The 72,089-nt window shown below is 44.5% G+C and overlaps 1 protein-coding gene across 1 annotated transcript; it reads right to left on the bottom strand.

Moving 5' to 3' along the window:
- Positions 1–19,879: 19,879 nt before the first annotated feature.
- Positions 19,880–51,958, bottom strand: ZBTB33 (zinc finger and BTB domain containing 33). The gene is made up of 2 exons (XM_082262928.1): positions 51,879–51,958; positions 19,880–22,642 (listed from the first exon to the last, which is right to left on the bottom strand). The coding sequence occupies exon 2, from the start codon at positions 22,638–22,640 to the stop codon at positions 20,631–20,633; it is 2,010 nt and encodes a 669-aa protein (XP_082119054.1). The 5' UTR covers positions 22,641–22,642; positions 51,879–51,958; the 3' UTR covers positions 19,880–20,630.
- Positions 51,959–72,089: the final 20,131 nt, after the last annotated feature.

The raw sequence follows: 72,089 nt of genomic DNA, 5'->3' as shown, positions 1-72,089 counted from the left end.
CCGGCCACATCTGGAGTATGCTGTCCAGTTCTGGGCACCGGTCCTCAGGAAGGATGTGCTGGAACTGGAGAAAGTCCAGAGAAGGGCAACAAAATTAATTAGGGGAATGGAGAACATCAGCTATGAGGAAAGACTACAAGCACTGAACCTATTCTCTCTGGAGAAGAGACGATTAAGGGGGGATATGATATCAATATACAAATACTGTACTGGAGACCCTAGCATAAGGAACAAACTATTCAGAGAAAGGGAATACAATAAGACACGTGGCCACTCACTAAAACTAGAGGAAAGGCGGTTTAACCTTAAAGTACATAGGGGGTTATTTACTGTCAGAGCAGTAAGGATGTGGAATTCTATTCCGCAAACAGTCGTATCAGCAGGGAGCATCGATAGTTTCAAAAAACTATTAGATGGGCACCTTAAAGACCACAACATACAGGGGTATACAATGTACGGCTAACAGCAAACACACACACACAAATCATAGGTTGAACTGGATGGACGGATGTCTTTTTCAACCTCACTATGTAACTATGTAATACTTGGTTGCAAATCCTTTGCAGTGAATTACAGCCTGAAGTCTGGAACACATAGACATCACCAGACGCTGGGTTTCATCCCTGGGGATGCTCTGGCAAGCCTCTACTGCAACTGTCTTCAGTTCCTGCTTGTTCTTGGGGAATTTTCCCTTCAGTTTTGTCTTCAGTAAGTGAAATGCATGCTCAATCAGATTCAGGTCAGGTGATTGACTTGGCCATTGCATAACATTCCACTTCTTTCCCTTAAAAAACTCTTTGGTTGCTTTCGCAGTATGCTTCGAGTCATTGTCAATCTGCACAGTGAAGCGCCATCCAATGAGTTCTGAAGCATTTGGCTGAATATGAGCAGATAATATTGCCCGAAACACTTCAGAATTCAACTGCTGCTTTTGTCAGCAGTCACATCATTAATAAATACAAGAGAACCAGTTCCATTGGCAGCCATACATGCCCACGCCATGACACTACCACCACCATGCTTCACTGAAGAGGTGGTATGCTTTATATCATGAGCAGTTCCTTTCCTTCTCCATACTCTTCTCTTCCCATCACTCTGGTACAAGTTGATCTTTGTCTCATCTGTCCATAGGATGTTGTTCCAGAACTGTGAAGGCTTTTTTAGATGTTGTTTGGTAAACTCTAATCTGGCCTTCCTGTTTTTGAAGCTCTGTATTCACTCTGGTGAAGTCTTCTCTTGATTGTTGACTTTGACACACATACACCTACCTCCTGGAGAGTGTTCTTGATCTGGCCAACTGTTGTGAAGGGTCAATAAATAAATAAAGTGCTAGTGCAAAATTATGCTGAGTGCAACCTTAATTATTATGCATACATATCACATAAATATACACAATAAATATTGGTTATAAATATCTAAATGTAAATTCCATGTTAAAAAACTTGTGCAAATATATCATGTGCATCAAAAAAACTCTGTAAATGCATATATAAATTATATTGTATAAAAGTCCATATTATTAAAGTGAAAAAGTCTCTGTGCTCATTCAAGTGCTTTGTGCTCCGTTAATAAATGAATATTCAAGTGCCCGTGCTCAATCCAGGTGAGGTGGTGCTCCCCTCTCAGTTCCCCACTCACCAGAAATTGGATGTAAAAACGCCTTATCAGTAGTTTTTATGAAGTTGACCCCTCGGTGGATCGTCAGCAGGAGCAGGGTATCGAACCACAAGCCTCTCACTCTATCTCCAGGTTATACTCTCAAGGTTCATAAAAAGAAAGGGGCCATCATCGTGCAGTATGTTAAACTATTTATTAGCACGCAAAATGAATTACACTTACACTGTGCAGGGAAATATACAGCCCTATGCAAACCCGCGGGACGCCAAGCAAATGGCCGTGCGTTCCACCCGCGTAACCGGAAGCCGGAAGTGGTTGCAGCCGGAAGTGACGTATTACGTATTCGGACGGCTTATCCGAAGCCGTTTAACATGGAATTTACATTTAGATATTTATAACCGATATTTATTGTGTATATTTATGTGATATGTATGCATAATAATTAAGGTTGCACTTTATTTATTTATTGACACATATTTTGAGGTGTTCAGGCACAAGCAGCGCAGGTATATAGTTGTTTTATTGTTTGAAAGGGATCACCTTTTCTACCTGCAGCAGCTTATTTTGGTTTATACTTATATTTTTATTTATATTTATATACATTGGAGTAATAACACCTATTAATCCTAAGCGCAAACCCCTTATATTTGTGTTGTGAAGGGTGTTTTCTTCGTCAGGGAAATAATTATTCGGTCATCCACCACAGTTGTTTTCTGTGGTCTTCCGGGTCTTTTGGTGTTGCTGATCTCACCGATACGTTTTCTTTTTAAGGATGTTCCAAATAGTTGATTTGGCCACACCTAATGTTTTTGCTATTTCTCTGATGGGTTTATTTTGTTTTTTTTTTCAGCCTAATGATAGCTTGCTTCACTGATAGTGACAGCTCTTTGGATCTCATATTGAGAGTTGACAGCAACAGATTCCAAATGCAAATAGCACACTTGATATGAGCTCTGGACCTTTTATCTGCTCCTTGTAAATGGGATAATGAGGGAATAACACACACCTGACCATGGAACAGCTGAGCAGCCAATTGTCTGATAACTTTTGGTCCCTTAAAAAGTGGGAGGCACATATACAAACTGTTGTAATTCCTAAACCTTTCACCTGATTTGGATGTAAATACCCTCAAATTAAAGCTGAAAGTCTGTAGTTAAAGCACATATTGTTTGTTTAATTTCAAATCCATTGTGGTGGTGTATAGAGCCAAAAAGATTAGAAGTGTTTCAATGTCCCAATATTTATGGACCTGACTGTGTGTGTGTGTGTGTGTGTATATATATATATATATACACATATATATACTTTATGTTTGTGTATTCCAACTGTCAGTATGCAGCATCCAGGGGTTCACTCAGAACAAAAATACTTTTAGGGTCAACTATGTAACAGCAGAGTGCTTTAAAAATCAGAAAAAAATGATGTTGTGCTATGTCCCAATTAATGCTCCAATCTCAATCTAGAAAATCTTCACATATCAGTGGCATTATTTAGGACTTGTGACAATTATACATACACAAGACCTCCAGTTTTAGTGTCTAACTAGCAGTGGCGGCTGGTGCTCCATTAGTCGAGGGGCTTTAGATGGACCTGCACCCCCCCATATCACTCCAGCCTACACCGCCAAATCTCTCCCCGCACCCACTCGTCAGTCAGTTTACTTACTTTGTTCCTCCGGAATAACAGGCAGCGGTGGCTTCCCGCTCAGGCTCCTTCATGTCCCTTCTTGGCGGCCGTCTCCTCCCCCCTTCTTGGCCAATAGCATGCCAATTTGGAAAAAGGTCCCAGGAGCCACTTCCTGATTGGCCGGGAGGAGAATCAGTGTGGCAATAGCGAATATTCATTCGCTATTGTCACATAACCGGGTGGGCTCAGGGCACAGTGCTCTGCACCCTGGGCCCACCCTTTTTTGAAGCCTATTAGAGCCTCTGGCTCTAATCAGGTGCTTAAAAAAAAAACCATTGGAATCCATGCGTCCGGCTCCCTGCATGTAGATTAGGGGGCCGGATGCATGGATGGGGGGGGGGGGGCACCCCCAATGGACAGGCCACCACTGCTAGCTAGTAAAATATGTAGGCTACCATTAATGATGTCACTGTAAAATGCTAGATGCTTGGTTATCCTATTGATCTCAATGGCCACCATACAGTGTGTCATCAATCCAATGGCCACAATGCGATGAGTTGCAAACACATAACATATGCACACAAGGATTTCTGACTTCACTTGGTGCATACATGTTTCGGTTCAGTGGCTCAAAAGTAGGAAAGTCTGGGACAGCCATACAGCTAGAACTTATCAGCAATGGTAGCCTCAACATCTCTGTGCGGATTTCTTTAAAAAGGATTAGCAATCCTATTCAGATCACTACTATTCTTCTCTGATAGAGCAATACTGAGCTCCTCATGTTCCCTCTACAATACCAGTCATTGACAATGCTAGGAAATGAGAGTACCTGAGAGAGGTTGTGTTATGCATGCAAGACTGACTTTGGAAGTCTATGACCAACTGTTTGCTTTTTAATCACTTCCAGCCCAGGCCTATTCTGGCGCGCCTCATCTACATGTAAAAACCATCTTTTTTTTTTTGTAGAAAATTACTAAGAACCCCCAAACATTATATAATTTAGCAGAGACCCTAGGGCAGAGGTAGGCAATCTTGGCCCTCCAGCTGTGCTGAAACTACAAATTGCATCATGCCTCTACCTTGGGGAGGCATGCCTGCAGCTGTCAGAGTCTTTCAGTGCCTTATGGGACTTGCAGTTCTACAACAGCTGGAGAGGCAAGGTTGCCTAACCCTGCCCTAAGGAATAAAATGGCAGTCATTGCAATTTTTTGTCACAGTATTTTCGCAGAAATTTTTCAAACGCAATTTTGTTTTGGATAAAAAACATTTTCATTAATCAAAAAAAAAGAAAACACACTAAAGTTAGCCCAATTTTCTTGTATAATTTGAAAGATGATGTTACACCGAGTAAATAGATACCTAACATGTCACACTTTAAACTGGGTCACTTCCCCCCAGTGGCTACTAATCTGAGGGCACTCCCAAAATATGGGCATCCAACAAGATCACTAGAGCATTTCCAACAGCAAGAAGAGGAATTAGGGTATATACGATGTAAATAAAATTCTGTGCACTTTTAATTGGATCAGCTGGTTTTTAGTCGATTTTAGTGCTTGAATGGGCTCTCCCAGGCATCTTCCCAGTCTTCATTGTCCAAGCCCTGCTCCTACAAACGCCACACAGTTAGCAGTGCATCTAATCCCACATGAACGGAGGAAAATAGTGACTTGTAGATCACAGAAAGTGTTTTTTTGAGAGCGTCATCCCGGAGAACCTCCAAATCATCCTGATCCGATCTAAACAAGGAAGGACCCAAATTGCGCTGCATAGGTGTGTCAGAGGTGCAGGAATCAGAAGAACGCATTAGGCAGTGTAAATTTATCTTTCAACCTATCAAACGTAAATTGTGCACTCCCATCACAAATATCTGAGAGGTATCAGATTCCTTTTAGCAGACCAAAGACTGGGGCCTAGTAAGGAAATTCTGGTAGCATGGGATTGAACCAAAGCAGAGTTGATGGGGACCTTTTTACCCCTCACTATATTGGGTTTAGTAATGACAGCATGCTAAGCCTTAATAACTGCCCTCATAGCAGCTGTATGGGGCAGGTAAGAGACTCTCAGACCCCTGTAGGAGGAGATTACGGAGGGTCTTATAGGATCCTGAATGCTCAGCTTCTAATACTACTGAGGCATTTATGTCATCAGAGATAAGCCAGTTATGAGCATGGGTAAGCATGGCCGCCAAGCAGTAGGTATGAAAGTCTAGGCAAGCCAAGACCCCGTGTCCAAGATCTGCATAAAACTTCCCTGCTAAATCTAGCTGGTTGGGATTGCCTTAAGGAGCCTATAAGTGAATCTAATTGTTTAAAAAAGATTGCGGTAGGCACTCTGGGGCGTGTCTAAGGCTGTATAATAGAACGGGAAGGATTTTCAATCTCTGCTGGAGACAAATTAAGATGATTTTTTTTTACTTTCTGCTATAAAACACATTCAATAAAAAAAAAAAAAAAAAAGTTTAAAAAAAAATCTAATTTCTTCATCAATATAGGGCAATATGTATTCTACTACAAACCTAGGCAATAGATTTATGGCATTTTTATTTTATTTTACTAGTAATGGCAGCGATCTTGAGCGGGACTGCGACATTGCAGCGGACAGATCAGACACGACACTTTTGAGGGAACCAGTGACATTACTACAGTAATCAGTGCTGAAAATATACAATGTTACTGTATTGACACTGGCAGGGAAGGAGGTTAACACCAGGGGTGATCAAAGGGTTACTTGTGTCCCTAGGGGATGGTTTCTAACTGTGGGGGAATCGACTCACTAGATCAGGGACCCTCAAACTACAGCCCTCCAGCTGTTGCGGAACTACATATCCTATTAGGCATTGGGAAACTCAAACATTTACAGACATGGCAGGAATTGTAGTTCCTGAACAACTGGAGGGCCAGAGTTTATAGATCCATGCACTAGATCAGGGATGGGGAACCTGCGGACCCCAAAGCCATCTGATCCGGCCCTGCTTTTGGGCTGCCTCCAGAGGGGAAGTGCCTCCTGATTACACACAGAGCGGGTTCCTCTGCTTACCCGGCGCGGCCACTGTCATACAAAGTCACGCCTCCTACCTATGATAGACAGCACAGTGGTGATGTCTATCATAGGATTCGGTCCAGGAGGCGTGACTTCGTATGAGTGCGCCCGTGCCGGGTAAGTAGAAGAACCCTGCTCTGTGTGTAATCGGGAGGCGCTCTAATTCCCATGTGCTCTACATTGATGGGGGGCACTAATCACTCTGCATTGATGGGGGCGCTAATCACTCTGCATTGATGGGGGCGCTAATCACTCTGCATTGATGGGGGGCACTAATCATTTTGCATTTATTGGGGCACTAATCATTCTGCATCCATCACATTAGGGGTGAGTTAATTAAACGTTTGACCAAATATAACAGGCACATTTTTAAGTTGATAATTTTGTACAGCCTCCGAATGATTTTAAAAATACCCAAATGGCCCTCGGCAGAAAAAAGGTTCCCCATCCCTGCACTAGATGAACACAGAGATCCTTGTTCCTAAATAGTAGGAACACAAGTTCACTGTGTTCCTCTCTGACAGAATGGCAGTCAGCCTCTCTGGGGAGCGATCGTTGGTGGCCAGCGGACATTGCATCTGCCGGACCCGCTGATTGGCTCTCCCCCTCTGGCCAATCAGGGCGCATGTCTCCACTGGCTATTGCACGCTTTAATTTTTTTTTTTTTTTTTACAGATTACCAGTTTGGAGTTAGAGGTCTTGGGCTAGTATCATTGCTCTCGCTCTAACATTCACGGTGACACCTCACGTGTGATTTGAACCCCGTTTACATATGCGTTCGCTTCCGCGTGCGAGCACTTTAAAACTTTCTTTATTATTTTCACACTATCCCTTTAAGTTTTTTTTTTTTTCACTTTTATTCCTATTACAAGGAATGTAATAATCCCTTTTAATAGGAATAGGGCATGACAGATCCTCTTTATGGAGAGGAGTGATCTGGGATCTAAAAGTCCCCATATCTCTCCTCTATGCTGGAAAGCCTGAGATTATAAAAAGAAAAAAAAAAAAACTCTCAGGCTTTCCAGCTAAAAAATAGCAGTTTACATCTGCCGGCGCCAGAAGCCAAGGCATCGCTTGCAGACTTCGAGGGCCACAGAGATGGCCAGGGACCATCCCTGTAAAAGCAATGAGCCGTTTAGCCGCTATGATTGTTTTTATGATGGAATCGCTCGCTGGAAAAAAATAAATGATATCCAAGTGATGCCTACAGCTGCTACCCAAGGACGTCATATAACGTCCACCTAGGGTTAAGTGGTTAATGTACAGTGCATCCAGAAAGTATTTACAGCGCTTCACTTTTCCCACATTTTGTTACGTTACAGCCTTATTCCAAAATTGATTAAATTCATTATTTTCCTTACATTTCTACAAACAATACCCCATAATGACAACGTGAAAGAAAGTTGTTTGAAATCTTTGCAAATTTATTTAAAAAAAAAAAATAAAATCACATGTACATAAGGAATCACAGACTTTGCCATGACACCTGTGGTAAATTCAGTTAATTGGATGATTGGAAAGGAACCACACCTGCCTATATAAAAAGGTCCAACAGTTAACAGCACATGTCAGAGAACAAACCAAACCATGTCCAAGGAACTGTCTGTAGACCTCCAAAAACAGGATTGTATCAAGGCACAGATCTGGGGAAGGGTTTGGAAAGAAAAAAAAAAAAAAAAAGGAGCACAGTGGCCTCCATCATCCATGAATAGAAGTTTGGAAGCACCAGGACTCTGGCCAAACTGAGCGACTGGGGGAGAAGAGCCTTAGTCAGGGAGGTGACTGACAGAGCTTCAGCGTTTCTCCGTGGAGAGAGGAGAACCTTCCAGAAGAAAAACCATCTCTGCAGGACTCTGCCAATCAGACCTGTATGGTAGGGTGGCCAAATGGAAGCCACTACTCAGTAAAAGGCAAATGACAGCTCGCCTAGAGTTTACCATAAAGGCACCTGAAGGACTCAGACCATGAGAAACAAAAGTTCTCTGGTCTGATGAAACAAAGGTTGAACCTCTTTGGCCTGAATGGCAAATGTTATGTCTGGAGGAAACCAGGCACCGCTCATCACCTTCCCATTGCCATCCCTACAGTCATGTTGTGGGGATGTTTTCAGTGGCAGAAACTGGGAGACTAGTCAAGATCGAGGGGAAGATGAATGCAGCAATGTACAGAGATATCCTTGATGAAAACCTCCTCCAGAGTGCTCTGGACCTCAGACTGGGGTGAAAGTTCATCTTCCAACAGGACAATGACCCTAAGCACACAGCCAAGATAACAAAGGAGTGGCTACGAGACAACTCTAATGAGACACTCCCCATCCAACCTGATGGAGCTTAAGAGGTCCTGCAAAGAAGAAAGGGAGAAACTGCCCAAAAACAGGTGTTCCAAGCTTGTAGCGTCATACCCCAAAAAGACTTGAGGCTGTAATTGGTGCCAGAGTTTCAACAAAGTATTGAGCAAAGGCTGTAAATACTACTGTATATGTGAATTTGTTTTTTAAATTTGCAAAGATTTCAAACAAAAAATTTTCACATTGTCATTATGGGGTATTGTTTGTAGAATTTTGTGGAAAATAATGAATTGAATCAGTTTTGGAATAAGGCTGTAACATAACAAAATGTGAAAAAAGTGAAGAGCTGGGAATACTTTCCAGATGCACTGTAATTATTCAATAAAAATGTGCTCTACAATTCTGCAATATAAATGAAATACTACACATCTCAGATTGAAAAAAAATTGTTTATTTTGCCATAGAAAGCTCTAAAGTCTATAGGCCCAAGTAAAGGTTAGTGAAAAGCACACAACATTAAAAGAAAAAAAAAAGTTAAGAAAAAGCTGTACAGAGATAATATATACACAACATTATTGGTACAAATAAAACATTTCAGAATAAAAAGGACAAAAAGATGTACAACCCTATTTTTTAGACACACATAGCTGTTATTTGCATTCCAGGGTAACCAGTGACTATATGATGAGCAACCAGGCACCATGACACCATTTTATTTCTCTATACATAACAAGCATATTGGAATGCTATGCTGAAAAGCGTTGTACCAAGACTGAATTTTTTTCAATGTGTTAGGCCCCTGGCAAAGTTAACTAGAAAGTAGGGATCAATTGTACAATGGTTAACAGACTTCTGTATGATTCACTTGCAATTGAGCATCATTATTGTTTAGACAGTGAATAGCAGTATTTTTAACATATAAATAATGAACATTCAATAATCAAAATAAATACTGCAGGAAGAGTTTTCATTATCTAATATCATGCTCTTAGGTTTCATCACCAATCAAAGGTTTCAATCAAAAAAAAAGAAAACACACTAAAGTTAGCCCAATTTTCTTGTATAATTTGAAAGATGATGTTACACCGAGTAAATAGATACCTAACATGTCACACTTTAAACTGGGTCACTTCCCCCCAGTGGCTACTAATCTGAGGGCACTCCCAAAATATGGGCATCCAACAAGATCACTAGAGCATTTCCAACAGCAAGAAGAGGAATTAGGGTATATACGATGTAAATAAAATTCTGTGCACTTTTAATTGGATCAGCTGGTTTTTAGTCGATTTTAGTGCTTGAATGGGCTCTCCCAGGCATCTTCCCAGTCTTCATTGTCCAAGCCCTGCTCCTACAAACGCCACACAGTTAGCAGTGCATCTAATCCCACATGAACGGAGGAAAATAGTGACTTGTAGATCACAGAAAGTGTTTTTTTGAGAGCGTCATCCCGGAGAACCTCCAAATCATCCTGATCCGATCTAAACAAGGAAGGACCCAAATTGCGCTGCATAGGTGTGTCAGAGGTGCAGGAATCAGAAGAACGCATTAGGCAGTGTAAATTTATCTTTCAACCTATCAAACGTAAATTGTGCACTCCCATCACAAATATCTGAGAGGTATCAGATTCCTTTTAGCAGACCAAAGACTGGGGCCTAGTAAGGAAATTCTGGTAGCATGGGATTGAACCAAAGCAGAGTTGATGGGGACCTTTTTACCCCTCACTATATTGGGTTTAGTAATGACAGCATGCTAAGCCTTAATAACTGCCCTCATAGCAGCTGTATGGGGCAGGTAAGAGACTCTCAGACCCCTGTAGGAGGAGATTACGGAGGGTCTTATAGGATCCTGAATGCTCAGCTTCTAATACTACTGAGGCATTTATGTCATCAGAGATAAGCCAGTTATGAGCATGGGTAAGCATGGCCGCCAAGCAGTAGGTATGAAAGTCTAGGCAAGCCAAGACCCCGTGTCCAAGATCTGCATAAAACTTCCCTGCTAAATCTAGCTGGTTGGGATTGCCTTAAGGAGCCTATAAGTGAATCTAATTGTTTAAAAAAGATTGCGGTAGGCACTCTGGGGCGTGTCTAAGGCTGTATAATAGAACGGGAAGGATTTTCAATCTCTGCTGGAGACAAATTAAGATGATTTTTTTTTACTTTCTGCTATAAAACACATTCAATAAAAAAAAAAAAGTTTAAAAAAAAATCTAATTTCTTCATCAATATAGGGCAATATGTATTCTACTACAAACCTAGGCAATAGATTTATGGCATTTTTATTTTATTTTACTAGTAATGGCAGCGATCTTGAGCGGGACTGCGACATTGCAGCGGACAGATCAGACACGACACTTTTGAGGGAACCAGTGACATTACTACAGTAATCAGTGCTGAAAATATACAATGTTACTGTATTGACACTGGCAGGGAAGGAGGTTAACACCAGGGGTGATCAAAGGGTTACTTGTGTCCCTAGGGGATGGTTTCTAACTGTGGGGGAATCGACTCACTAGATCAGGGACCCTCAAACTACAGCCCTCCAGCTGTTGCGGAACTACATATCCTATTAGGCATTGGGAAACTCAAACATTTACAGACATGGCAGGAATTGTAGTTCCTGAACAACTGGAGGGCCAGAGTTTATAGATCCATGCACTAGATCAGGGATGGGGAACCTGCGGACCCCAAAGCCATCTGATCCGGCCCTGCTTTTGGGCTGCCTCCAGAGGGGAAGTGCCTCCTGATTACACACAGAGCGGGTTCCTCTGCTTACCCGGCGCGGCCACTGTCATACAAAGTCACGCCTCCTACCTATGATAGACAGCACAGTGGTGATGTCTATCATAGGATTCGGTCCAGGAGGCGTGACTTCGTATGAGTGCGCCCGTGCCGGGTAAGTAGAAGAACCCTGCTCTGTGTGTAATCGGGAGGCGCTCTAATTCCCATGTGCTCTACATTGATGGGGGGCACTAATCACTCTGCATTGATGGGGGCGCTAATCACTCTGCATTGATGGGGGCGCTAATCACTCTGCATTGATGGGGGGCACTAATCATTTTGCATTTATTGGGGCACTAATCATTCTGCATCCATCACATTAGGGGTGAGTTAATTAAACGTTTGACCAAATATAACAGGCACATTTTTAAGTTGATAATTTTGTACAGCCTCCGAATGATTTTAAAAATACCCAAATGGCCCTCGGCAGAAAAAAGGTTCCCCATCCCTGCACTAGATGAACACAGAGATCCTTGTTCCTAAATAGTAGGAACACAAGTTCACTGTGTTCCTCTCTGACAGAATGGCAGTCAGCCTCTCTGGGGAGCGATCGTTGGTGGCCAGCGGACATTGCATCTGCCGGACCCGCTGATTGGCTCTCCCCCCCTGGCCAATCAGGGCGCATGTCTCCACTGGCTATTGCACGCTTTAATTTTTTTTTTTTTTTTACAGATTACCAGTTTGGAGTTAGAGGTCTTGGGCTAGTATCATTGCTCTCGCTCTAACATTCACGGTGACACCTCACGTGTGATTTGAACCCCGTTTACATATGCGTTCGCTTCCGCGTGCGAGCACTTTAAAACTTTCTTTATTATTTTCACACTATCCCTTTAAGTTTTTTTTTTTTCACTTTTATTCCTATTACAAGGAATGTAATAATCCCTTTTAATAGGAATAGGGCATGACAGATCCTCTTTATGGAGAGGAGTGATCTGGGATCTAAAAGTCCCCATATCTCTCCTCTATGCTGGAAAGCCTGAGATTATAAAAAGAAAAAAAAAAAAAACTCTCAGGCTTTCCAGCTAAAAAATAGCAGTTTACATCTGCCGGCGCCAGAAGCCAAGGCATCGCTTGCAGACTTCGAGGGCCACAGAGATGGCCAGGGACCATCCCTGTAAAAGCAATGAGCCGTTTAGCCGCTATGATTGTTTTTATGATGGAATCGCTCGCTGGAAAAAAATAAATGATATCCAAGTGATGCCTACAGCTGCTACCCAAGGACGTCATATAACGTCCACCTAGGGTTAAGTGGTTAATGTACAGTGCATCCAGAAAGTATTTACAGCGCTTCACTTTTCCCACATTTTGTTACGTTACAGCCTTATTCCAAAATTGATTAAATTCATTATTTTCCTTACATTTCTACAAACAATACCCCATAATGACAACGTGAAAGAAAGTTGTTTGAAATCTTTGCAAATTTATTTAAAAAAAAAAAATAAAATCACATGTACATAAGGAATCACAGACTTTGCCATGACACCTGTGGTAAATTCAGTTAATTGGATGATTGGAAAGGAACCACACCTGCCTATATAAAAAGGTCCAACAGTTAACAGCACATGTCAGAGAACAAACCAAACCATGTCCAAGGAACTGTCTGTAGACCTCCAAAAACAGGATTGTATCAAGGCACAGATCTGGGGAAGGGTTTGGAAAGAAAAAAAAAAAAAAAAAGGAGCACAGTGGCCTCCATCATCCATGAATAGAAGTTTGGAAGCACCAGGACTCTGGCCAAACTGAGCGACTGGGGGAGAAGAGCCTTAGTCAGGGAGGTGACTGACAGAGCTTCAGCGTTTCTCCGTGGAGAGAGGAGAACCTTCCAGAAGAAAAACCATCTCTGCAGGACTCTGCCAATCAGACCTGTATGGTAGGGTGGCCAAATGGAAGCCACTACTCAGTAAAAGGCAAATGACAGCTCGCCTAGAGTTTACCATAAAGGCACCTGAAGGACTCAGACCATGAGAAACAAAAGTTCTCTGGTCTGATGAAACAAAGGTTGAACCTCTTTGGCCTGAATGGCAAATGTTATGTCTGGAGGAAACCAGGCACCGCTCATCACCTTCCCATTGCCATCCCTACAGTCATGTTGTGGGGATGTTTTCAGTGGCAGAAACTGGGAGACTAGTCAAGATCGAGGGGAAGATGAATGCAGCAATGTACAGAGATATCCTTGATGAAAACCTCCTCCAGAGTGCTCTGGACCTCAGACTGGGGTGAAAGTTCATCTTCCAACAGGACAATGACCCTAAGCACACAGCCAAGATAACAAAGGAGTGGCTACGAGACAACTCTAATGAGACACTCCCCATCCAACCTGATGGAGCTTAAGAGGTCCTGCAAAGAAGAAAGGGAGAAACTGCCCAAAAACAGGTGTTCCAAGCTTGTAGCGTCATACCCCAAAAAGACTTGAGGCTGTAATTGGTGCCAGAGTTTCAACAAAGTATTGAGCAAAGGCTGTAAATACTACTGTATATGTGAATTTGTTTTTTAAATTTGCAAAGATTTCAAACAAAAAATTTTCACATTGTCATTATGGGGTATTGTTTGTAGAATTTTGTGGAAAATAATGAATTGAATCAGTTTTGGAATAAGGCTGTAACATAACAAAATGTGAAAAAAGTGAAGAGCTGGGAATACTTTCCAGATGCACTGTAATTATTCAATAAAAATGTGCTCTACAATTCTGCAATATAAATGAAATACTACACATCTCAGATTGAAAAAAAATTGTTTATTTTGCCATAGAAAGCTCTAAAGTCTATAGGCCCAAGTAAAGGTTAGTGAAAAGCACACAACATTAAAAGAAAAAAAAAAGTTAAGAAAAAGCTGTACAGAGATAATATATACACAACATTATTGGTACAAATAAAACATTTCAGAATAAAAAGGACAAAAAGATGTACAACCCTATTTTTTAGACACACATAGCTGTTATTTGCATTCCAGGGTAACCAGTGACTATATGATGAGCAACCAGGCACCATGACACCATTTTATTTCTCTATACATAACAAGCATATTGGAATGCTATGCTGAAAAGCGTTGTACCAAGACTGAATTTTTTTCAATGTGTTAGGCCCCTGGCAAAGTTAACTAGAAAGTAGGGATCAATTGTACAATGGTTAACAGACTTCTGTATGATTCACTTGCAATTGAGCATCATTATTGTTTAGACAGTGAATAGCAGTATTTTTAACATATAAATAATGAACATTCAATAATCAAAATAAATACTGCAGGAAGAGTTTTCATTATCTAATATCATGCTCTTAGGTTTCATCACCAGCTCATGAGTTAAAACTAAAAGCATTCATGATGACCGTGTAAGTAATTCTTCCAGAGACTGTTTCCCTCTTTGGGTAGTATGTGCTGCATAAATGTGGAACTGCCTACATCATTTTTCATATGCCAAAACATCCCTACACCACTAAGGATCAACAACCTGTTTACTGGCCTTATTCAAAAACAGACCTTATTGTTACCCATCTCATATTTGGACAACTTAAACTGAGCATATACTAAAAAACATATTACTTGTATATAATCCTTGCTTACTTCCTGCTGGTACTGCCGCTCTCTCATCTTAAAAACAGAGTTGGTCCCAGAACATCAAAAGGACCAATAGGGATGGTTCTGGAGGCAGGGTTACTTGTATTTCTGGATCTGCTTATTGTTTGCATGAGTTGTGCAAGCATTCTGCACAGATTAGCCCCGATCCTCTTCTGGGGTCCCCCGCCGGAGCTCGAGGCCCCTCTTCTTCATCAGGTGCACCAATGGAAAGCCGCTTTTCCTGGGGGCACCCGTGCATGCTCGCTACAGAGTCTCGCTGCCGCCCCCAATGATAGACAGTAGGTGTTTGCCCAGCCTCCGTGTCACTAGATTTGATTGACAGCAGAGAGCCAATGGCTCCTGCTGCTATCAATCTGTCCAATGAGGAGAGAGCGGCTCCAGCCGCTGCACTCGTGCACATCGCTGGATCTGATCGGGCCCAGGCAAGAAAAAAAAAAAAAAAAAAAAAGGGTGGGGGGTCTGGGGGGAGCTACAGCACATAAGCCTTTTCACCTTAATGCATTTAGGTGAAAAACCTTGAGGCTTTAGAACCACTAAGGCAAAAATATATTTCAATTTTAGACAGAGTGGAGAAGGAACTGAACAACTGTCAGGTGTTTACTGCTGTCCGTGTCCCTGTCAGAGAGATTTTGCCTCTCTGTGTGTTCTGGTGACTTGGAACCTAAAGTGCTCACCCAAACAGGAACAGAGGGGAAATCATTCAAAGAGGATACTAGTTCTGTTGATCCTAGCGATCACCAAGGATTTCTTCTCACTTACCTCAGTCTACCTTCTCAGTCTACCTAATAGGACACAGAGGGCAAAAAAAAAAAAAAAAGGGAGGTTATAAGCCTCACTTACTCTATTCCAAGATTAAAAAAAAAAAAGTTCAGCCTTCAGTTCTGTTTTAAATGCAAACCGTAACCGTAACAGAATTCCCTGTGTCAAAGTCAGACCAGTACTATAGAGATCGTGATTAGTTTTATGAGGAAATGAACGTAAAAAGCAATTCTAGGCAAAAAAAGACCCCAGCTGTAACTTCTTTATCCTATCAAACTAATACTACAGTGGTGCTAAACTCAGAATCGTTGTTCAGTAGCACACTTTAAAACCTTGCTGCCAGCCCACTCAGAGCTCAATGGGAGTTTACTCCTTTAATATGCTGTGTAACTCCCCCCAACTCCTTGTTTCTTGTATTACCCACTTCATTCTGACTTGCAGGGCAGATTTAAAGCAGATTGGTGGCAGTTTGGACATTCTTAGGACGAGCATTTCTGTATACGAAACTGCAAGAAGCCTACAGTGTGAGAGAGTCTGGGAATTTCTTTACTGCATAGCAAATGTGAGTAAAAGAAAGGGTTTCTAGAAAACCAAAGAGCCAGCAAAAAGTTTTGGGGTGAAATAGTGCACAACAGATAAACAATAGGAGCAGGTAGGTTGTTTTTCCAGTATACATTTCAGCTTTTAAATTGCAATTGGTGGTGACACTTTATAATACACAATTCATATTGATTTAAAGTTCATACTTAAAGTTCATACTTTAAGATCAGCTTTTCCAGAAAAAAGCCTATGTAGCCAAAGCACCCCAGAAGATGAAATTAAAATACTGTGCCCCTTAACTGCATAGGGGTATTTTCTGGAAAAGCTGAACCTGGCCTTTAGGTCCGTTAGGGTTTCTGTTGCCTACACGCTCAATGGGGTGAAAGTAAAATGATTTTTTGTTTAAATAGTTGATTCCAAATTATGGATGCACTCTAGACCAAGAAACCATTAAAACTTCACAGTCTCCTTGTAACATAGTAGTTGTAGATATACTTGGCTTAGAGACAAAACCGGCAGGTTTCCGATTTACGAAAGCAAACCTGTGAAGACCTAGAAGATTTAGCAGCTAGATTTTTGGTCACACAAATCAAGCTGTTAAAGTGTCTTATGAAAGACTGTAATGTGGCCTCTATTAAGTCAGTGACTGTTCAAAAACACCGTCAGCAGCTCTCCAATAACTACAAACTAGTAACCACTACTACCGAAACACACAAGGTCTGCTCATGTACAAATACAGCATTTCGGTTTATTAAAATTGCCAACAGCACGATAACTAAAGGGACATAGTCTAATATCTTTTAGGATATGTATACAATATTTTTATTGAAATCTAAGGAATACTAAAAACACAGGGTAATTTACTAAGACTGGAGCAGCTGTGCATGGCAACCAAACAGCTTCTAGCTTTCATTTTCAAAGATTAAAAGGGACACTAACCTCTGGACTGAAAAGAAAAAGGTCTATTCAAATATGCATTTTTAACTTGAACAAAGTACCTTCCAATGTTCTCAGCCTCTTCCAAATCTCTTTGTTTTTACTGCAGTAATCTGACTACCCATTAGAGGGTGGTGACATTTGCTCACCATTGTCCCACTTCTTGAAGGAACATAGCCTCCCTGTCTTGCTTGCTCCTGTGATGAACTAGGGAGTATGGGATGTGTAGTGTGTGTATAGAGCAGTGCAGGTGATAGCAACGAACATGCACTGCTCGTTCCAAACAAGGGGGGAAAAACAAAGAAGAGGGTCAGGAGTTCACAAAGTATGTTCCAAGGAGGCAGAAAAAACACAGTAAGATACAACTTCATGAAAAACAGATTACAGGGCTGTTACGTAGTGGATGTGTATGGATTATGTTTGGAAAATAAAAAATAGAATTTAGCATCACTTTAAATTGAACAAGCTGAAGTTAGAAGCGGATTGGGTAATATGCACAGCTGCTCTGCTCCAGTTTTAGTAAACTCCCCCCCATAATGCTTAACTGGAGTTTAGTATAAAACCTCTCAAACGTTATAGTGTTGAAAGTAAAATTTTACTTCCATATCTTAAAAAACTTGCCGACCCTTACCCTGATCTTTAGATTTTGAAGAGAGGAATTTAAAGAGCCCCCATTCTTTATTTTAACTTATACTCTTATATTGACAACTGTCCCTAACCTTTGTACAATGGCTCTACCACACACACACACACACACACAAAAGTATAAACTTACATTTTAACATTTTCTTTTTTCAAGTGTTTTAAAGGCCAATTTAATCAACCTACTTTTAACTAAGCCATCAACGTCACCAGTATTTAGTGAACATTTTTAATGATCATTTAAACCAACCTCTTTAAAAAGGAATGCTGGACTATTTAAAAAAAAAAAAAAGCATCAAGACTGGGGAGTCAAAGGTCTAGCCAGTGCAAAATGGGGGAAAGGGGGAACTAATGAGAGAAAAACAAAAATAAAAACAAAAAAACAATTCTACCAAGAACTAAACCGTAATGGGAACCCAGCACAAAGAACCTGTATCCCATGTCTACATAAAAAAAATATATATATATAAAAATAATTTAGGTCTTTGTATTCCAGTGAAAAAAAAAGTTTAACACTTATTAAGAACCACCAAGCTTAGATAGGAATTGGTCCGATATGAAAAGGCATCTTGCAACAGAGTTGACAATAAAATTAGTTACATGAAATGTGGCCCTGCCATTTTCCAGAATTCAGGCTACAGTCACTAATTTTAAGACTGGTAAGCACTTAATGGTTCGCTTTAAATGACTTAAAGAACCTGAATCCACCATTTATAAAGTTATTTCAACCTCAGTTTATGTAAGGACGAGAAAAGATTGGAAGGAGTCACTGGTTTAAATTTACATACAAAGTAGAGTTTTTGCTACAGTGGTTTTGATACTTACTGTTTTATCACCTTTTTAAATGCATAGCACTGTCTCTAAACAACTGCAACAGCATTAAGCAAAAGAGGATCATAACAATGGGAGCTTGCTAAATTACAGCGGGGCGCAGTTATATAACCATATGATGGAAACCAGGTATTTTTGCACTTTGCTAAAATTTACATATTTGTCTTGAGTGCAATCATACATTAGAAATATGCACCTTGGACAAAGATACACAAAGGGACATATTTATAAAAGTAGTGAATATGACTTTCACTAAACATTTACTGGTGGTGAATCACTGTCCTTTCAAACATGTGCGCCATGAAAAGTCACTTCCAGTAAATGACTAATTGTTTTTTTTTTTAATTTTCCTTCAAGTACAAACACTGCCCAATAAGCTATATAAAATGTCCCCACTGTGGCGCTGAATGGGAAAAAAAAAACAACCTCATGGTATAAGTAAATAAAATAAACAAACCGCAAACTATGCAGCAATGTGATGCCTACCCAGTATTTTTATGGATGTAATTGACCAGACATTTCTTGAGAGAAATAAAGGTTAAAGCGATACTAAAGTCTTTTTTATTTGTTAAAAATACCAAACAGGTTATACTTACCTGCTCTGTGTAGTGGTTTTACACAGAGCAGCCTGGATCCTCCACTTTCTCTGGTCCCTTTTTGGTGCTTCTGCCCCCCCCCCCCTCATGTTGAGTGCCCCCACAGCAAGCAGCTTGCTATGGGGGCACCTGAGCCAATGCTTCGTGTGTACTTTGACATTGTCCGGCCCCCTTTCTCCTCATTGGCTGACTGACAGCAGCGGGAGCCAATGGCACAGTGCTGCTCTCTCAGCCAATGAGGAGAGTCCTGGGCAGCTGATAAACTCCTGCAACATTGCTGAATCTAGATGGACCTCAGGTGAATATTAGGGGGGCTGCTGCACACAAAAGGCTTTTTATCTTAATGCATAGAATGCAATAAGATAAAAAAACCTTCTGCCTTTACGAACCACTTTAAATATTTCCAAAATTGATCTAGAACAGAAGGCCAGTGAAGACACTTCTAAAATTTTAGGGAAACAATTAAAATTTTTGTGCATTTTCCACTAAAGTCACTAAAACCCCAGCTTTCATTTTTGTTTTTCTGCTGATAAAATTCTGAAGTGGTGCATCAAAATTTCCTACCTCAACAAAAGTAGATATACATTTTTAATTTTGCTTACAACTGTCAGGTTTCATAATGCAACTTGTTACAAACTGTTAGACGAAACCAGGCAGTCTAAAGTATTGTTATTGATAGAATGTGGAAGGAGTTTTCTCCCAAGAGCAGAATCTAATATTAAGCGCATTCAGTTCAGATAAGCGCTTAAACCACTGACATATGTATTTGTGTATGTAATTAGGAATATATATTTCAAGATGTATCTCAAGCTCACTGGAACTTTATTAGCGGAGTCAGAGAAATACCTAGATTTGCAGAGAGTTATGCAGCGAGACAAAAAAGTTACAATTATTTAGCTACTATGAAAAGATCAATAAGTATTAGAATGTAAAACTTCTGATTTTGAACCCTCAGTGGTCTGCCAAAAACCATTATTTTTCCTAGCTAAACAGAAAAATGTTATTGTACAGGATTGCTAAAAATCACACCAAATTGCCAACTGGATGAACTTTTAAAGTGCAAACATACGTACAGTATTCATAACCAATTGTCTAAACTGTCTGTAATTCTATACGTACTGGAAATGCCTCAATGGCCAAAATGCAACACGACATCAATGTAATAGATACATGAATAGTTTTTGTTGCTTTTACATATATAGGAATAACTGGAAAACTACGGCAAGGCTTCTTGCCATTTCCTGCTTTACTGGATGTTCAAGTAAGATGCCCTCACATACAGGTTGTAATGCAATGAAAACTGAAAACAATGCATCTTTATAGTTGAATCAGAAACTAATCATTACTTGTGATGTATCTAAAAGTCATGTAGGATCCTATCAATTTGAATTCTAACTTCTGTAAGGTTTAATAAGATTCCGGTATAACAAATTCAAATTCAGTGCTGCCTTCAGAAGTAGTTGGTTTAAACATGCTCTGGTTAGACTGCTGAAGGAATATATCATCCCAGTTCACAGGCTTTGGCCCATTGCTAGAGTGGTTCTCTTCAGAATCCGGTTGTGACTTATCTGGGTCAATGTTATACACAATTCCACCATCACTGATGACGGGTACATTATTTTTATTATCACTTACGTATGCATACTGCCTTATCTGTAATGTCTTACATGGATTCAAACGGTAAAGCTTTGCATCTCCAGCAGGGTCCAAACTATGAACCGATCTTATGTGTGATGCCATAACCTGGTAGTTTATAAAAGAACCGCCGCAAGTCAAACATTGATATCTTCTCTCGCCGGTGTGGTGTATTTCATGCTTTGTACGGTATTCCGCAAGTGGAAAGACTCTCTCACAGTAGCGACAGGGGTACTTTTTTTCCCACGAATGAACGTTAAAATGTCTTCGCAAACTAGTAAGACAAACATATGATCTCTTGCACACAATGCAAATATAATAGACTCGCCCATCCACGATAAGCTCATAATGATCTTCATGTTTCAGTTTCATTTTTTTACGGTCAGGTGAGCCATCGTCATCCAGATTAGATAAACCTTCTTCGGGGTCATCTTTAATGGGAATCACAATGTCATATGTATCTTCACCAATATTTGCATAAACTTTGCAACCTGTTGAAAGGCCCTCAATCTCAGAAGCTGTGTCTAATGTTATGATCTTCTTACCATCCATTATTCTCCGAGGTTCAGAAGAATCTTTACTGCTCCCAGAAACAACATCTGCAATTTTAATTTTGAATTCTCCAGGCTTTGATGAAGATCCAGGGCTGACGGTAACCACCTGTTTCTTTTGCACCCCATCAAAGGAAATATTTTTGTGCGTAATTGTTGGCTGGCCTACAGATATGACGGAAGAAGGAGGAGGAGATGAAATACAATCTGAATCCAAGATCAGCTCTGATTTGGGATGAACAACACCAACTGGTTGCAGTTTTGGTAAGTTTTGGTTAGCTATAACTGGCTTCTCGACTGGTAAAGGTACAGCTGAAGAAGAATGGGCATTGGAAGGAGACTGGACTGGTGCAACAGCTGTGCCAGAATTTTGAGGAGGTGTCGTAGTATTGCTAGTGGAAGGTGGATTTGGGGTTGGTGGATTTAAATTTGTATCCGAAGGAGCAACAGGTGTTGTAACTTTTGGAACAGGAGCTGCTGGTTTTGGGGGAGGTTGGGTTACAGGTTTAATATCTTGGGTAACCTGTTGCTGGACAGGTTCTGGAGTAGGTTTTACATCAGGTGCTTGTTCACTAGTAGCAGTAATTGGGGGTGTCACAGGTTCCTTTTTCTCTGGGGCACCTTTTTTGGGGGGTGCAAAAGTCTCAGAGCAAAAGATCACATCATCATCAGAATCATCATCATTTGACTCAACATCGGAATTTGTTGATAAAGTAAATGTTTCTGTAAGCATTGGCAATACAGAAACTCCAAGAGCTTTGGTCAGTGTTGCACTAGTTGTGTTTTTTGTTGACTCCTGTGTTTTTTCATCAGTCTTTGACTGGTCTGCATTACTGTCTTTAACGCCACCAGATATACTTTTCACTTGTGACAGAGGGATTCCAAGTTCTGCTATAAAGGGAACACCTAGCAATTTTCCAGACTTTATCAACTCTTCCAACATGTCGCTTTTAACACGTACAATTTTGGCGCTGTAAATATAGTTAAGTATTTCCGCAAATATTTCAGCTCTGATAAAATTAAGCTCCACAACTTGCCCAGCAACAGTGAAGAGTTGGTGGAAATAAGTACTGCACGCAGAAAGAATGTTCTTGTGAGCTCTAAATTTGCGATCTTCTACAATAACTGTAACATCGCAGTACAAGCCCTGCAGCCGCTGGTCATTTAAAGCCTGGAGCAGACAACCAGAGTATTGGGTATCTGTGGCAGTTATCAATTTTTTCAATTCCATGTCTGAAAATAAATAAAGGTTATAATGTTAGTACAATATAAAATATTCCCAAAGATCTAGATACACCTTAAAGCTGATTTCCAGGTACAATCAAAAAGTTACCGTTGGTAGTGGGACTCATTTTTTGATATAAGGGTAACAAACAGTTTTACTTATCTTATCCCTGGCAGGAATCCCCACAGCTGCATGATTGGTTCTCTGAATTTGCTTCTCTTTGTTGCTCCATCGGTTGTGGGCATTGAGACGTCATCACGTACAATGCAGAGCCAGCAGTCCTGCACTGTAAGTGGATGCCGAGGGAGTGCCAACAACACAAAGCAACAGAGAAAAAGAGTATAATGCCAGCTGCTGGGGTAGTAGGGATAAGGTAAGTAAAGTTGCTGTTCCCACTAGATCAAAAAAGTGAATGAAAACCCCACCTGTAGCTATTGGACCTATGCCGTCTAACTTGTAAGAAAAAAAAAAAGATCTGTGTACTTACCTACTTTCAACCCGCTCAGGTTAAGTGATCCTGCAGCTCTGCATAGGGGAGTGCTTGATAATAGCTGTTAATTCAATGAGCTCTGTGATGTAACCCAGGGGCTCCCATTGCCAGGCCGTTGTCAGTGCTCCCTCCTCCCCCCTGCAGCAGCTGCTCACTGACACAGGGGAGCCGGAGCTAAAGGATCACATGACCGGCCCAAATAAAAAATAGGTCAAGTACATTCATCTTTTTTACACATTAGGCGGGATAGGTAGGAGAATATTTTTTAAGAACAGTTAAGCTTTTCTTCCACTCTAACTCTTGCAGTGCCGGGGGAGCAACACAGCAGGGCTAACTGCTTTTTACCTAGAGTACAGCTTTAAAGAAAGGAGGGAGAAACAATCAAACCTTACAGAATAAAATGATAAGATAGAACACAGTCCTATTAAAACCTTTACACAAATATTATGACAACACAACCTGATCATAAAACTAAACTGCATAATAAATAGTGCCCCTGTATAGGAAAAAGAATACTTCCTGCTTATGCTGCTTTCATTGCAGAATGCCGGATCGTTCGAGTTTCAGAAGAAACTTCAGCAGATTTTAGAAATCACTTCAGTGTATGATTTCTGTGCAACAGAGTGGCATTCAGGGATGAGAGGTTCCAAGTCTGACACCAGCGCTACCACAAATTTAGATCTTAACACTATTGTCCAGTATTTGGTCATTAGGGGCAAATTCATCTTTTATAGAGAAATTTCTTACCACCCCCCATTTTCAAAAAAAAGGCCCCTGTAATAACCACCTGACCTCCAGAAGATCTACAGTGTCTTGAAAAAGGATCCATGCCCCTTGAAATTCTCACATTTTGTCAAGTTACAACCAAAAATGAAAATGTTTATTGGGATTTTATGTGATAGACCAACACAAAGTGGCACAAATTGTACAGTTCTCAGTATAAAAACAGCTGTTCTGTTAAGCCCTCAGGAGCTTTGTTAGAGAACCTTAGTGAACAAACAGCATCATGAAGGCCAAGGAACACACCAAACAGGTCAGGGAAAAAGTTGTGGAGCAGTTTAAAGCAGGGTTAGGTTATAAAAATATAGCTTAAGCTTTGAACATCTCACAGGGCACTGTTCAATCCTTTATCCGAAAAATGGAAAGAGTATGACACAACTGCAAACCTACCAAGACATGGCCGTCCACCTAAACTGAGAGCCTGGGTAAGGAGAGCAATAACCAGAGAAGCAGCCAAGATGCCCACTGTAACGCTGGAGGAGCTGCAGAGATCCACAGTTCAGGTGGGGGAACCTGTCCACAGGACAACTATTAGTTGTGCACTCCACAAATCTGGCCTTTATGGAAGAGTGGCAATAAGAAAGCCATTTTTGAAAGAAAAATTTTGCAGTTTGCGAGAAGTCATGTGGGGGACATAGCGAACATGTGGAAAAAGGTGTCCTGGTCAGACGAGACCAAAATTGAACTTTCTGACCTAAAAGCAAAACGCTACGTATGGCAGAAAATTAAACACTGCACATCACCCTGAACATACCACCCCCACCATTAAACATGGGGGTGACGGCTTCATGTTGGGACTGAGGATGCTTTTCTTCAGCGGGGACAGGCAAGCTGGTCAGAGTTGATAGGAAGATGGATGGAGCCAAATACAGGGCAATCTTAGAAGAAAACCTATTTGAGTCTGCAAAAGACTTGAGAATGGGGTGCAGGTTCCCCTTCCAGCAGGATAACCACCCTAAACATACAGCCAGAGCTACTATGGAATGGTTTAGATCAATGCATATTAATGTGCTAGAAAGGCAAAGTCAAAGACCAGCCCAAAATCCAATTGAGAATCTGTGGCAAGACTTGAAAAATCGATGCTCACAGACGCTCTCCATCCAATCTGACAGAGCTTGAGCTATTCTGCAAAGAACGGGCAAAGATGTCTCTAGATGTGCAAAGCTGGTAGAGACATACCCAAAAAGAACTGCAGCTGTAATTGCAGCAATTGCAGGTGGTTCTACAAAGTATTGACTCAGGAGGACTGAAATCAAATGCACGCCCCACTTTTCACATATTTGTAAAACATTTTGAAACCCATTTATCATTTTCATTCCACTTTGTAATTATGAGCCACTTCGTGTCAGTCGATCACATAAAATCCCAATAAAATACATACATTTTTTGGTTGCAACATGACAATGTGGAAAATTGCAAGGGGTATGAATACTTTTTCAAGTCACTGTATTCCCCTTCATGACCAAGCCATTTCTTTGTGATATGGAACTGCTTTACTTTAACTGACAATGCAGTTGCGGTCATGCAACGCTGTACCCAAATAAAATTTGTCTTCCCCCCCCCCCCCACAAACAGAGCTTTCTTTTTGTGGTATTTGATCACCTCTACATTTTAATTTTTGCACTATAAACAAAAGACGACCGACAATTATGAAAAAAATAAATATATATTTTTTTTACTTTCTAAAAAAAAAAAAAATCTAATAAAAAAAAAAAAAAAATCTAATTTCTTCATCAATTTAGGCCAATATGTATTCTGCTACTTATTTTTTGGTAAAAAAATCCCAATAAGCGTAAATCAATAGATGTTATAGCGCCTACAAACTATGGGATTTATTTATTTTTTTAACTAGTAAAGGCTGCGATCAGCGGTGGACATTCTAACACGGACACTTTTTGGAAACCAGAGACATCGATACAGCGACCAGTGCTATAAAAAAAAAAACAAAAACAAAACATAGGACACTGGCTGGGAAGGGGTTAACATTGAGGCGATCAAAGTGTTAACTGTGCGCCTAACCAGTGTTTTACTATACTGCGTTAGGTGCTTTTATTAGGGGAAGAGATTGAATGTATTCCCTGCTTTGCAGAGACAAATTCCATCCCTTCCCTCCTGCCAGAATGGCTATCTGCCTTGTTTACATAGGAAGATCGCTGTTCTGCCTAACGATCAGCAAGTGCCAGGGGACATCGGGTACCGTGTACCCACAGATCGCCTTCTGCTGTGCCCCCTACCCAGAAGTGTCAGATTAGAAAAAAAAAAAAAAAAAAAAAAAAAAAAAAATTAGAGATAGAGATTATATCAGGGTTCATACACATTTTTAGCAATTAAAATTCCATGACTTTTCCAGGACTTCAAGTAAATATTCAGGACCTAATGTTTCACGAAATGTCTATGTATACATGTTAAATAAGAAGAAAATCCACGTTACACCCAGCATATTTTTACTAAAATAAATGACAAGCTTTGTAGTGTACAGCAGAATATGAAACATTTAGTTAACTATTGTAATTTAACCAATATTATCAACTATAGTCGAATATACTGGATAAAGAAAAAGATTTGATGGGCGCTTCTGCTTGGGGACAAAGCTTCAGTTCAGGCAGTCAAGATGGATAAGGTGCACAAATGTGGTGCTTACACCGAGGGCAGCTCTTTGTTAGGCTGAAGCAACAGTCTCACAAACAGGCAGAAAAGAGAGAAAGGCGCCACTCAGTGGAGCATGTAACCCCCGTACGCGTTACGTCAGGTGACTTCGTCAGACCCAGCTGACGAAGTCATCTGACGTAACGCGTACGGGGGGAGGAGCCTACTCGTAGTACGTCGGTCCTTGGGAGGTTCTGTCATCTAGTTTTTTTCTGCTGCTGCAAGCCTGCACTGCGGAAGTGCTGAGGAATGTAAGTGTATCTTCACCTTTTTGATTGAAAATAAGTGAAAGTGTTTAAAACAGAGAGCACTAGATCCCCTCTCCCCTTTATTTCTTGCCGAATTCCTGTCGCACTCGGAGGGCAGCTTTACTGAAGATTTTTGGAGAGGAGATAACAGGCTGTTGGTCCATAGGAACTCTATGTGTGTATGACTCCTTGGAGTCTATCCCTAAAGTGAGCTCCTAATCTGGCACTAGTCACCGGGAGCACCTGTGTGGAGCGTTGAGCACTGTGGCACCTTAATATTTATTACAGATGAAGATTGAGAATTTTATTTTGATTTTTGGCTATTCATTTTTTCACTAAGCTTTTGGGACTTCATATTACCATTTATTTGGTCACCAGCACTGGGACTTTTTAAAAAGCCTTGCACTTTACTGCACTTGGTATTAGCATGGATTTGCTTTTACACTAGTATATATAATTTTATTCTGTATATATATAAATTAACACTTTGATTGAATAATTTTTCACTTGGCGCAGCAATATTATTTATGTATATGATAGACGCTTACACCTCCATGTAATTTCTTAATTATAATTTGTGTCAACAAAATTATTTACATGCTTCACTGAGTGGCACCTTTCTCTCTTTTCTGTATATGCAACAAATAATTTCAATGACTTTTGGGTAAAGTTAATTTTCCAACACTTTTCCAGGCCTGGAAAGTGCCATCTCAAAATCCCACGACTTTTGCAGGTTTTTCATGACCGTAAAAACGGGGTCAAAGATGCAGAAAAACTGAATTTTTGTAAAATCTTACCGTAAAATTCCTTTCTCTGAGTCCTCCGACAGTCGCCGCCCACTCATACAGTCTTCACCAATGGGTGTTGACCTTTGCTCCGCAGGAGTAGCTAGGCACAAGACTTGTTAGTAACAAAGGCTTTTAGCATAGACACACCCCTAGGGGCTGTCCCACTAGTCAATACCTCCCTGCACCAGCATTCCCAACTCAGTTTGGTAGCATAGCAGTAAGAGTACATAAGACCCGCGGGGGGCGGCGACTGTCGGAGGACTCAGAGAAAGGAATTTTACAGTAAGATTTTACAAAAATTCAGTTTTCTCTTATGTCCTCCGACAGCCGCCGCCCACTCATACAGTCTTCTGGGATGTCCCAAAGCAGTGTAGACATGAGGGGTGGGAGACGCAACCGCAGAAAAGGCAACGCAGTACCCACATCAGAGAAAAGGAACCTTACACACAGTAAGAGAACCATCTGGGCAACAGGAAATGTGCTCAACAGGAGCAACAGCCCAGGAAAGCAAGTAACCCAGGGGTTGAACACCCCAACAGCCAAGGACCCATAAACAAGGGTCCCTAAGCACTGCCGCACTGAGAACTTTGCGGCCAAAGGAGGCAATCGGCTGATGCCTGAACATCCACCTTATAAAACATGGAGAAGGTGTGCACGGACGACCAAGTTGCAGCCTTGCACACCTGGGCCACAGAGGCCTGATGCCGGAAGGCCCAAGACGTACCCAGATCTGAGTAGAGTGTGCCTTAACAGGGAAGGGCGGAACCCGTTCCTTCAAAGCATAAGCCTGTACAATGGTCTGTCTGATCCATTTGGCACTGGTCGCTGCAGACGCCGCCATGCCCTTCCGAGGTCCCTCAGGAAGGACAAAGGGAATCCGACTTGCGAAAAGATATAGTGGACAACAGGTAAACCCTGATCGCCCTGACAACATCCAAGGAATGCAAGGCAAACTCCTTAGGATGCTTGGGCTTCGCACAGAGCGAAGGCAAGACAATGTCCTCATTAAGGTGAAAACCAGAGACCACCTTAGGGAGGAAGGACGGGTGAGGTCGCAAGACCACCTTATTTTTGTGAACCACCAAGTAGGGAGAGCGGCAGGACAATGCCGCCAGCTCCGACACTCTGCGAGCCGAAGTGATCGCCACCAAAAAGGCAACCTTTTTAGACAGCAGAGGCAACGAGATCTCCCTGATGTTTTCAAAGGGAGCACGCTGCAACACGGACAGAACCAAGTTCAAGTCCCACGGAGGTAAGGGCTCCCTCCAAGGAGGGGCCAAATGACGCACACCTTGAACAAAAGGTGCGATTAAGGAATGAGACGCCACAGGGCGCTGAAAAAGAACAGCCAGTGCAGAAACTTGGCCTTTCATCGTGGCCAGCGCCAAACGCTGGTCCACACCCATCTGAAGGAAAGCCAACACTCTCGACACAGAGTATGAGCGAGGGGAGAACCCCCTGGACTCACACCAGGCAAAGTACGCTTTCCAAGTACGGTAATAAATTTTACCAGACGAGGCTTTCCTAGCCTTGATTAGAGTAGGAATGACCTCAGGGGAGAGACCCCTGTCCCTCAGGACCTGGCTTTCAACAGCCCGGCCGTTAAAGCCAGCGACTGTAAAGCAGGATGGAAGATCGGTCCTTGAGACAGAAGGTCTTCCCGCAGTGGCAGGCGCCACGGAGGCACGACTGCCAGATGAACGATGTCCGCGTACCAAGACCGGCAAGGCCAGTCCGGTGCCACCAGAATCACCGCGTGCGGTTCCGAGGCCAACCTGCGAAGGAGCCTGGACAGCAACTGAATTGGAGGAAAGACATACATCAGACAATACTGATGCCAAGGCGCCACTAACGCGTCCGGGGCGTCCGCCCGAGGATCGCTCGTCCTTGCCACGAACCTTTCCACCTTGTTGTTTAGCCGAGATGCGAACAGATCCACATCTGGGGATCCCCAGCTCGCGCACAGCATCTGGAAGACTTCCGGGACCATTCCCCCTGGTCCAGGGTCTGGCGGCTCAGATAATCGGCCTGCCAGTTCTCCACCCCCGGGATGTGAACTGCCGTTATCGCCGGGACGCGAGTCTCGTCCCAAGACAGAATGTCGGTCACTTCCCGGGCCGCTCGGGCACTCCTGGTGCCCCCTTGGTGGTTGATGTAAGCCACCGTGGTGGCATTGTCCATCTGTACCCGAACCGGACGGCCCTGAAGTCGTACCGACCGCTGGAGAAGGCAAAGCATTATCGCTCTCAATTCCAGGATGTTGATCGGAAGGGAGGATTCCCCCTCCGACCAAGTTCCCTGGGCAGACAGGTTGCCAAGAACACCACCCCAGCCCGACAGACTGGCATCCGTGGTGACCACCGTCCATAGCAACGGACGAAAAGACTTGCCCCCCGACACCGCCGGGGACTGGAGCCACCACAGAAGATCCCTTCTGGTTCGGCGTCTCAACGAGACCCATAGATCCAAAGACTGAGGCCGCCTGTCCCACTTGGCAAGGATCTCCGCTTGGAGAGACCGCGTGTGAAACTGAGCGAAGGGGATCGCCTCGAAAGCCGAGACCATTAACCCCAGGCACCGCATACAGGTCCTAAATGACGAGGATCGGTTGTCCCAGAGGGACCTGACCTCGTCTTGAAGCGTCCGGAGCTTGTCCTCCGGCAGGAAGACCATTGCTTGAGCAGAGTCCAGAACCATTCCCAGGTAGGGAAGGCGAACCGAAGGGGACAGCGTCGACTTCGGAACATTGATAACGTCTGTACCGTAGTGGACAGGTCGCTCAGCAGGCTCTGACTGCACTCGATCTTAACAGGAGATCGTCCAGATATCCCAAGACCGCAATGCCCTGGGCTCTTAACAGGCCCAGAACAGGCGCCAGCACGTTGGTAAAAACCCGTGGAGCCGAAGCGAGACCGAAAGGTAACGCCACAAACTGATAATGGTCCTCCGCAATGGCGAACCGAAGGTACCTCTGGTGACCTTCGAAAATGGGGATGTGTAGGTACGCATCCTTCAAGTCGATGGGAGGCCATGAATTCTCCCGGGCTCAGGGCAGCCACCACTGAGCGCAGGGATTCCATGCGAAACTTCCGAACACGCACAAAGCGGTTCAGAGCTTTTAAGTCCTGGATCGGACGTACCTTGCCCTACTGTCTGGGCACAGTGAACAGATTGGAGTAAAACCCCCGAAACCTGTCCCGGTGAGGCACCGGAACCACCACCCCCTGGGCCAGAAGATCCTGCACCGCTTGATGCAGATCCTGGAGTCAGCTGAAGATTTGAGGGAAAAAATCTGCCCGCCGGCCGAGAAAGGATTTCAATCTTGTAACCCGATCGAACGATTTCCTCCACCTTGGCCTTTGAAGGGCTTGCCCTTGGATAGCAACTTAAAGGCCCGAAAGGACCCCTGAGAGGGCTTAAAAGCGGGACCCCGCTTGCCGCGAAAGGACTTGTTCTTCGGATTCTGGGGCAACAGAGTGCTCTTGCCCCCAGTGACTCCATTCACCAGAGCATCCAAAACCTGGCCAAAAGGGCGATACCCAGCATAGGGAAAATCAGCCACCGTTTTGCAAGACGATTGGTCAGCTGACCAACTCTTCAGCCAGATCAGTCGACGGTTAAGCACCGCGACACTAGACAGGCGTGCAGCTAAAGGGGCCTCATTCAAGGCCGCATCGCACAAATACATGACCCCCTGATGAATCTGGTCCACCATTTCCAGCGAAGTCGGTGGGGCAGAATCAGACACGAGGGTGCGTCTGAGCACCTTAGTCCAGTCTGCCACCGCCTGAGCCACCTTGACAGAAGCGAAAATAGGTTTGAGCATAGAGCCCGCCACCATATACGCGTAGCGGGCAAGAGACTCCAACCTCCTGTCCGTAGGATCCCGGAAAACCGGGGTATCTTCAGTGGGAACCAGGATAGCCTTGTTCAATACGGCCACAGCGTGATCCACCTGGGGCACCACGCACCAGCGCTCCTCAGTGGAGGGCGCAAAAGGATAAAGCAGTTTAAACCGACTGGGCACTGTAAAGGGCTTCTTTAAACTGCGCCATTGCTCATTCACAGTGTGATGAATTCAGCAGGGCAGGGGAAAACCTGCGCCGACGTGCGGGTCCTATGTGTCCCAAAGGAGTACACCATAGCCGGAGGAGTGGGCTCATCCTCCAGGTGCAGCGTGTCTTTGATAGAAGAGATCAGCTCATCCATGAGTGCAAGCTCTTCAGGCGAGCCTGGGGGAGAAGAATCAACCCCTTCAACCTCTGCCTCCCCTTCAGACCCCAAAAGGTCCAGAGATGAGCGAGACCCTGAAAAGGGCACGCCAGCCACAGCAGCCACATCACCATCTAAATCAGAGGAGATAGATAACCTGGCCCTCTTTTTTGCAGAACGTTCAGCCATCAGCACCTGCGACACCAAAGATGCCACTACAGCGGCCAATCAGACCCCGCGGGGGGTGCAGCAAACCCGGGGTCCCCCCACCAGGGCTGGGGGGGGAACTTGCTATCCTGGGAATCCATGCCAAACAAGATATGGGAAAAAAGGCACTGGCCCTTTAAAAGCCGCGGCAAGCGCAGCCCACCGCAATACTCACAGTATGCACCGATCCCCACAGGGACAGAAAACCACTGAGTTAGGAAGGATAGCACCGAAAAGCATGGAGGGAACACCTGCAGAGCCCGCAGACTGTTGCCACCGATCGCTGTACCAGAGAAGAGGAAGCAAGGCAAGGAAGGCTGAACTTTATAATGCAATGGGCTCAGGGAAAATGGCTGCCCGGCAGGAGTGAATGGAGGCTACAAGAAAATGTCCGCCGACATGTGCTCGGATCGAGCGAGCATGCCACACGCAAGATGGTGCCGATTGGCGCCAAAAGCACACCGCACTGCAACCCTGTACAAGGCTCAGGGAGAAGCCACATTAGCCCATAGTAACCAAAAATGGCGGACCGCGCGGCGCTCAGCCGTAGCGGTCGCCGCATACACATGTCTGCACTCACAGCACCTAAGGTGACACAGGAGAGAGAGAGAGAGGGGGGTCCCCACCACATAGCAGTGAATAAAAACTGTTACCCACACAGGGATCACATCAGGGAGCCCGCATACACAGACATGAGGGGAACACACAGCCATAGACTGACACCCCAGACAGAGGTCCCCACATAGAAAGGTGCTTACCGTACCGGATGGCGTGGGGAGCCGTCACAAACGACAAACCGCTGTCCTCATATGACAGGGAGTGCCATAGCCGGGACGCAGGACACCGCAGCACACAACCGCAGAAGGCGTCCAGTGAGATAGCCACCTCACAGGCTGCATCCCTGCAGCGAGCAGGGATGGGTCATTCATAGCGCCAGGGCGAACCATAGCCGAAAGCTCGATGGCAGGCTGGGGATCCATCTGACCCTCAGCCCTGGAGACCCAGGGTGGCCAGTCCGATACCCAGCTCCGCATGATGTTTCTTCATCCGAAGATCCCTATCTAAGAGCTGGTAAAATAACAGCTAGTAAAGCAAAGAAAACCACTTTAAAATAAAATCAAAAAAAAGGGTAGAAGGCTGAGACTGAAGCCCCAGCACAGGAAAGCCTGACTACTCCTGAGCTAGGCAAAATCAAACTGAGTTGGGAATGCTGGTGCAGGGAGGTATTGACTAGTGGGACAGCCCCTAGGGGTGTGTCTATGCTAAAAGCCTTTGTTACTAACAAGTCTTGTGCCTAGCTACTCCTGCGGAGCAAAGGTCAATACCCATTGGTGAAGACTGTATGAGTGGGCGGCGACTGTCGGAGGACGTAATAGAAATTAATGGCCGCAGAAGGGGGACGCAGGGCAGGTGAAGTGTGTATGAGCTGTAACGAAGTGAGCCCTTCACTTCCCTGTCAGGCGGGTACGGGCGCTTAAGTCTGAGCTACACTGGTTGCTAGGATGGCCAGCCGACTGACGTCTAACAACCAGTGACGTCCGGAGGAGAGGACCCAGAATGCAGAGTGGAGGAGGATCTTCCTCGTCCTCCTCTGCACCTATTCCAGAATGGCTCCACCAACCTCCTCCCTTCATGTGCTGTGCAGCGGAAGGTAATCTCTGCATTACCTGGGCGGGGACGGGACGAACTCTGCATTTTTATTGGTCTAAGCTTGCTCCCTTGTCTGGATTGCTAGGAAACTTCGGAGATGCGGATCCGCACAGCTCACACGGAGCCTGAAGTCAGAGGCGGTGGAGCTCAGAGGTGTCACCAGCAGAGAGCAGCCGGGGAGTGAGCCAAGGGAGCAGCCGGACTCCCAACGATGGACACGGACTCCAGGGACCTCAGCGAGGGGGAGCTGTCACCAGGTAATGACAGAACTTCTCCCCCCCCCACTCTGCACTGGGCCACCCCACTCTGATCACTGACATAGGCGGGACCCACACTTCACTTCTAACCACATTTCTCTACTGGACAGTACAGACAGTGACAGTCAGTCCTCTCTAAGCAGTTCCATTGCCTTTATCAAGTATCTGGAGATGCCTGCTCTGATACAGGCAAGAAGTCCAGGCAGAGGGGCTCTGCCAGTGTTACTGATATTCTCTGGATTTCACCCATTCTGGTCATTGAGAATGGATTGTGCAGCATGTTCTGACCTGTATAGACACATAGCATTGTTGTTTTGTGCATTATGGGCAATTTACTTGACCTGAAAATTGATTTTACTGTTGAGTCAGTGAATGTCATCCTGATCAAAACCAATTGCACCCCATTTTTATCTATCTCTGGCGATAGCAGTCTGGTCAGAGGAACAAAACTATTTTAAAAACATTTGTGGGAAAAAAGTCAGTTTCAGCCAATGTCATCCTGAATTTTCGGTTTCTGTTTCGGCCCAGAATTTTCATTTTGGTGCATCCCTAATATATATATATCTATATATATCTATATGTACTGTATTTTCTGGCGTATAAGACTACTTTTGAACCTCAAAGAAATCCCCCAAAAATTGGAGGTCGTCTTATACTTAGGTTACCTTGGAGATATTATACTCGGCGTATAAGTATTACCGGTAGATCATGTAATAGGGGGGTCGTCTTATACGCCGGAAAATACGGTAATCTGGCGCACAAGTGCTGTCCTGTAGCAGTAAAACTGCTGTAGGGCGGACCTTATATTGGATTGTAAAGTCTCTTTTTTCTATTAAAATTAACATGGTATAGGTATACTTGCCTTCTCTGTGCAGCGGTTTTACACAGGGCAGCCCAGATCATCAACTTCTCAGTCCCTGGCTGGAGCTCCTGGCCCTCCCTCCCGTTAAGTGCCCCCAACAGCAAGCAGCTTGCTATGGGGGCACCTAAGCTGAGCTGCAGCGCTCCCTGTATCCTATGAGACATGGAGCTGCTGTTCAGCCCCGCCCTCTCCTGATTGGCTAAGTTTGATTGACAGCATCGGGAGCCAATGGCACCCCTGATGTGTCTCAGCCAATCAGGAGGCAGAGAGAGACCCGGTCGGCTGAAGCACTCATGGACATCACTGGATAGAGAGGGGGCTCAGGTATTAGGGGGGGGGGGGGGGCTGCTGCACACAGAAGGCTTTTAATCCTAATGCATAAAGATAAAAAAAAACACCTTGACTTTACAATCCACTTTAAGTGGTTAAGCAGTAGTGTTGTTTCTCCATACCTTACAGCTGTAACTGTAAAAATAGGGCATTAATGTTCAAAAATTGATCCAACAAGTAAACAGGAAAAAGGAATCACATACTTTGGTAATTGAGAAAAATTAATGATTATAAAACGAAAACACGCTATTGAATCATATCAATCACTTGCCCAAAGCAATACGTGAATACATGTTTGGTTTGCTGGGATTATGGCTTGCAGTTAGGTGTCGTCTTTTTCATGAAACTGTTCGGGCGGCTAATGAGCCTCCGGAATGCTTTCCAAAAGGGCAGGAGGGGATTCCTCCCTTCCGCCGGTGTTTCTTGGGCTTACCGTTTTGACTATGCAGCTGGCTGCTTCTATTAGGTGATCAAAGAGTAGATACTCGCCTCTATTACCTTGGAGGACCAGAGCGGCATCACAATGTCACTTCCAGTACAGGATGGAAGACTTTTTTTTCCCATAAAGTAAAGAACATATATATTTTTTTTTGATCGTTTGCTTTTAAAAGTTAAAGAAGAGAATTGGGGTATTTTTGACCCCAAGATCTCTCCATAAAGAGGACCAGTAATCCTAATCTCTATTAAAAAGGGATGTTTACATTCCTTGTATTAGGGGTAAAAGTGTTCAAAAAATTTAAAGGGACAGTGTAAAATAAGAAGAAAAAAAATGTTAAAGCGCCCTCATTCCTCTGTGCCGGCACATCTTTCATCAATACATTACCTATGATTCAAGGTGACCCAATGGCGTTACCTCCATTTCAGATAGGCAACTATTGAAGCCCCTTTCAAAAACGAGCCGGATGCAGTTTTGCCCAGCAAGGGATCTGTCCAGTAATCCTCTGCTGAGCAAAGCTGCCGGATGACAGGTACATAAGTGGAGAGGACAAGGACACAGCATGCTCTGCTCTATGAGCAGTCTAATGTAAACAAACCAAATGTCCATTTACACCCGACTGCTCTCTGATCCAAAGGATGGGAACAATGGATCGCCTTCTATTTGTTTTTCCCAAATCAGACATATCCGTTTACACCCAATTGCCCATTGTGGAGAATGGAGGGTCAGATCGGGTCTGTTTGAAAAATTGACCCCTTGTGTGAAAGGGGTCTAAACAATGATTTTACGGGTTTACTTTAAAGTGGAACTTCAGGCATGTATTACAGTATATGTAAACCCTCACCTTGTAAAAAACCCCAGTTCACAGTATAAATTAGGGATGCACCAAAATTTAAATTCTGGGCTGAAACAGAAACTGAAAATTCAGGATGCCCTTGGCCGAAACCGACTTTTTTCCCCCAAATGATTTTAAAATAGGTTTTGTTCCTCTGACCAGACTGCTATCGCCAGAGATAGATAAAAATGGGGTGCAATTGGTTTTGATCAGGATTACATTCACTAACTCAACAGTAAAATCAATTTTCAGGTCAAGTAAATTGGCCATAATGCACAAAACAACAATGTTATGTGTCTATACAGGTCAGAACATGCTGCACAATCCATTCTCAATGACCAGAATGGGTGAAATCCAGAGAATATCAGTAACACTGGCAGAGCCCCTCTGCCTGGACTTCTTGCCTGTATCAGAGCAGGCATCTCTAGATACTTGGTAAAGGCAATGAAACTGCTTAGAGAGGACTGACTGTCACTGTCTGTACTGTCCAGTAGAGAAATGTGATTGGAAAATTGATAAAATGGAGGGTTGTGCCATACACTTCTTACTGATCTACAATTCTTCTATCAGATTTCTCAGAACAATTTCAATGAAATCATGCTTTTTCTAAATGAATGTGATATTTATGATTTCACTGAAATTGTTCTGATAAATCTGGATGTGTCTTATGAATAGTTGATGGATTGGATGAGATCCTTCCCTGTATGGCCATCCTCCAGGTGTTAGAAATCCCCCCTCCTCCCCCGATCAGCACACAGGTGTCAGTGGGTATGTGATGAGTACATGGAGTTTGTCTGCTGCTCCCCCCTCTCCGTACAGCCCAGACCCCACTTGTAGAGATCATGCCCCGTCCTCCTCTCCAGTAGAAGTAGTTATAAGTGAAGCGTGGGTCCCGCCCAGGTCAGTGATCAGAGTGGGTGGCCCAGTGCAGAGTGGGGGGAGAGAAGTTCTGTCATTACCTGGTGACAGCTCCCCCCTCGCTGAGGTCCCCGGAGTCCGTGTCCATCATTGGGGGGGTCCGGCTGCTCCCTTGGCCCAGCAATCCAGACAAGGGACAATCAAAAAGGACAGATCCTGCACATGCTGATATACAACAAGTACAAAGAGGAGTACTTCACCAGCCCATGGCGCTGTCCATGTGTTCACCTCCTTTGTTTGTATGTTTTATAGCTGAAATGTCCTGGTTGCTGCTGCTCCTCTCTCACTCCACTGGGGGGGGGGGGGGGGGGGGGGGGGGGGGCGGATCAAAACAATTCAAATCTGTAAAGAAAAGCGCACGCAACCTCGGGCAATAACGCTTTAATAAAGGACAACACAGTACATTGGAATTGCACTCACACTTTTCCTTTAAGACAATCGCTTTACAGCATTCCAACAGGAGCTACTCGCTCCTCCCGTCCCTCCAGATGGTGACTCTGCGGTCTCCTCATTCGCGGCTGCCGCCGCTGTATCCCCGCTCTCCTTCACTTCCTGTGTTGCCTGGTCACCGGATACCGGTTCTAGTGCGCCTGCGCACTATACCAACGTAATCTGCGGCGCCTCAGGAGAGCCTCAGCCAAAGCCGGAGCCACAAGTTGTACGGAGCTGCGAGGTGGGAGATTCAAGACACGGGTGCACTGCCTCTGCTGTTACTACGGACAACGCGTTTCGGAGGTGGAGCCTCCTTCCTCAGGTCCCACCTTGCTTCCTGCTAACGCCCCTCCCTATATACCCGGGATACCATCGGCCCTAATTATTTAATTGTGTATTCTTAAAGGGGCCAGTAACCAATAATCCTTATCCACCTTGGCTGGGACGGGAGAAGCAAGGGGCTATCCACTTTTAAAAAACATATATTAAAAACATATTAAAAATACAGTTTAAGATACAATTTAAAATACAATTTAATACCAGCGCAGATATTAACCAGAGCTATTATAGATACATGTTTGGATATCACATTCCCTACATAGCAATGGTTGTCTCCTGCTAAAAATACATAAACGTATCCTAAAAGTATATATGTATATAAGACTCTAAGCTACATCAGCATTTCCTAATACCAATATTGTTGTCCTAAATTAAAGCGTTATTGCCCGAGGTTGCGTGCGCTTTTCTTTACAGATTTGAATTGTTTTGATCCAGACAAGGGAGCAAGCTTAGACCAATCAAAATGCAGAGTTTGTCCCCGTCCAGGTAATGCAGAGATTACCTTCCGCTGCACAGCACATGAAGGGAGGAGGTGGGTGGAGCCATTCTGGAATAGGTGCGGAGGAGGACGAGGAGATCCTCCTTCACTCTGCATTCTGGGTCCTCTCCTCTGGACATCACTGGTTGCTAGAGGCCAGTCGGCTGGCCATCCTAACAACCAGTGTAGCTCAGACTTAAGCGCCCGGCGGAGGAACAAAGTGCAGATATCCGCCTGACAAGGAAGTGAAGGGCTTATTTAGTTACAGCTCATACACACTTCACCTGCGCCCCCCTTCTGCGGCCATTCATTTTTGGCATCTTTGATCCGTTTTTTTGGCCGAAATGGGATACGCCCATTTTCGGACTAAAATTTCGGTGCACCACCAGTATAAATACAAGGCAAAACATTTGTTACTGGACTCTTTACACATACAATCACTGGACACTATTAGGTACACTTGTTCAACTGCTTGGTAACACAAATAGCTAATCAGCCAATCACATGGCAACAACTCAATGCATTTAGGCATCTAGATGTGGTGAAGATGACTTGCTGAAATTCAAACCGAACATGAGAATAGGGAAGAAAGTGGATTTAAGTGACTTTGAAGGTGGCATGGTTGTTGGTGCCAGACGAGCTGGTTTTGAGTATTTCAAAAACTGCTGATCTACTGGGATATTCATACACAACTATCTCTGGGATTTACGGAGAATAGTCCAAAAAAGAGAAAATATACAATGAGCGGCAGTTGTGTGGCCGAAAACGCTCTGATGTCAGAGGAGAATGGGCAGACTGGTTCAAGACAGTGGTGCACGATTCTGAATAAAATGAGAACCACAATTTTTTTTTGCTTCGATGTACGGTCATGATTCTCGGCGTAACATCTTTCACATTATAAAAAAAAGCGGTCTGTGATAGCTATATGTATACATATGGACGTTTGGGGGTTCTGAGTGATTTTCTAGCAAAAAAATACTGATTTTAACTTGTAAGCAACAAGTGTCAGAAAAATGTTTAGGGTTCTTTCACACGGGCTTTCCACCCGGCGGACTGTTTTGGTTTAGTGGGGACTGATCCGCTGATCCCCGCTGAGCAGGCGGATGACAGGTCTGTCTCCGCTTACTTTGCAGAGACGGAGCTGTCAGATCCCCGCACTTCTCTATGAGAGATCAAGGAGGGGTGGTCCGTTTTCATCCGATTCCATCCTCCAGACAGATAGAAAATAGGGTTTCCATCCGTCTGGATTTCACAGACAGGATCGGATAGCAGCAGGTGTTAACGGAGATGTCACTGCTGACATCTGCTCCTCCATAGGGGTGCATGGAGCATCCGATCAGGTCCACCTGAAAAAAAACTGACAGGCGGACCTGATCGGAAAACCTGCATGAAAGGGGCCTCAGGCAACCTAAAAGTCTCGCGATTTTACAGCAATTTTGTTGCCGCGATTTTGACTGGGCTTAAAGCATTTCCTATGTCTTTGGACCTCAAAACGCATTAAAATCAGCCCAAAGTAGTGAAGGGACCACTTTAAAGTCGCACAGATATAAACGGTACTCATTGGAAATTATGGAGTACAACTTGTCATGCGACTTTGCAGTCCCAAATCGCAGGACAAGTTGCACAAGTGTGAAAGGGGCCTAAACTGTCCTCACTTAAGAGTCGGTTCACACTAGCTGACAAGGGAGCTGACAAGTCGCGCTCCCTTGCGGTCCATTGACCGCTACAGGACCCGTTCTAATAGGAGCGACACAAGTCGCTCCGACTTAGAAAAAGGGTCCTGTACTACTTCGGGGCGACTTGCATAGACTTCTATTATGTGAAGTCCCTGCAAGTCGCTCCGAAGTCGTGGTGCATGGTAATGCACAAGTCGCCCCCAAAGTAGTAAGGAGTCGTGTCGCCCCAGTGTGAACCGGCTGTAACAGACAGAAGTTCATTCCTTTGATCTAAATAAACAAAATGATTAACTTTAAACACAATGTATCTCCCTGCCTTGGCAATGTTGATAACAAAAAAAAAAAAAAAAAAAAAGGCTACGGCAAATGTTTGACAGCTGTGAGTGAGCAGAGAACAGCTCTGCTCTGTATGAATTGAGGAAATGCTGTTTTGGGATTGGGGGGGGGGGGGGGGGGGTGTAAATCGCGATCTTTTAACGAATAATCATGCAGCTCTAGTTTGAGATGACAGAAAGGTGACAGTAACTCAAAATAACCGTTAATTACTACCAAGGTATGCAGAATACCATCTCTGAATGCACAACACTTAGAATTTTGAATCAGATGGGCTACAGCAGCAGCAGACCACACTGGGTGCCACTCCTGTCAGCTATGAACAGGAAACTGAGGCTACAATTAGCACAGGCTCACCAAAATTGGAAAATAGGAGATTGGAAAAACGTTGCCTGGTCTGAGGAGTCTCGATTTAAGTTGCGACATTCAGATGGTAAGGTCAGAATTTGGCATAAATAACATGAAAGCATGGATCCATCCTGCCTTGTATCAACAGTTCAGGCTGGTGGTGGAGGCGTAAAGGTGTGGGGGATATTTTGTTGACCATGTCCATCCCTTTATGACTACAGTGTACCCATCTTCTGATGGCTCCTTCCAGCAGGATAATGCCCCATGTCACGAAGCTTGAATCATCTCAAACTAGTTTCTTGAACAGGACAATGAGATCACTGTACTTCAATTGTCTCCACATTCATCAGATCCCAATTCAATAGAGCATCTTTGGAATGTGGCGGATGGTGGCATGAGAATCGCATCATGGATGTGCAGCCAACAAATCTGCAACAACTGCATGATGCCATCATGTCAATATGGACCAAAATCTTTAAGGAATGCTTCCAACATTGTTGAATCTATGCCACGATATTTAAAATAGAACTATAGGCAAAACATTGTTTTTTTTTATTTTTATTTTGGATAGCGTAAGGGAGGGCTACCCGTCAGATTTTTTTTGATGCCATCTGTGTCCCATTGCGGAGATTTCCTTTCACTTCATGTCCCATAGCCAAACAGGAAGTGAGAGGAAATTTCTGAAAATTAAGAGAATTCCTTGGGGACCCCCAGGTCACCAGAACTAGTGTCCCCATTGGCACAACCCAAAAAGTAGTATTGTTTTTTAATAATGGTAAGCAGGACGAGAAGGGTGATCTCCCTAATAGAGGCACAGACTGCATTAAAACCTAGCAGGTGTTGTAATTCCTCTCCACTCTATCCAAAAACTAATAAAAAAAAGTTTTGCCTTTAGTTATACTTTAAGGCAATTCTGAAAACAAAAGGGGGTCCCAACCTGGTACTAGCAAGGTGTACCTAATAAAGTGGCCGGTGAGTGCATTTAACCGCTTGCCGACCACCGCGCGACTATTTACTGCGACGGTCAGCCCCTCACAGGCAGAGCGACGTAGGGTTACGTCGCTAGCTTGTGAGGGTCTAGGGAGCGAGCGCGCGCCCCTGGAGGCAAGCTCCCGAGTGGTCACGGACCCCCCCCGCGCGTGTGACCGGCGGACCCGATGTCCGGCGATCGTCGGTGCAGAGGGAGAAAGGCAGGCGGCTAATGTAAACAAGCCGCCTGTCATTTTCCCCTGTGTAAGAATGGTGATCATACGGTTCTGCTATGTAGGACCGTTGATCACTGTTCCTACACCTCAAGCCACAGCCAATCACAGTTAGAAGCACGCCCCTAGGGACACACAACCCCTCCCTCTCAAAAAAAAGTTAACCCCCTTCACTGCCAGTGAAATTTTACAGTAACAGTGCATATGTATAGCACTGATTACTGTAGTAATGTCACTGGTAACCCCAAAAGTGTAAAAAATGTCAGTTAAGGGTCCGATCTGTCCGCTGCAATGTCGCAGTACCGCAAAAATTGCAGATCGCCGCCATTACGCGTTAAAAAACCCCCCAAAAAAATGATAAAAATCTTTCCCTTTGTTAGTAAACGCGATAACTTTCGCGCAAACCAATCAAAATACGCTTTTTGCAATTTTTTTTACCAAACATATGTAGCATAAAACAAATTGGCCGAAAATGGTAAAAAAAAAATTTCTACATTTTTTGGGGGAATTTCATATAAAAAAATATGTTAAAAATATTGTTATTTTTGCAAAATTGACGCTCTTTTTTTGTTTATAGCGCATGATAAAAAAAAAAAAAAAAAAAAAAAAAAAAAAAAAAAAAAATCGCACAGGTGATCAAATACCACCAAAAGAAGCTTTGTTTGTGGGGAAAAAAAAAAGGACGTCAAATTCGTTTAAGTACAGCATCGTACGACCGCGCAATTGTCCGTTAAACTCACGCAGTGCCGAATCGCAAAATAGGCCCTGGTCAGGAAGGGGGTAAAATCTTTCGGGGCTTAAGTGGTTAAAAAACATAAAATACTTTTTTTTTTTTATTGATCACATAACCTCTGTTCATAGCTGCTTAAAGAACTCGAACATCAATGCACTGATCTTCCCACTAAAAGTCTGATCTTTGGAGGAGAGCAGGCTGAATTTCCATAAGCCAGAAAACTGAGTAAGCTGTGCTCTCATGCTTAGTGTGGTCAGTAGTTAACAGTAAGCAGGGGGATTGCCTGGAACACCAGAAAATTCACACAAAAAGCAATACAAAGAACAGGATATTTTTTTTATACAAGTACATGGTTCAGCAGGCACATTTCAGGAATATGAAATGTTGGGTTTACATTATCTTTAACCACTTGCCGACCGCCGCAAGTAAATATACTGCGGCGGTCAGCCCCTCACAGGCAAAGTGACGTATATAAACGTCACTAGCCTGGGAGGGTCTGGGGAGCGAGCGCGCGCCGCCGGCGGCGCGGTCACGGACCCCCCCGCGCTTGTGACCGGTGGACCCAATGTCCGCCGGTCACTCAGCGATCGGCGGGGGAGAGGGAGAAAGGCAGGCAGCTTGTGTAAACAAGCTGCCTGTCAGTTCTCCCTGTGTAGAAACACTGATCATACGGTTCTACTATGTAGGACCGTTGATCAGTGTCCCTACACCTCAAGCCACAGCCAATCACAGTTAGAATCACGCCCCTAGGGACACACACAGCCCCTCCCTCTCAAATAAAGTTAACCCCTTCACTGCCAGTGTATTTTTACAGTAACAGTGCATATGTATAGCACTGATTACTGTAGAAATGTCACTGGTAACCCCAAAAGTGTCAAAAATGTCAATGTTCCGATCTGTCCACCGCAATGTTGCAAAAAAAAAAAAAAAAACAAAAAAAAAAAAAAAAACGCAGATCGCCGCCATTACGCGTTAAAAAAAAAAAACAACAAAAATGACAAAAATCTTTCCCTTTGTTAGTAAACGCGATAACTTTTGCGCCAACCAATCAAAATACGCTTTTTGCGATTTTTTTTTACCAAACATAGGTAGCATAAAACAAATTGGCCGAAAATGTTAAAAAAATTGATTTATTTTTTTTTGGGGAATTTCATATAAAAAAATGTGAAAAATATTGTTATTTTTACAAAATTGACGCTCTTTTTTTGTTTATAGCGCGTGATCAAAAAAAATCGCACAGGTGATCAAATACCACCAAAAGAAAGCTCTGTTTGTGGGAAAAAAAGGACGTCAAATTCGTTTAGGTACAGCGTTGCACGACCGCGCAATTGCCCGTTAAAGTCACGCAGTGCCGAATCGCAAAATACCCCCTGGTCTTTTAGCAGCCAAATCCTCCGGGGCTTAAGTGGTTAAAAGCCAGTAACAGTGGTGTAAACTATTAATAAACCATGATCAAAAACAGTAGTATTCCCTCTTTTTTATGGCATTCTGGACATCAACATATGGCTCTATAAGATCAGCCACTTTCTCTGGTTTCTTTCCATTACACGGTTTTTACACACAACCATCCCATGTGGCTCAACAGCTGCAAACAGTACAAAAAGTTATAGTTTGAGCAAATAGTACATCATCACATCATACACACTTGGGAGCAGCCAGAATAGCTCAGTACTTAAAACATATTTTAAATTATTTGATTTCTGCTCTAAATGTTTAAAGGCCGAACGTTTTTGTATCTTAATGCATTCTATGCATCAAGATAAAAAAAAAAAAAAAAAACTGTGTGCAACAGCCACCCTCAGCCCATCTTTATCCAGCGATGTTGCGGGGTGTGATTGGCTGCTGCTGTGTTCAAAGTCAGTCAGCCAATCAGGAGAGAGAGGGGGCAGGGCCGGGTTGAGACTCCATGTCTGAATGGACACACGGAGCTGTGACTTGGCTCGGGTGCCCCCACAGCAAGCACTTAACAGGGAGGAAGGGGCCAGGAGCACAGAAGGGGGACCCGAGAAGAGGAGGATCTGGGCTGCTCTGTGCAAAACCAACTGCATAGAGGGAGGTAAGTAGAACAAGTTATATATATATATATTTTTTTTAAAACAAGACTTTACAATCACTATGACAGGTTTAAATCACTAAAAATACACAAGTGGCAAACTTTAGATGTTATTAGTCAGGTCTTAGGCTCCGTTCACATGTCAGCGTATGGATCACGGGCAGAACCGCCGCGGTTCCGCCCGCGATCCGGAGATTATTGCAAATCGCGGGACGCCTGTGCGTTGCCCGTTGATTTGCAATAGACCCCCAAACGCTGAGCGATGTTGCCGCGATTTCCACCTGCCGAATCGCGGTAACATCGCGCGCAAAAAAAAATCGCGGGACGCATTACGACCAAAAAAAGTACAAGAGCTTCTTTGGATCGTATTGCGTCCCGCGATTTTTTTGCGCGATGTTACCGCGATTCGGCAGGCGGAAATCGCGGCAACATCGCTAAGCGTTTGGGGGTCTATTGCAAATCAACAGGCAACGCACAGGCGTCCCGCGATTTGCAATAATCTCCGGATCGCGGGCGGAACCGCGGCGATTCTGCCCGTGATCCATACGCTAACATGTGAACGGAGCCTTAAAGATATTGTAAAGCTTGGCTGTTTTATTTTTTTCTTACAAACAAACATGTTATGCTTAACTGCATTGCACATTGGTTTTGCACAGAGCAGCCACAATCCTCTTCTGGCTCCACCCCTCACTGAGTGCCTCACAGTAAACCACTTGCTATGGGGGCACTTGTGCATGTCTGCTCCCGAGCCCTGTCACAGAATGGGGCTCGGCCCTGTCCCATGTGTCCATAAGACACAGAGAATGGGGCTCAGGCCTATCCCCTACTCCTCGCCACTGGCTCTGACTGACAGTAGTGGGAGCCAACGGCTTCTGCTGCTTTATCTGAGCCAATGAGAAGCGAGAGAGCCTTGGCTCTATTGCACATCTCTGAATCAAGGTCGGGGTCAGGTAATCTTAAGCCCCGTACACACGTACCGATGGTCGGCTTACAAATGTTCCTCTTTTCTCCCCGGGATGTCGGTGTCTGCTGAAAAGTGCAAAGACAGCACAAGGACAGCACAAGAATTTTGTCCGCCGACTGCAGAAGTGATGTCATGTAATGGTTAACTTTCCCTGTGTTTTCTATTTTCTGAGCATGCCCAGTCTTGCAAATCTGCGGTCTGTCGGCCGAATTGTGTACTGACAGGCGAACAATCGTCCGTTCTGGTGTCGGCATACAAATATTTTCATGTTTGCACGAAAGACTTTTGTCCGCGGATTGTGCGCAGACATCTGTCGGAGGCACCATACTAACACGCGTACAATCGGCAGATCCTTCGTCCACCGACGTTTGTATGCCGACGATCGGTACGTGTGTACGGGCCTTTAACGTAAAATTGTGCGGTCGAGCGACGCTGTACCAAAATAAAATTGATGTCCTTTTTTCCCCACAAATAGAGCTTTCTTTTGACCACCTGTATGATTTTTAATTTATTGCGCTATAAACAAGAAAAGAGCGCCATTTAAAAAAAAAAAAAAAAATTAATAAAATACATTTTTTCCACTTTCTGCTATATAACATCCCCAAAAAAAAAAAAAAAAGCTGTTTTTTTCTTAACCAAAAATATCATAACAAGTGTATTTTGATATCGGCATCCCCGCTGCCTAGTAGGGGCAGAAGCACCACGCACGCAAAAGATGTAGGGCTACGTCAGTTCGCGCAGGAGAGGCTGCCTGCAGCAGTAAGTCTTAATGAGGTTAATCTGGAAACCGAAGGGTCCACCAGTCCACTTCTTAAGGGGAGGGGGACTTCCCAAAGGGGTGACGCCTAGTAAGCGCTTAGGAACCCCATGGGGACAATTCGGTCTTCCCCGCTCTTTAGCGACAATTCTGTAAAAAATAGGCGGGGAAAGGAAACACCTTTGCCACTCTGGATTTCTTGAGAGTGTCAGAGGGTACCTGCACCTCTGTCGCAACTTTAGCTGCCTCCTCAATCTTCAGGGTCTCAAGCACAGCTACAATCACTGCATCCCACCTGCGCCTTTTCGTGCGCGGTCGCAGACGTGGTGGAATCATCCTCATGATCAGAGGATTCCAGGCACATAGTTGCAGACCCAGCAGGTGACCCACATCCGTAGAAGCCGAATCAGATTCAGGATCAGATGAGTCAGGGGGAAGATGGGGGGTGCTTTTTGCTAGCCCGGCCGCCTGAAAGCCACCTCCACCCAGGACACAAGGGACTCTAGGACCGCCATCAGTGCATGGATGGATGGGACCTGGAGCCTCAGAGAGGGGATCAGGTGGGGAAATGTGCTCCAAAGACTCCATGAGTCACCAGGGTGATCCCACAAAAGGTGAAAAACACTGCTAAGGGACAACTCCCACCACACTGGTTACCAGGCACAAAGCACCAAGTGTTCCTCAGCAGAGAGGGAGAAGACCCCACCAGACTCACCCCCTGCAGAAACAAGCGCCTGCAGCCACCAGGATAATGCACTACACATGAGGCGATCAGGGAGTAAAAATAATCCAAGAGTCAACACCAGGGGATGAGGGGGGCTCCCACTGCTGAAATCGCAGCCAACAGGGCTCCACGGTCATGGCCGCTGCTATTTTCAATGGCAAACCACAGCGAAATGGCCACCGCATATAGAATTACACAGGCTACAACAAAATGGGGGCCCCACAAGGCATACAGGGACCCAGGAGGGAGACCAGGCCTCAAGGAAAGATCCAGGCAGGATGGGGGGCCTTGGCAGGAGCCCCCACCAGGTACAACCTCCCTCCCCACACAGTCAATCATCCGATCGTCGGCGGCGCAACCCCTGGCCCCCCATCGCAGTAAGCGCCTGCCCCCCACCCCAGGAACAGTGGTCAGACCACCCAAACAGCCTCAGCATACGTGGAGGGGAAGGGGGCAGGTGAGGGGCCCATGTCCACCCCAAAACCCCCCAGGGCGAGAGGGGTGGACAGCTACTCACCATACCAGGAACCAGGGGGGGGGGCTGTGGGCCAGGAGGAACGCTGCGACTCAGCCCGAGACCTGGTGGTATGTGATCTCGTGAGGCATTCAGCGCGCAGGCCAGCCCCTGTCCAGTGGGGCTATGTTGCGGCTGACCTAGAGCGGAGCTGAGGTCTGCGCGTGCTCGTTGGCCAGACTGGGGTGAGCACTGGATCTAGACTGTCCAGCCAGTCGCCCAGTCTGGCAGTTGATTGCAGATCTCACAGGAAAAATCCAGGAGAAAAACATTTATCTAAATGAAAAAAAAAAAAAAAAAAAAATGGTGCCAGGACCAAAGATCCCAGCAAGGAACTAGGTCCTTACTCCTGACTAGGCAAGAATAAAATAAAAAAATGAGTGGCTATAGCAGAGAGAGGGAGTATACCCCCTCGGACTGCCCATGGGTGTAGTCAGAATTCTTTTTTGCCTAGTGTCCTACTTTTGTAATGGGCAGTATAACCCAATGGTAATGAATACCAGGAGCTGTGTCCATCAATGAACAAAAGAGAAATACTGATTTTAACCTGTAAGCAGCAAGTGTCAGAAAAAGGATTAGTCTTTAAGAGGTTAAACTGACCTCACTTAGGCTCAGTTCACACTGGGGCGGCTTTAAAGTCACCAGACTCTGAAGCCGCCCCATGCAGAGCGACTTCAGCGTGGCTTGCAAACAACTTCTCTAATAGAAGTCAATGCAAGCAGCTCCGCAGTCGCCCCCAAGTAGTGCAGGAACATTTTTCTAAGTTGGAGCGACTTGAGTCGCTCCGATTAGAATGGTTCCATTGCACTGAATGGAGTGCGACTTGTCAGGCGGCTAAGTCACCTGACAACCAGGACTTACAGATGGAAGTTCATTGCTTTGATCTAAAAATGAAATGATACATTGTAAAACATTGTGTTTATAGTTATCTAGCAGCCCTAAGTGCCGGTTCACACTGGGGCGACCTGTGAGGCGACCTGGTCGCCTCACAGGTCGCCGCAGGTCGCCTCCCATAGGGAAGCTGCGGACCCGTTCTAATAGGAGCGACACAAGTCGCTCCGACCTAGAAAAAGGGTCCGGAGCTTCTTTGGGGCGACCAGGAGGCGACCGCCATAGACTTCAATGTTATGAAGTCCGTGGCGGCCGCTCCGAGGTCGCGGCGCGCTGCTCGCACCGCGATCTCGGAGGTCGCCCCTGCAAGTAGCGTCGCGGTAATGTGAACCGGCGCTAACAATGTTTAATGTTGATAAACATTTGCTGGAGGCTTTTTTTTTTCTTTTTTGGACAGCTGTGAGTGAGCAGAGAACAGCTCTGCAAGAATCGAGGACATGCTGTTTTCAAATCGTGGGGGGGGGGGGGGGGGGGGGGTGAATCGAGATTGTTTTTTTTTTTTTTAATGATTAATCGTGCAGCTCTACCACAAAGTAAAGTATGGTTTTTATGATGCGTTTCAGGTCTGAATGTACAACGCTGTTACAATAAACAGTGCAGAAAGCAAGTTCTGTGGGTTGCTAAGGTGCCTTTAGTCTCAGCATTTTTTAATGTGAATGAAGCTTGGGGAAAAGTTTTTCTCTCCCTTTTTTTTCCCCCATTGTTTATGTTTTTGGCCACTGCACTGGTATCCAGCGATAGGTTATGCTATATATTAACGCTGATCTGCTGTCATGCTTAATTTATACGCTATATCCTTTGACTTCATACATTATACTGTTATGGCTCTTATGTTTGGCTTGAGCTTGTTTTGCTCTTTTTTTTTTTTATATGTTTACTTGTGTTGTAAAAAAGTTTAATAAAAATGATCTGATTAAAAAAAGAAAGAGCCAATGGCAGACTCTGCTAGTCAGATCAGGGCCCCCAATATTAAGCTGACAGTAGATCCCAGCATGCATACCACATATAATACAATATCCACATTTTATTAGTGACAAAATCACTAAAGTGGCGTAGTTCACGCTTACCAAAAAAACTGCCCATGCAGATAAGGGGAGTCTGTAGATAAAAACAAATCATGCAGCTTTGGCTAACGTTGAATAATGCCCTTGCTATAGGTGTAAGCCATTTATAAAACCTGACTGGAAAACTCCTACGACGTTTCCAAGAGAATCCTAGTGTTACTGCTCACCTGCATAGAGCTCCTTCTCTAATTTGACACCCCTCACTTGTGCTTTCCTTCTCCTGACACAGCTATGAGCTCAACATTTGGAAGCTCGCACCTGTGATGGTGAAGGGGGGAAATAACACTAGACCTCCCTTAACAACATCCTAGGAGGTTTCCAGTCAGGATTTGTGCGGTATATAAATGGCTTACACCTATAGCAAGGGTATTGCTCACCATTGGTCAAAGCTGAACAGGTTGCTTTCACCTACAGACGTCCGTTACCTGCATAAGCAGTTTGTTGGTAAAGGTGAATGTTAAGGCTCCATTCACACCTGAGCGTATCGGTTTCAGGCGTTTTTTGCAGGCGTTTAGAGGAAGGTATTGACATCTAAGGCCCCTTTCACACAGGCAGATCCGCCTGTCCGTTTTTTTGGTGGATCTGAACGGTCCCCCCCATGCATCCCTATGAGGCATCGGATGTCAGCGGAGACATGTCCGCTGACATCCGATCTGTCAAATCTGGACGGATGGAAACCCTATTTTCATCCGTCCAGCGGATCGGATGAGAACGGACCGATGGTCCATTCCCATCCGATTTCCCCCATAGAGATGCATAGGGAACTAACAGCTGTGTCTCCACACACAGCGCGGAGACACAGCTGTCATCCTGCTCAGCAGGGGATCGGCGGATCGATCCCCCGCTGAGAAAAACAGAGTCCTTCCAATGGACTCAGTGTGTGAAAGAGCCTAACAAACACGCCTGTAATCAGCCAAAAAGAAGCTCATGTACTTTTTTGAGCTTCAAGCGTTTTGCTTCAGGAGACAAAACAGTCATATGTGAACAGGGGCCATTGAAATGAATGGGATTTTGCTTGTTGGGCGTTTTGAGACTTCAGAGATGAGCGTTTCACGAGCTGAAAAACGCTCAGGTGTGAACAGGGCCTAACATTGGCCTTGCTGGCCTGTGACAAAGACCTGTTACAGGGGAACATTAAAAACAAAAAAAACTTTTATACACAACTAAAAAAAGCTCCTCATACCCAGAACTTTTACTGGGAGGAGCATGACAACATGTAAGAAAGTTACAGTGCAGTGGTGTCATCATCACAACCCTCTGTATTGTGACCCTTGAGATGTGAGACGTTTGATTGGCTCAGGAGGACATCTTCCCCCAAAACATCATTAGATAAGGGAGTATTGACACATCACATGACCACATCCAGCTGTACACAACTGACCATCCATCCTGCTGCCATCAGAGCAGCCTTTCCCATTGTGTGATCTTCTCCATTCACACGCCTCTGCCTACAAGTGCCTGGGGAGCCAACATTGCGGAGGTGCCATGATCACTGCAGTCACACGCCTCTCTCTCCTACCATCCCGTGTGTGAGGGATGGAGGGGGCATCTTCCAGCCAATGCATTATTATTCATAGCAATGATCAGGGTGATGATGTGTGCCATGTGGCAGCTGTGTTGGAATATATCTCAGGAGCCTGCTGGAGGAGAACTCCTTTTGTTATTAGAAGCACATGTCACCTTACCAATGGAATGCATCTGCTGAGCTCATCAATGATCACCCCCCAACTCCAGTCTGCTCATAGAAGCTGCCTGGTTGCCATCGGTTACAGCAGAGGTCTATGGCGGCCCAGTCAGGAGACCTCTCCGAGCTCTGAGCCCCGCCACACACGGGGCAATGCATAGGAAAGGCCGCTCCCTGTCCCAGGCCTACACTGCCCGCTCAGGCCTGCTCCTCCACAGCACGGCCTGACAATAGAGAGCACACCGGGCTCCCCACCAGCACCGCCACACTAGGCCTCAGAGGCCACCGTGTCACACACTCCACCCCTCCCGCCACTCCGCTCCTCCCCGCCCAACACTGACACACAGGGGGGGCCGCAGCACCCCCACTAATCCCCCATTGAACAATATTTACCTGGTGTCCCCGGGCCCACCCGGTGCCTCGGCTTCAGCAGACAACGAGTGAACGCAAACTCCTCCTCCCACGGCCGCCGACCGCCGCCGCAGTACGAGGCGTTGGCCAGCAGAGGGCACGCTCCGACACGAAGGCTCAATGAGACGCTCGGAAAGGTTCGGCAATTTCCGTCCAGGGAGGAGGAAGATCTCGCGATGAGAGGAGCTGTGCACCAATTGTGTTCAAGTGTACCTGTCATGAGAGGACCATTGCGGGCCTTCTATATGTGTGCAAAGTCCTCCTCTATAGGAAAGATAATGTTTGTAGAAAGCACATGTAGGTTTATATTTCACACCATAGACAAAGCAGGAAATGGCGTAAAACAATAGTGCTGCAATAAAACTCATGCAGTGTAACTGGGTAAGCTGCCATTCCTGTGTCTTGCAGCGCAGCAACTCGTGTGCGTTGTCCAATGAGCCCGTCTATGCATTGCCTCCATTGCTGCTCAGTCTGGACGTTTCCTTTGTTTGAGGAGTCACAGCACGATGCTGGAAGGTAATAGAAAGGCCAGAGCGCCCTCTTGTGTTCCATTATCAGAATGACCGTTCACTAGGTGATGGGAGAAAGTTTTGTGATAAGTCATTTCCCTTACCAGGAGATAATGGGATTTTATTAGAATAAAAGGAAAAGAGCACAACCTATCTCTGTGAACCTTTCCAGAAAGTCTGTAACATTTTTAAATTTTGCTTTTTCTCACAAAAAACTTGGTCAGATGTCTGCTCGACTGCATCCTATGCAGTGTTAATTTCATCAACAAAAACATTTTTGTCAAAATTTTCATCAGCAGCCTTTTTGCAAGGAGGAAAACAAAACTAAAAGTACACCATATTTTCATCCACTGACTAAAACTATGACGAAAATCAATCCCTTTTTCTTAAACAAATGAAAATAAGAGGAAGGGATTTACCCTCTTGAACTTTTGGTTTCCACTGAGCTCCTCTTGAATAGAACCCGTCAGTACTTATACTCTCAGCAAGCAAGAAAGTCCATAGCATGCTTAGCAGTTAGCAATATGCAGCTTTACAGGCCTCCCCTCAGACCACCGTCTAGAGCACTGGGCATTACAGGCCTCCCCTCAGACCACCATCCAGAGCAATGGGCATTACAGGCCAACTGATGAGAGTCCCAACTCAAGACCACCCAGAGCAGAGCACTGTGAGTGTGTACAATATAGGCCTCCCCTCAGACCACCGTCTAGAGCGCTGGGCATTACAGGCCTCCCTTCAGACCACTGTCCAGAGCACTGGGCATTACAGGCCAACCGACGAGAGTCCCAACTCAAGACCACCCAGAGCAGAGCACTGTGAGTGTGTACAATATAGGCCTCCCCTCAGACCACCGTCTAGAGCGCTGGGCATTACAGGCCTCCCTTCAGACCACTGTCCAGAGCACTGGGCATTACAGGCCAACCGACGAGAGTCCCAACTCAAGACCACCCAGAGCAGAGCACTGTGAGTGTGTACAATACAGGCCTTCCCTGAGACCACCGTTCAGAGCACTGTGCATTACAGGCCTCCCTTCAGACCACTGTCCAGAGCACTGGGCATTACAGTCCAACCGACGAGAGTCCCAACTCAAGACCATCCAGATCAGAGCACTGTGTGTGTGTACATTATAGGCCTTCCCTGAGACCACCGTTCAGAGCACTGTGCATTACAGGCCTCCTGATGAGAGTCCCAACGCACGACTATCCAGAGCAGAGTACTGTGATGGTGTAAATTACAGGCCTCCCCTCTGACCACCCTCCAGAGCACTGTGCATTGCAGGTCTCCCCTCAGACCTTCATCCAGAGCACTGTGCATTACAGGCCTCACCTCAGACCACCATCCAGAGCACTTCTTCTATGAAGCTCACCCTTTCACCCCTTTCTACGCCATTGATAGTCTCAGCAATTGATGGCACTGTTCTTCCAGGGGGCCCTATTCGCTTCCAGACACTACCTATTAGGATGTCGGTAGGGATTCTCCACCAGGAGTGGATATCCTTTCTCATCCTACCCAAAGCCTCTACCCCCATTGTATTGGGCCTTCCTTGGCTAAAGCTCCACTCTCCCCATGTGGACTGGGTCAGATCCTGGCTTGGGGATCCTCATGTCTCTCGTCATGCCTTTCCAAGATGACCCAAAAGGAGAGACTTCCGGTTGCTACCAAATCGGTATCTTTTGACCTTTCCGCTGCATACAACGATTACCGGGATGTGTTTTGTAAGAAATCAGCTGAGGTGATTCCTCCCGACAGGTCCTTTGACACTTTGGACAATGAGTCCACTCCTGAACCTGAGCCGATCGTCCCAACTTCTTGCATTGTTGCCCATTCTACCACCCTGGACTCAAAAATTCCTCCTGGTAAGACCTTTGTCCCCACTGAGCTAAGAGCTAAGATTCTCCGTTGGGGACATGATTCCAAGGTGGCGGGCCACACAGGTTTTCTCCGGTCCTTCTTGCTCATCAGCCGTCAATACTGGTGGCCTAATCTCCGCTCGGAGGTCAAAGACTATGTCAAGGCTTGTCATGTCTGTGTCTAAATCCTCCACACAAGCTCCTGCTGGTCTCCTCATGCCTTTGCCCATTTCTAAGGAATACGAGGTCAGTCAAGTTCTGGATTCCCGACTCTGTAAAGGCCTTCTTCAGTACCTTGTTCAATGGAAAGGCTTTGGTCCTGAGGAGAGATCTTGGGTCCCTGCATCGGAGGTCTTTGCACCTCGTCTGTTAAAAAAGATTTCATCAGAAGTTTCCCTCTAAACCCGGGCCCGGGCGGGGAAATGGGAGGCCTCATAAGAGGGAGGGTACTGTCATGGACATGCAATAATGTCTGGTAGCTTACCTGTTCCTCATGTCTGCATTAAGGGCCAGACTCTTCCTTCTGGCTGCTTTTATCATCTCTCTTCACTGTTTGGCTCCACCCCAGGCCATTCCAGGAAGTCTATATTAACCAGCGCAAGGCAGGGCTGCTTTGCTGTTCAACAGTGTTTGTTAGTTATTTCCTGTCTGCCGTGTGCTTGATCTACCTTTCTGTGTACCAACTTTGGCTTGTCTCTTACTACTCCTGTTTGCCTGTGACCCTGACCTTTGGCCTGTCCCTTGGTTTCCCTTGTCTGTCTGTTGTCCCGACCTTGGCTTACCTATCACTATCCCTTGTGTCCTGAGTGGCTGCTTCCCCTCTCTCCCTACGGAGCGTGACCCGGGGTACTCCAGGGGCCGCGACCTGGGCCCAGCTGCAGCCAAGTCCATCCTCACCACTAGAGGCTCTGGTGAACACCTGCTGAGTTTTAGACTCCGCACCCTGGGAAATCTTGGGCTCACGTTCCTGTCCATCCGCAGCAGTCAGCTATCGGGTTCACTACCTTGCGCTGCACCCCGGCCTCCAACAGGGTGCAGTTGTCACCTGGCTACAGGTGACCTGACAGGGATATTTTGTGCCTGCATGATTGTGCCCAAGTGTCGATAAGGGGGGAATTAAAACAATTCATGTTGGAGCGGGAGAGTGAAATCACAAAGCTCACACATTGTTGGAAGTAGAGATAATGGCTCGGGGGGACGCCAAAGGTAGTAGAGAACTTTTGGAAGTCAAGACATCAAAGAGTTGAGAGAACAGTGTGACACCACGAGTGAACCAAAGATGAAGTGCTGCATGTTGCTGTGCCTGTGGGAACATTGGGTCATTGCGAATGGGCAGATAGCGGGAGAGACGCTAGGGATGTTCAAACTTTAATACCATAAATAATAACATATTCAATTTTTTTTACTACAGGGGTATATAATGAGTTTGGAAATTCTATAGAAATTCTTAAATAATGCATTACAATTTAACTAAACACATTACATTTTAGTTGACTAAAATGATTTTATTCAAATAAAATGTACAATTGCACATAACTAAAATAGGACTAAAACTAAATTGGCATTTTAGTCAAAAGACTAAAATTAATCAAAATTCAGTGCCAACATTAGCACTGAAAAGAGCAGCAACTCTTTTTGGCTCTGAGGAAGATGGTTTGCCCCTGAAACGTGTCAGCCTAGACACAGCAGCCTCATGCGGCACACTGCATACCATTTAATACAGTGCGGTTCCTTGGCTACCTTGGAGACTTTATGTGTATCATGTTGATGTATGTCCATACACACCTGCTTTGTGAGTATAATGTATACTTTTTAACATTTTTAATAAATTTTTAGTGGTAATGCACTAGGCTGGTGCGCCCCTTTTTTCTTCTTTTGTTATTCCATAGTTGGTTTTGGATACCCTTGATCCTGAAGGGGCAGCAAGACCGCAAGCTTAGTCCACTCAAGTCTGAAGTATTCCTCTTCCCTCCAGCCTATTTTTCACTTGAGCGCAGGAGAATTGTTCCACTAGTTAACCCCTTCCCTGCCAGTGTCATTAGTACAGTAACAGTGCAAATTTTTAGCACTGATTACTGTAGTAATGTCACTGGTCCCCTCAAAAGTGTCCGATTTGTCCACCGCAATGTCGCAGTCCTGCTAAAAATTGCTGATCGCCGCCATTACTAGTAAAAAAACAAAGTCAAATAAAATAAAAATGACATAAATCTATCTCCTAGTTTGTAGACGCGATAACTTTTTCCCAAACCAATCAATATACACTTATTGGGATTTTTTTTACCAAACATATGTGGCAGAATACATATTGGCCTAAATTGATGAAAAAATATTTTTACATTTTTTTTTTATTGGGAATGCTATATAGCAGAAAGTAAAAAATATAGTTTTTTTTTTGTTTTTTTTAGAATTTACGCTATTTTTTTGTTTATAGTGCAAAAAAAAAACCAAAACAAAACAAAAAAACAAAAATGCAGAGTTGATCAAATACCACCAAAGAAAGCTCTATTTGTTTACAGCGTTGCACGACCGCGCAATTGTCAGTTAAAAAAATGCAGTGCCGTATCGAAAACAATGGCCTGGTCATTAAGGGGGTAAAACCTTCTGCTCCAGAAGTGGTTAGGTAAATGCTCTGTCTAACTTCCACTTCTGCTGCACAGCTTGGTCTGGAAAAGGAAGTTCAAAAATAACAATTTTAACAGGTAAAAAAACGAAGTTACAGGGAGGACTCAGAAAAACAAAGACTGTTTTGGTAATGCTAATGACGGACTGCATAATACATGTTTTTTTTTATTTTGCCTTATACACCCAGGGCTTTTTTTCAGCGGGAACGCGGGGGAACTCATTTCCGGCACCTCCAGCACTGAATGTATGTAATTGCAAGGAATGCAACATTGTCTATTGATGCTGGCTGTTGAGGGATCTATTGTTGCTGGTGTAGAGGATCTATTCCTGCAGGATGGTTTATTGCTGCTGGGGAGGTCTAGTGTGGCTGCTGGGATATATATCGTCTCTGGAAGAGATCTCATGTTGCAGGGGGGTCTATTGTTAATTGGGTGGTTCTTATGTTGCTGAGGGGTCAGTTGTTGATGGGAGGGATCTTCTCTGTATGGAGCAGTCTATTGTAGCAGTCTGCTGGAGGGTCTATTGATGCTGTCTGCTGGGAAATCTGTTGTTGCTGCTGGGGACTCATTGTCGCTGGCTGGGTCTATTGCTGCTGGGGGGGGGGGGCTATTATTGTTGGCTGCAGGGGATCTATTTTACTGCTTTTATGTTATCAATAAAAAAATCCATACAAATTGCTCAGTACCACAAATGTTACTTGGTTCTGTATTTTCTAAAAAGGATGATCCTGGGTAGTGGGTGGAACCAAGGAATGGTCCATGGGGGTAGGTAGGGGCGGAGACAAGGGGAAAGTCCGAAAAAGGGAGTTCCTGCACCTATTTTCTGAGAAAAAAAGCCCTGTATACATCTCTTTAAGATCTTATACAGAGGCAGTGACTTGTGTAGCTGAAAATCAAGATAGACCTAAATGTTCACAAAAAAATACTTCGTTTTGTATATCACCAAGTGAAAAAGGAAAAATGATGTTTTACTAAGTTTATGCTTTCTGTCGCTGTATTGGGCACACCCTGGGGACTCTTTGCATGAACAAGTGCAAGCTCTAACACCAGCTGAATGTCACAGTTGTACAGTGGTGACTATGAATGGAGGAACGTTCCAGTGCACTGTACATTAATATGGCTACTAGCAATCCAAAATAATAGCACCTGAGAAAAGGAATTGCCTGTAGTGGTAGGCTCACCAAAAATAATTTAATTGAAAGAAGTATACACTGCTCAAAAAAAATTAAAGGGACACTTTTTAATTAGAGTATAGCATCAAGTCAATTAAACTCCTGGGATATCGAGCTGGTCAGTTAGGTAGCATAGGGGTTTTTTAATCAATTTTAGCTGCTTTGTTGTTAATGAAATTAACAACATGGGCACTAGATGGGCAACAATGAGACAACCTCAAAAACAGAATGGTTTTGCAAGTGGAGGCAACTTAATTTTTTTTCCCTACTCATCTTTTCTGACTGTTTTTAACTAGTTTTGCATTTGGCTAGGGTCAGTGTCACTACCGGTAGCATGAGGGGATACCTGAACCCTTTAGAGGTTGCACAGGAAGTCCAACTCTTCCAAGATGGCACATCAATACGTGCCATTGCCATAAAGGCCACATTTGTGGAGTGCATGACTAATAGTTGTCCTGTGGAGAGATTCCTCCACCTGAGCTGTGGATCTCTGCATTTCCTCTAGAATTATCAGGGGCCTCTTGACTGCTTCTCTGATTTTTTAAATCAGATCATTTTTTTGACAATGTTGATAAGTGATACAATAAGGCAGGACAGGGGACATACAATGGTCATTGGCATATCCTTCATGCATAATATAACATTTTTAACTAAACAGGTTTGTCATTCTGTATTTCCATCTAGATCAACTGTAATAGTATACAGTACATGTACATGTCATACGCAATCCAGTATTTAATAAAAAGCAATATCATTTATTCTAAGACATTACTCATTTCATCTCTATATTTGTTTATTTCAACCTATATTGTTTATCTCTTGTCTTTGCTTTGCCTTACTTCTTCGTATTGTTGTTAGCTTATCCAGAGGTGTATATCAGAAGTGGCAAGATTCCCGTTTTAAATTAAGGAGAGTCACCTTATTGTAAATGTGGTACCAAGTAATCTCCATTTTTCCTTTAAAAAAAACAGAACAAAAACAAAATAAAACTACAATTTCCTTTGCCTCTGATTTTGAGCCATCTTTTGTATCATACCCCTTATACTTATTGGGGTGCATCAGTAGGCCTAGTCTATAGTTATTATTCCATTTAGAACTTAGATTTTGAAACTCTTCCGTTATTTAGGTGGAAGAAGTTTTCCCACCAAGAATTCTATTAGGAACGAACTGTACTGGGGCTAATCCAGCAACATCCAAACAGCTGTCCCAGATATGCTCACATTTCTTAGGGCTTCCCCTATGTTTATAAGTGAGATTCTCCGTTAGAAGAACTTTTTTCACTTCCTTAACCCATTCTGAGTGTGTAGGAGGCATAGGAGACAGCTATTTCCGTGCTGTAAGTTTCCTGGCTATAAACAATACCCTAAGGATAGCAATATGCGTATGAGGTGAATATAGTTCATCATCCAAACATCATAGTAAAAACAGTTTAGGTTCTAATTGGGCTTCTCTGATTAATACTCTCCTGTCAGTTTAGGTGGATGGCCTTGTCTTGGTAGGTTTGGAGTTGTGCCATACTCTTTCCATTTTCAGATTATGGATTGAACAGTTCTCTGTGAGATGTTCAAAGCTTTGGATATATATATATTTTTTTAACCTAACCCTGCTTTAAACTTCTAACAACTTTATCCCTGACCTGTCTGGTGTGTTCCTTGGCCTACATGATGCTGTTTATTCACGAAGGTGTTCTAACAAACCTCTGAGGGCTTTACTGAACAGCTCTATTTATACTGAGATCAAATTACAGGTGGACTCTGTTCACTAATTAGGTGACTTTTAGAAGACAATTGGTTCCACTAGATTTTAGTTAGAGGTATCAGAGTAAAGGGGGCTGAATACAAATGCACGCCACATTTTTCAGATATTTATTTGTAAAAATTGTAAAAACCATTTATCATTTTCCTTCCACTTCACAATTATGTGCAACATTGTGTGGGTCTATCACATAAAATCCCAATAAAATCAGATACTTACCGTAATTTTCCTTTCCTGATGGTCTCCATGGCAGCCTATGTGTGGGTTAACCCTGCCTCCTCTCCAAGGGTATAGGACCCCCCTCCCATAAATTTCAGCTCAGGGATAGAGACAGTGTTCCATATCTTAGCCGAATCCAAGACCAGAGGGTGGGAACTCCGGCTGCCATGGAGACCATCAGGAAAGGAAAATTACGGTAAGTATCTGATAGGGAACTTTCCGTTTTCCTGACAGTCTCCATGGCAGCCTACGTGTGGGAAATAACTAGCCAATACCACACGGGTGGGAATGTTTAAACAAAGAAAATTTTAATTCATATTGTTAGCAGACAAAACCGTCAGACCAAAGTTAACTGAGGACAAGGAGGCTGGCTCTACACAGTAGTGGGTCATAAAGGTGTTGACGGATGACCAAGAGGCTGCTCTACAGATCACTTCTGGAGCCACATGATGTGAAGCTGCCCAGGATGTCGAGATACCTCTCGTTGAATGGACTGTCACCGCTTCTGGAGGAGTCAAACCCTCTGCCCTATAGGCCTGTTGTATAGCCACCATGATCCATGTTGCAATGGTCCTGGACGAGGCATGCTGTCCTCTGTTTCTACCTGAAAAGAGGATGAAAAGGTTGTCTGACTGTCTGAAAGGTGCCATAGCCTGGAGGGAGTCTCTTAAGGTTTCACCCACATCCAGGGGATGGGGTTCAGATTCATCAGAGGTCTGGAAGGTAGGGAGTACAATCTCCTGGTTCTCATGAAAGATTGAAGTAACTTTCGGGTTTAAATTGAGCATGGGAATAAGGACTACCCGGTCTGGAAAGAAGGTTAGAAATGGTTCCATGTATCCAAGGGAACCGATCTCAGAGACCCTTTTGGCTGAAGTGATGGCCACCAAGAAGACAGTTCTGATGGTGTTATCCTTGATGGAGGTGGAGGTTACTGAATTGGATCTTGATAAGGTATTAAGGATGAGAGGAAGGTCCCATTTTGGAAATCTTGCTTTCCTCTGTGGTCTGAGCCTGGCTGCTCCCTTTAAAGAATTGTTGAACAAGCGGGTGTTAAGCCCGCAGAACACCAGAGAAAGCAGACAAGGCCGAAACTTGGACTCTGAGAGTGCCTACTGAAAGGGCCATGTTTAGACCCGGCTGAAGAAACTTCAGGACCTCCTGTATTCCAGGGTCTGAACATGACCTCCCCTCTGGGTATGTGAATTCCATGAATCTAGCCCGGACTCTACAATATACTCTATTTGTGCTTAATCTTCTGGAACTCATCAAGGTGGGGATGACCCCAGGGGGGCACCGAAGGTATTCCAACCTCTCCCTCTCAAAAACCAGACCGCCAACCGGAGCAGTGCAGGAAAGGGTTGTAGTGTCATTCCCTGTGAAAGAAGGTCTGGCCTGAGGGGGAGAGGGATCGAGTTCCGATTGCTGAGCTGCAGGAGTAGGGGGAAACATGGCCTGTTTGGCCAATACGGAGCCACCATGACAATCTCCACATCTTCAGCTTGGAGTCTTTGCAGGAACCTGAGAATGACAGGAATTGGGGGAAAGGCTTATGCCCTGCTGAACTCCCACCTGTCGGCCAGAGCATCTGTTCCGCAGGCTTGATGACACCTGCCCCGCGTGAAATAACTCTCCAACTTGTGGTTGCAGGGAGAGGCGAACAGGTCGATTTCGTGAGAAACCCCCAATGACAGAATCCACTTGAACATCTCCGGATGGAGGGACCACTCATTGTGATTCAACTGAACTCTGGAGAGAAAGTCCGCCTGGACGTTTTGAGACCCAGGAATGTACACTGCCGATATGTTGACTAGATGAGCCTGAGCCCATGTCATAATTGGGTCCAGCTCCCTCAAGAGGGGAAGACTCCGAGTCCCACCTTGCCTCTTCACATAGGACACTGCCGTGGTATTGTCCATCCTGAGTACCACAGACTTCCCTTCTGAAGGATGACGGAAGGCTCGGAGAGCCAGAAAAGCCGCTCTGAGCTCCAGAATATTGGAGATGGGAGTGTGGGTTTGTGGAGTCCACCTACCCTGAGACACCTGTGCTGGCGTCCGTCGTGATGATGGTCCATGAGACGGGAATTAAGGAATGGCAGTTAAGCAGATTTTTTGCGCTGGAGCCACCACAAAAGACTGATCCTCATGCTGGGAGAAATATGGATACGTTGTTAGTGCTCCTCTGGGTTCCACTGATGAAGAAAGCCTCTTTGAAAAGGCTGCATTCGCCATAGAGCCCATTTGACTATGGGAGTCGTGGAGACCATTGTGCCAATGATTTTGAGGCACTGAGAGGCCCTCAGAAAAGAGGAGGGGAGAGCTGGGAGAATCCTTTCTCGTACCACCGGGATTTTCTCCAGGGGAAGGGAGATTGTACTCTGGACGGTGTTGAACTGAGCCCCTAGATAGACTAGGCATTGGGCAGGCTCCTGGTGGCTCTTCTGCGGGTTCAACAACCAGCTGAACTCTATGAGAGACGCTTTGTCGATTTGTGGTGCCTCAAGTCAGGTGTGGGATTTTAAGGGCAGGAGTAAGGCGAGTAAACAATAGTGGTACAGTTTATAGATAAAATTTATTCACATGTATAATTATATACAGAAATTTGAGTGAATTGATGGGTAAAGTCCCATTGTGATAGTGAAGAGAAAGTAGTAGATGTGTTTACACGTGAAAACGGTGACTTAGACAAGAAAAATAGATGGTCCTGCTCTGCTGTTCCTCATATCAAAGAATGGGAAATTGTTGCAGAGAGGGGCCTGATCGGTATTCCGACATGTTTCGGCCTGTAGCGGCCTTTATCAAGGATGTTACCGATTCTAGGAATAAGTACAATAGATTTGTCAGTAATAATAATATATAGTTGTTCAGATTAGATTATATATAGAATTGTACTATAACATACATATTTTTTGTCCACTTTCTGGAGTATTGCTTTCCCAGACTTTCTCCGGGAGCTGCAGGAACAATGCTGTATTGGGTGAAAAAGGTGTGGTAGGGTTGTAATTTGAGCCACAAGTAAAAAACAACATGAAGGGTTGTTTGTAGTAAATAATATAAAGTATAATAATAATTACTTCTTGGGCCACGTTTTTCTGGTCCAAATGGTTCAATGTGGCTATGATATATAGATTTCCACATTGATAGAGATCATCTGTGGTGTTTGCACATTGATGGAGATCATCTGTGGTGCGGGGTATATAAAATTTAGTACATAGTAAAGGTAAAGGATGTGGTTTAAGGTAAAGTAGAACATCCTTAGTTGAAGTACTAAAAATTAAAAGTTTTGGAATTGTATAAAGAATTAGGACTTGGTTGAAAGATGTTTGCACATCTTTTCCAGGTCTATGCTTACGCTTTGTAGAGGGGTATTGGTGTAGTGTCACAGCATGTTGCCTCCAGGTCCTGTCCTCCTGCGATTCGGGAGAGACTGAGGATCTGGAGGTGTTCCCCGGCCTTTTAAAGGCTGTCGCACATGCGCAGTGATGTGCTGTGTGACGCCTATGGGCGGTGTCCGTGGTCTGACGAGAGATGCGTCTGCGTGCGGCAGATGCGGCATCCCTTGTAGCCGTGTGGACGTGCCCCTACGGCCGCCGACACGGAATGCAAGCCGCAATCCCCAGAGGGGATAGTGGAGGGTACAGGACCGACCAGTTGGCTTAAAGATGCCCCGATCCAAAAGGGGATCCGGGGCTTTCCGTGCCGGGAGTTCCTGGAGTTCTGGAAATGAGCAAAAGAGGTGGACGAACAGTATCATAGCAATATATGTGATATATTTAAGGTGATACACTGTACAGAAGTGTAAACACCAGTTAGGTACATATAAGGAAAAAATGAAAAAATGAATAAAGTAAACAAGACATGGTATATAGTAGTGTCTTAGTGCAGCAATATAATAGTGAAAGGAGAGGGGATGTGAGATGGTCTGGATCGGGTCAGGGTGGGGGGGGGGGGTTTTATGGTCAGGTACAATTCTATATATAATCTAATCTGAACAACTATATATTATTATTACTGACAAATCTATTGTACTTATTCCTAGAATCGGTAACATCCTTGATAAAGGCCGCTACAGGCCGAAACATGTCGGAATACCGATCAGGCCCCTCTCTGCAACAATTTCCCATTCTTTGATATGAGGAACAGCAGAGCAGGACCATCTATTTTTCTTGTCTAAGTCACCGTTTTCACGTGTAAACACATCTACTACTTTCTCTTCACTATCACAATGGGACTTTACCCATCAATTCACTCAAATTTCTGTATATAATTATACATGTGAATAAATTTTATCTATAAACTGTACCACTATTGTTTACTCGCCTTACTCCTGCCCTTAAAATCCCACACCTGACTTGAGGCACCACAAATCGACAAAACTATACTCTCGGGATGGTGGCAGAAACTATTACTTTCCCTTCCAGTTAAGATCCAAAAACATTTCTTCAACTAATACCCCGGATGGATAACACATCCACAGCCTATCGGATCTCTGGAAATACTCAATTTTTATAAAATTTATCTTATGGTCGCTAAGCAGCAATAGCACCAAACCTATTATTCCCAGGCAAACATAGCTTGCGCTGTGGCACTATCCACAGTCTCAGCAAAGCCCTGTTGATTGCCTGTTTCTAAAGCAACATCCTCCTCTTAGCTAGCGAGGATGACTGAAGAAGAAGGAGAAAAAGATGTGGGAGACCTGGTTGGTGATGAATGGGAGACTCTTATGTCAGGCATCCACACCAGCTTCAAAGCCAAAGAACAAACGGAATCCGATATCTTGGCACTATTCAGAACACTCCAAAAACACTTGGAGAGAAAGTCGGCACTACACTTGCACATTAAAACATTTGAACGCTATATTAGCGAGAAGATCAACCCTGTAGGATTAAGAATTCAAATTTTTCCTACTATGGAAAATGTTACAACCCAACTTAAGAAAGAATGGGAAAACCAACTCAATGAATGTTCAAGGAACTTAATGATTCTTCTACAAGAAGAATATCTGAGACAAATAAAAACCTTAGACCTTGACATCAAAAAAACCTACGAACAACTAGCCCCTCTCAAAAAAGCTCAACTATACAGCGAACAGGAAAACAAACTTAAATCGCACCTTGAAGAATATGGAAAGGACATCCTACGAAAAAAAGAAAGAAAATACTGGCGCGACAAGAATGCTTTCGCCCAAGGCAGAGCTTATAAATGGGCCAACCAACGGACCAATCGCAGAACCCAATATGGCAGACCTTCAGATAAAACAGGACAACATTACTACTCATCAGATTCATCCTCATACAACTCTGGCCCTGATTATTATAAAAACAGAAGAGGACCACCTCCAAAACAACAAGAACCCCGACGCAGAACAGATGAGGAAAATACTCAGGAAACTGAACCTCAATTCCAAGGAACTAATATGGCAGACGAACAAGCCACGCAATTGGGGAACATGGACCAACCCCCCAAAGCCTACAACATGTTCACAAGATCGAAGGTCGACCAAAAACAACAGGGGGTTTTTTTAGGGAAAACGAACCCCAAACCCCCCAGAAAACATCAATCGGAGAAGAAACAGGAGGAAGAAAAACGGTAATAAACCTATCATCCCACACACTAACCAAGGAACAAAAAGAAGTGCTATCTTTAGGACTCTCCTTTTGTCCTAATACATGCCTAGACAAATTTGAAACTATCAAGGACGTCAACTTATTTGCCAGAAATTTGCTACTCAAAACTCTTTATCACAAACAACCCCAACCACAAGCCACACCTACACTTACAGCGGCTGAGTTCAGAGCCATCCGGGACCTCAACCTACTACTCCAAGAAAGTGACCTAGATGATTGGGATGATCCAAGTGAACCAGACCAAGACTCTGACAATGATGAGCCAGAAGCAACTTCAGACATACCTACGTTTAAAAAGAAATCAAACAAATTCCCTTCCTTCAACACCAACCCAGCAATCGCACTGTTCGTGCGACAAACCACCAAGGACATAGAAGCAATCAGAGAGAAAAAACATATGTCCAATTTGACCAACAAACAAAAACAAGCCCTTCAAGAACTCAAAAATAATGACACAATTATCATTAAGCCATCTGATAAAGGAGGCAATGTAGTTGTTATGAGCAAAGAAAAATACAAAAATATGTGCCATACAATACTCTCCAACACCAAATGCTACAAACAGATCGCCCCAATTATGATCAAATCATACGATCAAATTTTCTATACCAAAGTGGATAACGCATTCCGGGAAGGTACCATCTCCCAGAACCTATGGGAATACATAAGGACACCACACCCCAAAACTCCGACATTATATGCATTACCTAAACTGCATAAAAACATAGATGACCCACCCGGGAGACCGATTATATCCGGAAACGGAAGCATCTCAGAGTCCATGAGTAAAGTTATTGACCGATACCTACGCCCTCATGTTAAAGACCTGCCCTCCTATACCCAAGACACCCTTCATCTTCTCAGAATACTTAATGACATCACCATACCAGAAGAAACATACTTAATTACGATTGATGTGGAATCCCTATACAATAACATACCCCATACTAAAGGAATACAAATAATCGAAAAAACACTTCGCTGTCACAATCAACGTGACCAAAACTTCAACCTTTTCATCACAGACATGCTACAATACATACTCAATTATAATGTCTTCACATTTGGTGGCAACTACTATATCCAAACGTGTGGGGTTGCGATGGGAACCAGCTGCGCGCCCTCTTACGCCAATATTTACTTAGGCTCATGGGAGCAAGAATTCCTATCAAATGAAGAAAACACCATCTATACTGACAAGATTCTCATATGGCAAAGATATATTGACGATATATTGATTATATGGAACGGACCAGAACACATGATACTTGACTTACTAACTAAGATGAACCAAAACGAATATAACATGTTTTTTACAATGTCGTATAACAAACATCAAATATCGTTTCTTGATACCCTAATATACAAAGACCCCACAGGAAAAATCTCCACCACTCTCTACAGAAAGGAGACAGCAGGCAATTCCATTCTCCATGCCTCAAGCTTTCATCCACAACCTCTCATCCACTCCATACCTTACAGCCAATACCTCAGAATCAAGAGAAATTGCAATGACCCAGCCAACTTCAAATTGGAAGCCGATGCACTCACTTTCCGATTTCTAGAAAGAGGTTACACCAAAACCTCACTACGCAAGGCATTTAATCGGGCCAACAACAAAGACAGAGAAACGCTTCTCTTCAAAAACAAGCAACCCACCAAAACTGGAACTGATACTCGCATTATTATCAGATTCACCAACGAACACCAGGAAATCAGAAATATCTTTACAAAGAATTGGCCCATCCTCATGGAAGAACCCAGCACCTCTAAGTTCCTACCACACCATCCACCTATTACTTTTAGGAAAGCAGGCTCCCTCCAACAACAACTAGTACGCAGTGAATTCCAGGAAGGATCAAAAAGAGACCCATGCAAGAACAAAGGCACCTTCCCATGCGGAGACTGCGCCCAATGCCCTGTCATCCGTCAAATAACTAATACTATTTTACCGAATGGAGACCCATTCCAACCAAAGCACTTTTGCAACTGCAAAACCAGAGGAATAATATACATGATGACCTGCGAATGCGGGTCCTTCTACATAGGAAAGACCCGACAGGAATTTGGGAAAAGGGTCAATCAACACCTCCAAACCATGCACATTGGCAATTTCTATGTGCCACTAGGCAGACACGTGAGGGACAACCACAACTACAAAATGCCAAAAATTAACTTCATGGCCCTGGACAGGATCCATATCCCACTACGTGGCGGGGACTGGAACAAAACGTTGCTACAATTAGAAATGCGCTGGATTACACTTCTCAAGGCTACTACCCCACCAGGGCTAAATGAAGCTCAAAGTTATCGTCCATTCCTCCCAGGATTTTCTTCCGGCAAAAAAGACTAAACTCATCATCAACAAAACCCACTTCTATCTGGATCAACCTCACATCTAGCCATCATTTGGCCATCCTAACCTCCAATACATCGCACAACATGATGCGGGGATACCTGACCATAAAAAAACCCCCCCCCACCCTGACCCGATCCAGACCATCTCACATCCCCTCTCCTTTCACTATTATATTGCTGCACTAAGACACTACTATATACCATGTCTTGTTTACTTTATTCATTTTTTCATTTTTTCCTTATATGTACCTAACTGGTGTTTACACTTCTGTACAGTGTATCACCTTAAATATATCACATATATTGCTATGATACTGTTCGTCCACCTCTTTTGCTCATTTCCAGAACTCCAGGAACTCCCGGCACGGAAAGCCCCGGATCCCCTTTTGGATCGGGGCATCTTTAAGCCAACTGGTCGGTCCTGTACCCTCCACTATCCCCTCTGGGGATTGCGGCTTGCATTCCGTGTCGGCGGCCGTAGGGGCACGTCCGCACGGCTACAAGGGATGCCGCATCTGCCGCACGCAGACGCATCTCTCGTCAGACCACGGACACCGCCCATAGGCGTCACACAGCACATCACTGCGCATGTGCGACAGCCTTTAAAAGGCCGGGGAACACCTCCAGATCCTCAGTCTCTCCCGGATCGCAGGAGGACAGGACCTGGAGGCAACATGCTGTGACACTACACCAATACCCCTCTACAAAGCGTAAGCATAGACCTGGAAAAGATGTGCAAACATCTTTCAACCAAGTCCTAATTCTTTATACAATTCCAAAACTTTTAATTTTTAGTACTTCAACTAAGGATGTTCTACTTTACCTTAAACCACATCCTTTACCTTTACTATGTACTAAATTTTATATACCCCGCACCACAGATGATCTCCATCAATGTGCAAACACCACAGATGATCTCTATCAATGTGGAAATCTATATATCATAGCCACATTGAACCATTTGGACCAGAAAAACGTGGCCCAAGAAGTAATTATTATTATACTTTATATTATTTACTACAAACAACCCTTCATGTTGTTTTTTACTTGTGGCTCAAATTACAACCCTACCACACCTTTTTCACCCAATACAGCATTGTTCCTGCAGCTCCCGGAGAAAGTCTGGGAAAGCAATACTCCAGAAAGTGGACAAAAAATATGTATGTTATAGTACAATTCTATATATAATCTAATCTGAACAACTATATATTATTATTACTGACAAATCTATTGTACTTATTCCTAGAATCGGTAACATCCTTGATAAAGGCCGCTACAGGCCGAAACATGTCGGAATACCGATCAGGCCCCTCTCTGCAACAATTTCCCATTCTTTGATATGAGGAACAGCAGAGCAGGACCATCTATTTTTCTTGTCTAAGTCACCGTTTTCACGTGTAAACACATCTACTACTTTCTCTTCACTATCACAATGGGACTTTACCCATCAATTCACTCAAATTTCTGTATATAATTATACATGTGAATAAATTTTATCTATAAACTGTACCACTATTGTTTACTCGCCTTACTCCTGCCCTTAAAATCCCACACCTGACTTGAGGCACCACAAATCGACAAAACTATACTCTCGGGATGGTGGCAGAAACTATTACTTTCCCTTCCAGTTAAGATCCAAAAACATTTCTTCTCTATGAGAGACGCAATGACTTGATCTCTGTGGGCTAGCAGTTGATCCCTGTCCTGAGACAACAGGAGAAGGTCGTCAAGGTAGTGGTGTAAACGTATCCCTCCTGTTCTTATGTGGGACCTTGGAGAACACCCTCGGGTATGTAGGCAGGCCTGAAAGGAAGTCAAGTAAATTGTAAGTGCTGATGTTCAACTGCAAAGCAGAGATACCTGTGGAAATTCTCTGCTACAGACACATGAAAGTATGCGTCCTTAAGATCTATCAAGGTCAACCAGTCGCCTGGCAGCACCGCATTCTGAATGGTGGATAGAGTCTCCATCTTGAACCTCTCATTTTTTATAGATTTGTTTAGGTAAGTGAGGTCTATGACGGGCCTCCAGGATCCATTCTTCATTTGTACCAGAAAGAGGGGTGAATATACGCCCTGGAACCTTTCTTGATCGGGCACCGGAACCACTGCACCTTGAGTGCCGGTTCACACTTCCGCGTTTGCGGAGATCGCATGTAATTCGGAGCGCACTTCTCCTAATTACATGCGATCTGATGTGCGGATGCGAGTTCAGCCATACACTTTGTATGGCTGAATTCGCACTGTATCCTCACCAAACACGGATATGAGGCTTTTTTTGAGCCGCAGTAGAATCGGATCGCATAGTGGTTCACACTTGTGCGATCCGATTCTGTGCGTACTTGCAGATCGTACTGGGGGTGTCGTTAACTTTTAATTGACACCCCCTGTGTATCGCATATGGCAGTGTGAACTGCCAGAAGTGTGGATGCAATGCGGGAACACGCTGTATATTCGCAGCGTTCCCGCATCGCAGAAGTTTGAACCGGCACTGAGACACCAAAGTGTCTACATAAGCAAGCAAGATCCTCTTTTATATTCTAGACAAGGCAAGCAAATGGGAATAAACCTGGGAATGGGGTCTGCCAGGAAAGACCATGTGTGACCTGTAGAGACCGTATTGACGGTCCAAGAGTCTGAGATTGAGGCCGCCCGAAAGAGGAGCAAACGTGCCTCCACCTGGCATGACTGAGCAGGCCCAATCTCAAAAAGACTTTGCGGCTTCCTGGCTAGAGGGGGCTGGGTTTCCAGTTGATCTTTGGGAGGATGACTGACCTCCTCTCCAATTTCTCCGAAAGTCCTGACCAGGCCTGTAGGAGCGGGCATCCCTTGAACGCTCCAAATATTGTTTTCTTGGTTGAGACTTCTTCTGGCCAAAGAGGCACCTATCATGGGGAAGGAACCCTGATTTTCCCCCTGTGGCTCGTGCTATGGCGCTGTCCAGTTTGTTCCCAAAGAGAGAAGAGCCTTCGAAGGGGATCTTACACCAGGCTTGTTTAGAAGCTGGATCAGCAAGCCAGGGGTGCAGCCATAGGGCCCACTTAGCCGTGACAGAGGAAAGCATAGCCCTGGATAGGAGTCAAAGGACGTCGATGGATGCTTCTCCCAAAAAAACTGAAGCCAATTTAAGTTCTTGAATGGGGGAGTTTTCAACAACCTCCTCTGAGATGCCCCCCAGCTTAGCCTCGGTGTCGGACACCCAGGCTTACATGGCCTTGGACATAGCCGCCAGAGCCAAGACGGGTTTACAGGCTGCACCAGCCGTAACATAAATTCTCTTCAGGTCCAGGTCTATTTTCCTGTCCAGGGGGTCCTTAAAGGAGATCGCATCGTCTAAGGGTAGCGTAACATGCTTCGCCAGTCTTGTAACTGCGACATCTACCAGAGGGGCTGATTCTAGGTGACTTACCTCCTCTGACTTAAACGGATAGAGTTTTGCCATTTTGGAGGATAAGGAAGATTTGCTGTCCCCTTTATTCCATTCATCCGTGATGACGACCTTTTGTTCTGTAAGAAATGGGAAGTTAGGGCGCTCCTTTCCCAGGTGATTGAAGAACTTCAGTTGCTTCATCTGGGGAGTCACGGGATCCTCCCATTTCATGGCCTCTTTAATAACCCTGATTAAAGGTGAGACTAGGGCAAAGTCAAAGCCTCCTACCGCTCCATCCTCTTCGGAGTCACTCCCTGATGATCTCCCGGAAGCAAAGCTCGGCTGAGAGGGGCCTTGATCTTCAGGAGCCTCAATGGGAGAGCTGGTAATAGCATGACCTTGTACGGAAATAGTGCCCCACTCTTTCAGGGACTGCTGCAGTACTGGTTTCACCAGGGACTCCAACCTCTGGTCCTCGGTCTCCCTCTCACTGGCTGCGCGAGCAAAGCATGGCTCGCAAAGGGTCTTGTCCTCTAGGAAATGCGCCCCACATCCCCAACAGGCTCTCTGGGCCGTGCAGCTACTGTGGTGGTGTGTGTGGTGTCTGGAGGAGGAACTTGAGCGCCTCCTCTGAAGCCTGCTCCCTGACGGAGACTCACGGCATCTAGATCTTAAAGATGAGTCACTTCGTGGCCTGACATGGTACCTATC

Source organism: Pelophylax lessonae (assembly GCF_965119305.1).
Source record: "Pelophylax lessonae genome assembly, chromosome: 7".
Classification (NCBI taxonomy): domain Eukaryota; kingdom Metazoa; phylum Chordata; class Amphibia; order Anura; family Ranidae; genus Pelophylax; species Pelophylax lessonae.
Note: the sequence above shows the minus strand (reverse complement) of the source record. Positions and strands in the feature narration are given on the sequence as shown.

What these genes read in the sequence shown, in the direction of transcription:
- ZBTB33 (XM_082262928.1), bottom strand. Translation starts at nt 22,640, where the DNA reads ATGGAATTGAAAAAATTGATAACTGCCACAGATACCCAATACTCTGGT.